The sequence below is a fragment of the Carcharhinus amblyrhynchos genome, chromosome 13 (assembly GCF_965287045.1).
Source record: "Carcharhinus amblyrhynchos chromosome 13, sCarAmb.v2.hapA, whole genome shotgun sequence".
In the NCBI taxonomy this organism is placed as follows: Eukaryota; Metazoa; Chordata; class Chondrichthyes; order Carcharhiniformes; family Carcharhinidae; genus Carcharhinus; species Carcharhinus amblyrhynchos.
In genome coordinates, this window is record NC_137336.1 from 48,779,201 (window position 1) to 48,851,289 (window position 72,089).

Consider the following 72,089-nt stretch of genomic DNA (forward strand, 5'->3'; position numbering starts at 1 on the left):
CCCATTTACTGTATATTTCCCATTTGTATTAGACCTTCCAAAATGCATTACCTCGCATTTGTCCGGATTAAACTCCATCTATCATCTCAAGCCTCCAACCGATCTGTATCCTGTTATATCCTCCGATGGTCCTCATCGCTATCTGGAATTCCACCAACCTTTGTGTCATCTGGAAACTTACTAGTCAAACTAGTTACATTTTCCTCCAAATCATTTATATATATATATTACAACAGCACTAACCCCTGACGAACGGCCTCCATTCAGAAGTGCACCCTTCCATTGCTATCCTCCGTCTTCTATGTCCGAGTCAGTTCTGTATCCACCTTGCCAGCTCACCTCTGATCACATGCAACTTCACCTTCTGTACCATGAGGGAACTTGTCAAAGGCCTTTCTGAAGTCCATGTAGACAACATCCACTGCCCTATCCTCATCAACCATCTTTGTCACTTCTTTGAAAAGCTCTATCAGGTTAATGAGATACAACCTCCCTTCACAAAAATAAATTGGGCATGGCTGTACAACAATATCTCTCATGTTCGCCAGTAAGTAGTTCACTCAACTTATGCCTGAAAGGCTGTTTGATCCCACAATCTACCCAATAGGAAAGCCTCTGACATCCACATGGCATGCCCTCATCAAATAAGTTGTGATGCATGATATGCCACAAGTGATTGGAAGCACTGTATACGCCAGTTTTTTCACACTGGGGCTTCCATTGTACTGACACCAGCAGCAATAAGGAATCCAGAATCACAGCTGTAATGCATTATGTTACAAAGTGTAGAGGGGGATTTGGCCAGATGTATCCTGTATATAACCATGTATTCCCAATGGAACAATTATAGCTATGAAGAGCGATAAAGCAAAATACCTGGTTAACTACTTATATTACATAACTGCAATGTGAAGCAGTCAAAAATTCCTCCTGCTGTGAATTCTGAAAGTTATATTGTGCCTATAAGAATCTTCATTCTTCAGAGTTGCTGTCACTAAACTCTGTGAGCTGCAGTTGTGATAAATTGATCAGATTTTGTGTGTCAGTAGTTAGTTGGCAATTTACCATTCCCATTTTTTTTCTCTATTTACTTTTCATGTGCACTTTCCCCAGAGCACCTCACCTTCCCCCACCACAGGCCAGTTTCCTACACTGAAAATGCAAATGTTTGTAAGACTATGTCATATAATAAGGGTTGGAAAATATAGATGCGCCTGGCTAATCTGTAGACCAGCAAACAATTCTTGGTCAGCATCTCTCTCTTGACAAGTATCTCCTGGGGCTAGAGTGAATAAATAGCTTTTATTTTGTAGAGGATGTTGTGTCAGAAACAGCTGCTATACCTGCTCAGTCTGTAGATAGGCAGCGCTCTCTACCTGTGGTTCTTTCCTTTCCTAGACTTTTCTCCATGGACCAAAAGTGCTGAACCAAGGCCAGTCCTTCAATTATTCCCTCTGAACAAGATTCCACCCTTCATGGTGAAGCACTTTTTATTTTCATTTATTGCATTTTCCATATTGATAATTTAAGGGAGCATTGTCCCCTGTAAGGACTGTGATTATTTTTCATATGATTCTTACCACAAGAATTTGCATGGGTGGGATTTTATGGCCCACTCTTCCCAAAATCAGAAAATCCCGCCTGAGGTCAATGGATCTTTGCATTGTCCGCAACCCCCTCCCTCCACCCCCACCTGCTACAATTTATGTGGCGGGCAGGATGGGAAAATTGCCTCCCCCCACCCTCCCGAGTATTTTCTTATACACGGTAGAATGAATAGTATTGTCAAGTGTCAGCCATTCAGTCTCAAACTTCCATTACATTCTTGAGGTTTCTTACAAAATTGGGATTTGCATTCAGCCAAAAAAAGATGCTTTGGTAAACAGTCTTTAAGATTTTTCTGTGTCAAATAGCTCCACCTTTGCAATTATCACCTACCTGAGATCCAGGTACTAGATAGACAAGACACTGAGCTCAATCTCAACCCCCAAAAACATCTGGGCTGGGCTCAGTCAAGATGTAAAAAATTAAGGGCGGAATCCCCTGGTCGTTCCAGCAGCTGGAATTGTGGCGGGAATGGGAACTTAATTTGACATGAGGCCAAAAATCTGTTGCCGACATTGGGATGAACTGCCAGAATTCAATTCCAGGGACTTTCCAGGTGGGTTAAAGGTGGCCAAGCTTCCCAACAAACAAAGTTGGGAAGTCCATTTGCAAGCATTTGCACTTCATGCATGTTACTTAAACAGCCACCTCAGCTGGATTAAGTTCTCAGTCATAGAGAATGATCAGTTTTACGACTGTATATATGTGGTGTGCATCTGGTGAGCTTCATTTTTATTCCATGACTTTGAGGTCAATAGGGGCTAAGTCAGCCTTCGTGGGGGCTGCATTTCAGATGTTAGTACTAAAAGCTGCTGAACATGGGAGGCAGGAGCAGTGAGGAAGTGTGGGAGACTGTCCTGGGAAGGAAGACAGACTTTGCAGGACATGTTTAGATAGTTGTCAGACTGTCCAGCAGGACTCACTCTGATCTCCACTGTTGAACTCAAAAGATATTACCCTCACACTCTTAAATCTGACCCCCAACCTTTGTCCAACCTGTCTTTGATTTAACAGGGCCAGAACAAAGCACAATCGACGCACTCCCAGCAGGTTGTTTGGATAGTGAGATATGTTAGTGAGGCTGACACTCTGCTTTGACCAACCTGGTTTTACAGAGCAGGGAAAACCAACAGCTGAAATGAGAAGGTGCTTTGGGGGAGAAGGCAAGCCCAAGTGCCACGCAATCAGCATCACTAACAGAAGAGTTTAAACGCTTCTCCTTGACATTCAATGGCACTACTATCACTACCAATCATTCACATTTGGGGTTCCCTTTTGCCAGAAAAGAATTGCTAGATTAGCCATATAAATGCCGTGAATACAAGAGCAGATCAGAGACTCAGGGCTGTATTTTACCACTTTGATGCAAAATGCTGGGCGGACTTGAAACTGAGAGTGTTTCAGATCCGACGTTTAGACCCATTTTCAGGCTCCTGCTTACGCACTCTGTTGGAAAAAATATCAGAAGTTCTGAATCACGCTGCTGAAGTCTGTAGGCGGGGCTTAACGTGCTCAAAACCCTGCAGCTCAAATCAATGCCTCCAACTACGCATGAAAAAAGATGATAGAATGCTGCCACATCCCTTCCCCAGGCCCCACAGACATTGTCCCAACCCCATAACGTTCTGACCACCTTATCTCCCCGCACCCTCCTCCACCCAGACTGAACATGGACCTCTCCCTCCTCCTCCCCCCAACCGATCTCAGGTAGGGTGGCAGAGGACCCTCTTTCACCCCCCCACCTGCTCCCCCCCCCGCCCCCCACAGATCTCAAGCAGAGAGCTGTCGGATGCTCGGTACTTACCTCCTCACTGATCCTCACTGATGGAATCAAACTTATATGGAGCGTGTCTGCTTCATGCCGATTCAGGATGGGTGAACACAGTGGTAAAGGGTGAAGTGCTGGTAAAGTTGGGCGTACAGTCCATTAAGTCAACTTAAATATGTGCAAATGCATTTAAATGGCCGTCATGCCCATTTCGGGTGTGGTCCCCATCACAGCCATTTTCGGTAAAGGAGGAGCCAGTGTGGAGGCGGGTGCGGATCGCACTCTTCGTTTCGCGCCCCACTTTACCAAGTTTCCACCCAAAAATGGGCACAACGCGATGGCAAAATCAGGCTCTCAGTGTTTGACGATGAGTGACTCATTTCCTGACTCCACAAAATTTGTCCACTAGCTCCAAGGTGCACAATTCAGGAAGGTGAATGAATATTCACTGTCCACTTGCCTAAATCAGTGCAGCTGCAACAACACTCAAAAAATTCAACACCATCCAGGACAAAGCAGTTTACTTCACAGATACACCGTCCACCATCCCTCCACCACTGCTGCACATGGTTTGCAGTGGTTCAAAAAGGCAACTTACCATCACCTTTAAAGACGATTAAGGGCAGACAACAAATGCCAGTGATGCCCCACCCCAGGACACTGTCCTCACATTCCTACTAGCAGCAGCAGTCTACTATTCTGCCACTGCAGCATCCTCAACTGGAAGCCAAACTTGTTGACCAGATTGAATTTGGGTGGAGAATTCGCAAAAACAACACACAACTCCAGAGTATGCGGAGAAACCCTAAGCTCCTGGGTCCTAATAGAAATTCCATTCATCTCTTGCAAATGTAACCCAACGCTGTGAAGATTCAGCCCATGCAATATATGTATAATTCTGCCAATCAAAAGTGGATTGAGATGGTGAGGGTTCAAGCCCTACCCCAGGACATAGAGGTACGATTTAAGCTGATATTCTAGAATAATATTAAATAGTTGTTGCTTTGCCAGAAGTACAATCCTTTGGATGATGCACTAACCTAAAATGCCATTTGTCTGTTCAAGTCCAAGTTAAATATCTCATGACATTTTTCGAAGTAAACAGGGAAACTCTCTCAATGAACACTATTAAAAAAGAGATTCATCATCAGAAAAGGGATTCATTCAATTCATTGCTGTTTGTGGGAGTTTGTTATGTACAAAATAGTTGACACATTTGCTTACGCAACAGCTACTTCAATATAATTTACTGTAATTGAAGCACTTCTGGTTCTTTTTGAGAGATGTGCTATCTGTTTCGGCATCCACTCATCTCAGAGATGATGGACGGTGCCTGACACAGATGAATAACGTTGGCCCGAAATCGATTGATGTTTCCTTTCTTCCTCCAGGCTCTCTTTTTCATCATCTGGTTATTTCTTTTGTCCTTTGCTTTCTGCACACTCTTCCTGACTGCTTGTTTCTGGCACCCCGGCCAGCATCAACTCAGATCTCTGTCAACTTGACACTTCCTGATGTTCTGATATCACATATGTGGGTGACCTATTGGTCTTGTGTCAATAACAAGGTCACCATAGAGCTAGCCAAGGTAGCCAATGGTGATTGATTCTGGAGGATTCATCACATGACTTTCTCTCAGACTTCAGTCAACTGTCAACCTACACACTCATCCTTGTGACACACTGCCTTCCTACAATTATTGGAAAACAGAAGGGCTTATTATCCAGTTGGATGACATTTGACTGTCAACAGCCTTTCCTCCCAATTTTCAACATATCTGGTAAGAAGAAATCTTCGAAGAAAATTACAAAAAAGGAATCTTTTTTACTATCCTTGTGTTATCTTTCTTCAAGACCGTACAGAGCTGTGTCCTGGAGATTGATCTTCAATTCCTGGAGACTCCAGGACAATCCTGGCTGGTTGATGACCCCACATAGAGCATGCCTTTAGGAATGCTGCAGTCATTCTTTAGGAACACGACTCAGCCATTGGAGTTGCAGATGACTCAAGAGAGCAAACATACTGGGGATCCCTGCCCGCTGGTGTATTTCCATATCTGGCACACTATCCTGGCAGGAGATGCCCAATATTAATCTTAGGCAGCGCAGATGGAAGCTCTTCAGCCGCTCTTCTTTGCCTGCATGTGTTGTCCATGTTTACTACTGTAAGGGAGTGTGTTGACAACACAAACCTGGTACACACAGAGTTTTGTATTTTTGGGAGAGCTCCTGCTCTGCCCAAGAACACAAGGAACTACAAAAGGTCATGAGTGTAGCCCAATCCATCACGCAAACCAGCCTCCCATCCATTGACTCTGTCTACACTCACTGCTGCCTTGGCAAAGCAGCCAGCATAATTAAGGACCCCACATACCCCTGACATTCTCTATTCCACCTTTATCTGTCAGAGAAAAGATACAAAAGTCTGAGATCATTTACCAACCAACTTGAGAACTCCTTCTTCCCTGCTGCCATCAGCCATTTGAATGGGCTTACCTTGCAGTTTCTCTACACCCTAGCTACGACTGCAACACTACATTTTGCACTCTCTCATTTTCTTCTCTATGAGCAGTATGCTTTGCATGTAAAGCGTGCAAGGAATAACTCTTTTCACTGTATGCTAATACGTGACAATAATAAATCAGATCAAATCAAAAATTCAAGGTGGTTCTCTGCAGTTCTTCTCACTTTCTCCCTTTTCAATGCTTTTCAGGGTAAGGCAAGATGATCACTGTTATTATGTGACCTGCACAAGAATTTCAAGTCATTTCCATACAGTGCAAGTGGTTATGCAAAGTTTCCTTACCTCCTGTAAAACTCAAAAGAGTCAAGTTGTTCACGCTTTACAGTTGCTAATCAGCAAGTATCTTTGTTTTGAAGGAAAAGCCATCAGGTCAATGAGTTTATCTTTTAGAACACTCAGCAAATTTTAAATGTCTATGTCTGAGGATGTCTCCTCTCTTTCTTTGGCCGAAGGGGTTCTAGCCTGAATCCACAAGGAGAAAGTCAAGTGACACTGAGGGTAGGATTTTCCTGTCCCACCCACCACGGGAATCACAGTGGGCAGGGGCGGACCACCTGTTGACCTCCAGCAGGAATTTCCGGCCTTGGAGCAAGCATGGTTGGAAAATCCACCCTCAGGGTCTATTTTGGAAACAGTTGTTAAACTCAGTCCAAATTCACAAAATGCAACCTTCAAAACCGTTTTTCCAAAAATGTGTAAACATAACTGTGCACCATGACAGGTCTTTGAACAGCTATTTAAAGTCTTTTTAAGTAAGGAAGTGTGTAGGGCAGGTAAGGCAAGTCTGTAAGAGGGCAGGATGGGTAAGGGGGATGGTGGGTGAGCTAAGTAGCTAAGAGGATGGACTGGCAGATGGTTTGGTGGCAGAGTGGCAGCTGAGTAGAGTGGTAGATAGATAGGTTGGCAGCTGGTGAGATGGTAGGGTGGCATGAGACAGGTGTGTGAGATTGTAGGGTGGTGGGTTAGTAGATTGATAAATTAATATGGTGGCATGTGTGTAGGGTGACTGATGGATAGGGTGGCAGTTGAATGAGGCTGGATAGATGGATTAGGTGGGGACAGATGGATCAGTGAGCAGATTTGTTGGATGGTGTCTGTTGGATCGAATGGGTCATCAGGTCTGGGGCTAGTCAGGATTGGTCAGGGAGAATCAACTTGGATTGGGGGATAATGAGGTCAGGTCAGGGGGAAATCAGAGAATTGGGATGGGGATTGGGCAGTGGGGCTAGTCAGGTCATTGAGAAGCTAATCATGTAGCGTAGGAGGAGGGAGTTGGGTTAGGAGATAATAATTTGGTGAATTCAAGTCAGGTTGCTAGGGACTGAGGGAAAATTGGGGTCAGGTCAGATCAGGGAGTCTTGGAGAACTGGAGGCAGTTGAGGCTCAGGGTCTAGTTATGGGGTTGAGTTGGTTGGCAGGTGGGGGAGTCAGGGGTGTTGGTGTGAGTGATTGGGGGATGAGTTCAGGAGTTAGACTGGAAATTTTCTGTCTAACATTTCCTGGGTAGCGATTCTGGTAAGTAAGTTGGAACAGTCTGAAGTCAGAATTGGTGATAACTTAGAGCGGTGACATTCTTGGAAAATCCCAAGAGAGCAGGGAAACTGTCCATCGGATGTTCAAACTTCATGAGCAATTCTCAAGGAGTCAGTGCTTTGGGACTTCGGAGGGGCCCAATAGAAAGCCTCCTATTGGTCTGGTCTCCAAACATCTAGAGACTGGAAGATTTGGGCCAATGTATCAATCATTGAGTCCACTTAGAAAACTGTAAGAAATGCACTTGCTGAAGGTCCAACAATTGAGTTTAAAGTATAATTATCTTCTGAGACCGAACAATAATAGTACTTTAAAATGGGTTGATTGGATACCATTTAGCAACAGGCTGCCAATTTTGGTTGACCAAAGTTATCTTTTTTCTTTAACTGCATATGTTTTTACTTATATGAAGCTGCACTATTTCGCAATTTAATAAAAACACATAGGCCAGATTCTTATGACCGTTCATGCCAGTGGGATTTTCTGCTCCTGCAGCAGTGAATGGAGATTTGACTGAGTGCCAAATTCTCCATCATCGATACAGCGGCAGGATGGCATGAACAGCTGGCAAGTTCACCCCCACAGGCCGGTATTTTATGATCTTGCTCGGACAAGACTCATAAAATCCCGCCCGAGGCCAATGGAGAATTCCGTTCTGCGAGGCGGTAAAATTCCAGCCACGATATCTTTTCATATGAGGACATTTACTTTCACTTTCCAGTGGCTCTATTGCGAATAAAATGGTTTGCAAATTCAAATTCAAATGCAGAAATCAGAATTAAATGGAACGTTTTGGCTTTATGTCTGGAACCCAATGTTCCAGACATCTGCAGTACTGGTGGCATTAGCTGGGAGTTAAGAACATTTGGTTCAAAAACAGCACCAGAAATCATGAGTCTAACTAGAGCATGATTAAACAACAGTACATGACATATTGCGGAAAATGTAACATCAAAATTAATACAGCATGAAGTCTCCCACCTGATGGTTTTGGGCTCATGAAGCTGGCACAACAATGCAGCAGGAAGAGAACACTGCACTGTCGGTGGTAACACTGTCGGTGGTCCTTCCTTCAAACAATATGTTAAATTTGCATTTTGTCTTCCTATCTTGGAGGATGATAAAAGACCGTATGACAGAAATAATGAGGAATTGTTGATAATGTCAGTATCCTGGCCAATATCATCCCAAGTAAACTAAACTCTCTCGGCTATTCGATTCCAGCAACATCTCAAAAGAAATAAGGTGTGCAGTGCCACACCATCTTCCATAGAATCATATAATCCCTACAGTGCAGAAGGAGGCCGTTCGACCCATCAAGTGCACGAACCATAATCCTACCCAGGTCCTGTTCCCAAAATCTCACATACTTACCCTGCTGATCCTCCTGACACTAGGATCAATTTAGCATGGCCAATCAACCTAACCCACATATCCTTGGACTTTCATGTTTGGGAATACATAGATTTTATTTTTCAAATACTCTCACTATAAAGATTCGCATTGGGATGGAATTCTTCCTGCCTCCAACCTTTCCAGAAAACCCAGTATTGCTTAAAAAAATTGACTTTCGATTCAACGAGGCTAATTTGTGTGATAATGATTTTCTTAAATTATTCACTAGATGTGTGTTTCATTGGCAAGCCAGCATCTTTTGCCCACCTCATTGCTCTCCAGAAGGTGGTGATGAACCACTTTCTTGAACCACTACCGTGTATTGTTGGTGGGCTGTTAGGTAGGAAGTTTCAGGATTTTGACCCCCATCAAAAGTGGAGGAATGGAGATGTGGGCAGAATTTTCCCAAGATTGCACAGAGTTTCACAGTCACCTTTTCTCACCTGAATTAGCAGCACCCTGTGTAATTTCAGAGGATCGCACAGCCAGCTGGAAGGACAGGGCCTAAACACACTGGGAATTGAAGATCAGAGTTTTAAAGGGATCTCAAAGTTAAATGTAAGCTCCCTCCCCACCCCCTTCGAAGGACATCAGGAGCCCTGCGACCTCCTCCGACCCACAAACCACTGGGGAACACCATTCCCCCACAATGCTAAGATTGGGGCAACCCCTCCATCCACCACAACACTAATATTGGGGCACCTCACTAATCCATGCAATCATCGGGGCACTCTTCCTCACAGGCATTGCCCCCTTCCCCCACATCAGGGGAACCCCCAAAGTGACTCCCCAAAGAGCATGTCCCATGGCAGGGGCAGTGCCAGGGCACTACCCAGCCATGCCTGCACTATCTGGGGGCTATATTTTACTGTGTGCTCCTGGCATGCTTATCATGACTGTTTTCCATTTTTGAAAAGTAGCAATGATTTATGCCAGCGTGACATCACACCGATGGGAGTAGATGTGAGGATAAGGCATCGGCAGATGTTAAATTTATTAACATATTTCCTTTCTGGGTGTGAGCCTGATTATATCATCAGTACAGGGAACATCTCAAACTGAGGTCTCAAACTTGAATGTTTGTGAGATTTAGCAACCATTCTGGGATTTGCACCCATTGTTAATGAGTCCACTAAATCAACACCCTGGTTTCAAGTTCAGATAGTGTCTGATTTGGAGTGGAACTCTCAGGTTCTGATTTTTTTCATCTGTCTACTGATCATGTTCTTCTTTGTAGCAGAGATCTTGGGTTTCAAAGGTGATGTAGAAGGAAGCTTAGTGAGCTGTAGTAGTGCATCCTTGTAGACACAGCACAGGAACAGGCCTGTTGGCCCTCCAAGCCTGGGCCGATCACGTTTACCTATCTAGACCAATCGCTTATATCCCTCTATTCCCTATTTGTTCATACGCCAATCAAGATGAGTCCTAAATGTGGCTAACGTATCTGTCTCAACCACCACACTTGGCAGTGTACTCCAGGTCCCCACCATTCTCTGTTAAAAAAGCTTCCCCTGCACATCTCCACTGCAACTTCCCCCCCTTATATTGAACTTGTGCCCCCTTGTAATTGTCGTTTCTGCCCTGGGGAAAAGCTTCCAATTGTGCACCTTATCTATACCTCTCATAATTTTATAAACTTCTATCAAGTTGCCCCTCAGCCTCTGTCTTTCCAGGGAGAACAATCGCAGTTTATTCAATCTCTCCTCTTAACTAACACCCTCTATGCCAAGCAACATCCAAGGAAACATTTTCTGCACTCTCGCCAAAGCCTCCATGTCCTTCTGGTGGTGCGGTGACCAGAACTGAACACAGTATTCCAAATGTGGCCTAACCAACGTTTATACAACTGTAACATAATTTGCCAACTTTTATACTCAATGCCCCACACCAATGGGAGTAGATGTGAGAATAAGGCATCGGCAGACATTACAATGTTAAGATGGGTGAGTATATATTAATCTATTAACATATTTCCTTTCTGGGTGTGAGCCTGGTTATATCATCAATACAGGGAACATCTCAAACTGAGGTCTCAAACTCAAATGTTTATGAGGTTTAGCAGCCATTCTGAGATTTGCACCCATCGTCAATGGGCCCACTAAATCAACGCCCTCGTTTCAAGTTCAGATAGTGTCTGATTTGGAGAGGAACTCTCAGGTTCTGATTTTTTCATTTGTCTACTGATCATGTTCTTCTTGGGAGCAGAGATCTTCGGTTTCAAAGGTGATGTAGAAGGATGCTTAGTGAGCTGTAGTAGTGCATCTTGTAGACACTGCTGCCACTGAGATTAATGTTTAGGGTAGTGAATGAGAGGCTAATCAAACAGGTTGTCTTGTCCTGAATGATGTTAAGGCTTTTGAGTGTTGCAGCATGCACCACGAAAGTACAGAGTATTTCATCACAGTCATGAGTTGTGCCTTGGAGTTGGTGAACAGGTTTGGGGGTGGGTAGGTGTCAAAAGAACAAAGAACAGTACAGCACAGGAACAGGCCCTTTGGCCCTCCAAGCCTGTGCCGGTCCAAGCCTGTGCCAATCAATAGTAGTTGGAGATATGTAATAAATACCAGTGATGCTCAAATACTGTAAATGAATACAAAAAGAAGCAAATGACAGGCTGACATCTGAAAAATTTCAGATTTCAATTCCGATAAAGGAGCATTTACACCAAAAATATCGATTTATATTTTCTCCTTACAGGTGCTATTTCCAGCAATTCATTTTTATTTCAGAGTTCAAACCTCTGTAGAATTCAAAGCAGGAGGCTAATCCTGCTTTTCTTCAGCTTTCTGAAAGTGCTTTTCAGTGAAGCCATTCCCCTGCCTTTTCCAAACATTTATGTAAATTCAAGCCAATTGGGCACACTGTATTAATTTCAATGTTGCCAGCTGAGTGCTAAAAGAGTACTCCTTATAAGCCTTTTAAAAAAAAAGATCTGATATTTAACATTAAACTTGTGGCAGTCAGCAATCCAAGATGGAATTGAATATCATAGTTCCCTGGTAAAAAGGAATATTCTAGCACACAACACTACAGTAGAAATCTGCAACATGTTCTAAACAATCAATTGTGAAGCACCCAAATACTACTGCCAAAATGCATTGAAGAGTGCCAAGAATAGACAAGACTTGAATTTGTGGACATTATTGCTCACCAACAATTGCATGGACACAGTGATTATCACAAAGCATCAATAAAGGGAGTACTGAAACTCAATGAAAATTTTTAGTGAAATAAAATGTGCATGAGAAAGTGTGTTATCAAAATCGACACTGGGGGACGTTTTGAGCCCACACGCTCCGTGAATGCCTGAATGGCAGCACATGCTCAGAATCCAGAGAATCAGAGAGCGCGATTCGTGCCGGCAAGTTCCTGAGTTCATGGGGGAGGGGGAGCCATTTCGCTGCATTGGTGGCTGGGGGTGGACTGAGCAGCAGTTGGAGATGTGTGATAAACGCCAGCGATGCTCACATACTGTAAATGAACACAAATAAAAACAAATGGCAGGCTGTGTGATGCTGGATGATGCTGGCTGTTGGAGTGGGGTGGTGGGTTGAAGGGGGAGGGGTCGGTCATGGCGGAGGTGGGTGCCAGATCATTCTGTAGTGGGGAGGGGAAGGGGGTCGGTGATTGGGGTGTGCAGAGAAGTGTCGACTTCAACCGGGGGTGGGGCTGGGGTCCCTGACCCCTCCGTGGTGGACTGGGAGGGGATGGAGTTTTACTCAGGTTCTGATTGGGGGATCCTTTATAGATGGTGCCCCCATCTCTGTGCAGCTGGATTTTACCAGCATGTTGAGGGTCGTGATGGTGACGTGAAATACACCCCCTTGATTTTTTTTATTGGCAATGTCGCAGAGATCTGGAGAGAAAACCGACTGGTTTCTCTGGAGAGAAACATGCTGGCTTTCTCGTCAGAAACAACACTGCCACTTTTTTTTGGGAAAATGCCACTCAGGATTTACAATCCTGTCAATCTCTGCTATTCAGTGACACATTTTCCAAAACCTGAGCAGTGAACATTCCAGCAAGAGAAAACGACTTACATCTTTGCTTGTATTTACACATGTTAATTCAGTGAGTGTCTTGTATTAAGCAAAGGAATTGATAGTTTACATGAATTAACTCAAGCATAAACTGAAAAATCAGCATGTAACTTAAAATAAATCCTGATTTGATATTTGTTTTGCTCTTCCCAGTACCCAGGGAAAGAAATTTAACCATTAGTTTAATTAATTGGCTCATAATCTCCTGAAAACTGTGCATGACAGACTGGAGTCCAGCATATCACCTCTGTGGAACATCTATGGATAAGTCAAATACAACTGTCAGTCTGACTGTCACTGACAGGATTGTACCTGACACACATTCTAAAATGAGCTACAATACTTCAAGCTTCAACAGTGCGCATAATTGGACCAAGAGTACACATTGTATGTTTTAAATGGGATTAGAAAGTTTCCTGAAGGCTGATGGTGAAGGAGTGTGTTTGGCCAGCCAACTGCTAGAATGCCGGATTCATCATAATGTTTGGACTAGTCAGTTCGAATGAAAACCAAGCACCCCAGTCTGCCAGTGAAGGATTCATTGTATTATTTACCAGTCAGTTGGCCTCGGGAGGGGTAGATTCTTGGGACCCTGTTTTCAAAGAGGGGGAGATGGACCTGCAACTGGCTGGATGGGGAGGAAGTGCTCCTTGTAATCCCACAAAAATGCAGGTTTATCTTTCAGCCAGGTTCTGTTAAGCATGCTGAATGGAGCATGTACAGTGTACGCTCAGGCCTGGTCAAAACAGTAGACTTACATCATAGGATTCTGGTTTCCACCTCATGGAAGCCTTACCTATATTGGGGTTGTGTGTGTGGGGGGGGTGTGGGCATGGGGGGAGAGGGTGGTCAAGAGGACCAATGAATCTTGTAGAGACATAGAATCATAGAGTTGTAGAGATACACAGCATGGAAACAGGTCCTTTGGCCCAACTCGTCCATGCTGACCAGGTTTCCTAAGCTGAACTAGTCCCATTTGCCTGTATTTGGTCCTTATTCCTCTAAACTTTTCCTATCCATGTACCCGTCCAAATATCTTTTAAATGTTGTAATTGTACCTTCCTCTACCGCCCCCTCACATTCCATAAATGCCCCATCCTGTGTGTGAAAAAGTTGTCTGTCGGGTCCCTTCTAAATCATTCCCTCTCACCTAAAACCTATGCCCTCTAGTTTTGGACTCCCCTACCCTAGGGAAAAGACCTGGGCTATTCACCTTATCTATACCCCTCATGACTTTATAAACTTCCATAAGGTCACCCTCATCCTCCTATGCTCCAGGGAAAAACGTTTCAGTCTATCCAGGCTCTCCTTATAATTCAAACTTTCCAGTCCCATAATGTAACAGCAACATAGAACCATAGAGCTAAAGAAACATTGCAGCACAGAAAAAGGCCATTCCAGCTATTGGCTGGAAACCTACCACTGCTCACCCCAGTGGGATTTTCCCATCCTGCCACAGGAAATGGAGATTTGGCTGGCTGCAAAATTCTCCAACCTCACTGCAGCAAGAGCGTGGATTGAATGGATGGTAAAATCACGCCTATTGTGTCTGCGCCTGCCATAAACTAAAAAGTTAAAAACTAGCTACCCATTCTAATCCCAAAATCCAGAAACCTGCCTTGCTGGTTATAGCATGTTTGGTGCAGATCCAGATACCTTTTAAATGAAAGGTATGATGGCATAGTAGCACCATGGTTAGCACTGCTGTTTCACAGCACCAGGGACCCAGGTTCAATTCCTGGTTTGGGCCACTGACTGTGTGGAGTTTGCATGTTCTCCTTGTGTCTGTGTGGGTTTCCTCCAGGTACTCCGGTTTCCTCCAGGTGCTCCAGTTTCCTCCCACATTCTGAAAGATGTGCTGGTTAGGTCCATTGACCAGAACAGGCGCCAGACTGTGGTGACTAGGGGAATTTCATAGTAACTTAATTGCTATGTTATTGTAAGCTGTACTTGTGACTAACAAATAAACTGTTCTTTATTTACTTATATAAATTGAGGGTTTCTTCCTCTACTGCCAAACCAGGCAGTGAATTCCAAACACCCACTACCCTTTGGCTAAAGAAATTTTTCCTCATGACCTCTTCTAATCCTTTTATTGATCACCTTATTCTGTGCCTCTTGGTAACTGATGTTTCCACTGGAGGAAACAGGGCATCCTTGTTTACTCTATTTAGGCCTCTCATAATTTTGTACACCCTGGTGCGGTCACCTCTCAGTCTCCTCACTTCGAAGATAAACAACCCCAGCTTATCATCACTTCTCATAACCAAAATTTCAAGCCCTGGCAACATTCTTGTAAATCCTCTCTACTTTCTCCAAAGTGACAATGTCCTTCCTGTAAACTGGCAACCAGAATTGTACACAGAACTCCAGCTGTGGCCTAGCCAGCATTTTATACAGTTCCATCATGTTTACTTGACCACCTTATACACCTGTCCTTTCATGCACTCTAAGGTCTCTCATTTTCTCGACTCCTCCCAATATTTTCCTTTATATTGATTAGATTTGATTTATTATTGTCACATGTATTAACATACAGTGAAAATAATGTTTCTTGTGTGCTAGACAGACAAAGCATACCGTTCATAGAGAAGGAAAGGAGAGAGTGCAGAATGTAGTGTTACAGTCATAACTAGGGTGTAGAGAAAGATCAACTTAATGCGAGGTAGGTCAATTCAAAAGTCTGATGACAGCAGGGAAGAAACTGTTCTTGAGTTGGTTGCTTGCTCTCCCATTTCTCTGGACTAAATTTCATCCGCCACACTTCTGCCCACTCAACCAAACCATTGATATCATTCCAGAGGCAGGGTGCTAGGTCAGTACCAATCACTTTCAAAATGCTACCATCCTGCTTCAAGCAGACAGAAGGGCTGAAAATTCAGCTCTTGGGCCTTCCTGAAGCTTCTAGCGTTTCACAGTGAAGCTCTCAGTAGCACATTCTGTTCTTATGTTGCTGTCTGCCTATGTTTTGCTCTAATTGTCACTGTGGGCAGATGATGTAAATTGTCAATGACAGTGGTTCCACATGAATCAGAAGGATGTGTACTTTTGCACCAGCATATAGTTGAGAAAGAAAAATAGCATTTAGAACAAAATTTTCCAAGCAAGTTTCAACAATATGGCCTTAGTCCACATGGTTTGAACTTCCACAAGGTTCCACGGGGCGGCATGGTGGTACAGTGGTTAGCACTGCTGCCTCACAGCGTCAGGGACCTGGGCTCAATCCCCGGTTTGGATGACACACTGTGTGGAAAATGCACGTTCTCCCCATGTCTGGGTTGGTTTCCTTCGGGTGCTCAGGTTTCCTCCCACAGTCTGAAGGATGTACTGGATAGGTGCATGAGCCATGCTAAGTTCTCCCTCAGTGTACCCGACCAGGTGTCAGAGTGTGGCGATTAGGGGATTTTCACAGTAGCTTCACTGCAGTGCTAATATAAGCGTATTTGTGACACTAATAAATAAATTTAAACTTATGCCCCAGCCTGAATTGTATCTTCATTTAGTTTCTCTCCTGTCTCCATCATGTCCTCTTCAAACTCTTCTTGTCCATGAGGCTTTTCCCCTGCACTCTTGACCTGCTGACCTCCAAACTACTGGCCCTCCAGAAACTTGACATCATCTAACATTCACACCAAATTCCATTTGTCCTTTACCCCTGTGCTCTGAGACCTACGCTGGCTCCCGATTAGGCAATGTCTCAATTTTATAGTTTTCATCCTTGTTTTTCAAATTCTTCCATCTCCTGACCCTCTCTATCTCTGTAATTGCCTTCAGCCCCAGAACCCTCCAGTTATTTGTGCGTTCGAATTGCTGCCCCTTGAGCAATACTAATTTTAATTGGCCCATCTATGGTTACTGCATCTTCTTTTGCTTATGCCCTAAGTTCTGGAATATCCTACCTATACCCCTCCACTTCTCAACCTTTGAGACACACCTTAGAGCATTCCTCTTTGACAAAGCATTTGGCTTTCTGACGTACTGGACAATAACTCCCACCCAGAAATGAAAAGTGATGTCCTGCTGTGATTACAAGAGTTGAAAGTGCATTTATTTGCTCTGGAAAATGTTGTTGAAAACTCTGCTGCTCATTCTGCAGAGCCGATAGTGAGAGAGACTCTGAAGGCTCCAGCACAGCGCATCGCTGGTGAACTAAGGGAGGCCATGCCCTCTTTTTTAATGCACTGGCTGCCATGAAGCAGGTAGGCTTGAAGAGCTCAGTGAAATTTATAGGCCAGGGAAAAGGTAAATGGATGGGATTTGGCTGGTAAGGAGGTTCAGGTCAGATCAGACATCAGGGTTGGTGAGCTGGGAATGTTGGATGTCAAGGGGAGCTCAGTTTGGGGTGGTGGTGGAGGAGGCCAGGTCAGCACTGGACTTAGACTGGATTGGGGCAGGAGTGTTCCATGGACTGAGGGTCAGATGGGGGGAACCCGTGAGAGGCATGTCAGAAGGGGGTAAAGGAATACTCTTGGGAGGGTGATTAGTCAGGGAGTTGGAGGGTCCAGACTGGGACTGTCCTATGTGGGGATTGGTCTGAGTGTTTAAAATATTATGCCAAAGAAATGGCTCTTCGCAGGTCAGCAGATTTAAGCATGTAGTTAGAATAGAGCAGGTAGTCAAAATTGGGTAGGTGGACAGAATTGGGCAGGTAGATAGAATTGGGCAGGTAGATAGAATTGGGCAGGTAGGTAGAATTGGGTAGGTAGGTAGAATTGGGTAGGTGGGCAGAATTGGGCAGGTAGATAGAATTGGGCAGGTAGGTAGAATTGGGTAGGTGGGCAGAATTGGGTAGGTGGGCAGAATTGGGTAGGTAGGCAAAATTGGGTAGGTGGGCAGAATTGGGTAATGGGCAGAATTGGGTAGGTGGGCAGAATTATGCTGAAGTTCCAAGTGATTTTATTTTTTCTAACTCGTTCAGGGTATCTATGAGTATAAAACAAATAGAAACATCCAGAGTTAGCAATTTGAATCACTTTGTCGGACAGTTCCCAGTACAGCGCAAATCTCAAGGAGAAGTTAGCCCTTCTGGACAATTGCTGTATAAACCCTTACCTGGGATCCTATGCTTTGGGGTAGCCCCAAATCTGATGGTGGGGGCCGGGGGTTGGGGGGGGGGGGAATAATTTCTTTTTATGGCTTAATGTCATACTTTCTTTTATAATACTCCTGTGAAGCACCTTGAGATAGTTTATTACATTAAAGATGCTATATAAATACAAGCAGTATTTGTTGAAGCGTTAATTGCTTGATAGAATAATTTAAACTACTTTCAATGAAGTACATCACTGCCCCCATTCTTATTTGGATGAGTTAGTAAATAAAAGTTTTCTTTTGAAGATGTTATACAGTAATCTTATGCCAAGGAAATGGCTCTTTGCAGGTAGGTAGAATTAAGCGTGTAGTTAGAATTGAGCAGGTAGTCAGAATTGGGTAGGTAGGCAGAATTGGGTAGTGGGCAGAATTGGGTAGTGGGCAGGATTGGGTAGGTAGGCAGAATTGGGTAGTGGGCAGAATTGGGTAGTGGGCAGAATTGGGTAGTGGGCAGGATTAGGTAGGTAGGCAGAATTGGGTAGTGGGCAGAATTGGGTGGGCAGACAGAATTGGTCAGATAGGCAGAATTGCGAAGCTGGACAGAACTGTGTAGGTAGGCAGAACTGGGTAGGTAGGCAGCATTGGGTAGATGGACAGAGTTGGGTAGGTGGACAGAATTGGGTAGATAAGCAGGTTTGGGTAGATAGGTTGAATTGGGTAGGTAGGCACAAGCGCCTATAATGTTGCACTCAGAATTTGTTGGGCCAAGAAGATTGGAAGGTTTTGCGGATGTGGAATTGATCAACATGGCACTTGTTATATTTAAATTTAATGTGGATAACTGTGAATTACTGCATGCCTACCCACTTTTCCATTTTTGAGTCCTATGTTTCTCTGTCAATTTTTGAAAGTAGCTGCAATACCTGTTAGTCCTTTAGGACAGTAAGAAGTCTCATAACACCAGGTTAAAGTCCAACAGGTTTATTTGGCACTTGCTTTTGGAGCCTCAGTCTCCTTCATCAGGTGAGTGAGGACTTGTGACTGGGGTAAGCACAGTAAGAAGTCTCACGGCACCAGGTTAAAGTGCTCACTCACAAGTCCTCACTCACCTGATGAAGGAGCCTGAGACTCTGAAAGCAAGTGCCAAATAAACCTGTTGGACTTTAACCTGGTGTTGTGAGACTGTGCTTACCCCAGTCCAACGCCGGCATCTCCACATCAGTCCTTTAGGTGGCATTGCAATACATATTTTAAATATTTAAGGTGTCACAATGCATGGGACATACTTGTAATTATTATAGAGCATATATCATCATAAAACCTCCCACAATCACATCTTCAGATTCTTGTAAATTAGTCATAATGTTTAATGTTTTCTAAAATTTTCTTTAGCTGCTTTTTTTTTGTTAATGACTGAAGCTTCTAAAATCCAAATAAAAGCTTTCTACAGAATCAGAAAAGTAATTATCATGCAATATAGGATTAAATTTATCCATTGAATGTTCGAATGGTAATTTCATTAAAGTGGATTAACATATCTAAATTATCATTTGGTAGTACAGAACTTGAATATTGCTGAAAGCGGACAGATGCTGTTGAAGCTTTTTGTCTTGCACTCATCAGGACAATTCACAAGAATAGCAAATGTAAAGGGAACAGCAATTTACACTAAATGAAAAGAGAGTGCTTATTGGTTAGCAAGTGTACTCTGATTGGTCGACATATTGCCATGGAGAGTGCACCAGTTAACTGATAACTAATTGTTAATTGGTAGGCTTTGTTTAAATTCAAACCAGGCAGTTTGACTCAGATTGGACAAGGCATTGCTTTGGAGAATGTACCAGACAATGGCTGTCACCTCTTTTGTTTAGTTGAAACAGGTGCAATGTGTACCTGTTTTTTATGTGATCAAAGAACAGACCCCTATGCATTAACATATATAGTTTCTAACATGTATAAGTGTGCAACACTGTGAGTTCTACTGATCATCTTAAATTGGTTGCGAGCATAATTCTAAGCACACTTGGATTGTTTAGCAAATATTGTCCAATTGTGGAATTACAGCTAATGTTGGACTTTGTGTTTGGACACATTGAGCAGGATTTTACGGCTTCACTCAAATGAGACCAGAAATTCCTGCCTGAGGTCAGCAGACATTTCCATTGTCCACCCTCCTTTGCTTCCATTCTGTGGTGGGTGGAGTGGTAGAATTCCGGCGATTGGCTCTAAATAACTAAACAAAATAGGTGACAGCCATTCTCTGATTTACTTCTCAGGGTAATGCCTTTGCCAATCAGAGTAATCTACCTGGTTTGAATTTACATAAAACTTGGCAGTTAACTGTCAATCATCAGTTAACTGGTGCATTCTCTATGGCAATCCCTATACCAATCAGAGTCCACCTGACAACCGATGAGCACTCTCTCCTCATGAAGTATAAATTGTTGCACTCTTTACATTTGACATTTGTAGGGCCGAAGAGCCTGTTTCCTGTGCTGTGCAGTTTTTTGTATTCTTATTAATTGTTCTGATGAATGCAAGACAAAAAGCTTTAACAATATGTCTTTTATCTGCAATGTCTAAGATGGTACATTCTCAAAATATAAAATCAGCTGTTTAAATATACAGCAAGAATAAATTAATTGTATAGAGGTTTTAACATTATTGAATGCAACTTGAAGTTAGGTAACTTTCTTTGTGGATTTAATCATCTCAATTTTAATTAAATTTGATAAGATGAACTCTCATATTTTCCATCATTGTCTTTTACAAATAACTTTTTATATTAGTTTACAATTCAAGTAGGCACAGTTAAGTACTCTTAATATATCTGGTGTGCAGGTGGTTTATCCCCAATGTATTTTAAAAGTTGCTGATGAGATCATCTGAATGCTAATGCATTTGAATAACATGTTTCTACTTTCCTGCATTCCCAAAATTTAACGGATGCATTAGTGATTTATTTTGAACTTTAATGTTCCAGCCTTTTCTAAAATAGACGTCAGAGCAATGTTATTTGAATGCTATTATCAGCAGCAAGCATAACCAGGCTTAAATATTTCGAAGCTGACCTAAAAGCTGGTTGTTAATTCAGCTCATGGCACTTTGTATAACTACTGTACCAACTTTAATATGGGCTGAAGCAATATAATATTTTGAATCATTGGGCAGTATTTTTCCATCCCACCCACTGTGGGAATTATTGCGGGCAGGGCAGGTAATTCAGTGGACCATTTAAAGTTCTGTTGACTTTGTGCAGGAATTTTTGGTCTTGAGGCATGCAGGGCCAGAAAATCCTGCTCATTTTGATCTTGCTTAACATCTCTGGAATACTTACAGCTACATGGGATCCAGCAGCTCATGAAAGTAATTTACTTTTGATACTCTACTTCAACTCCAGCTTTCTGCATTTTCGCATATCCTTCAATTCCCTTAGTATCCAAATATCTATCACCCTATCTTCAGTATACTCAAAAACAGAGCATATTTCTGGGGTAAAAAATTCCCAAGTTTCACAAGGAATTTCTTATCACTCTCAGTCCTAATCTGTCTCTATTCTGAGACTGTGGATTCTAGTCCTTGACTTCCCAGCCAGGGGAAACATCTTTCCAACTTAAAAGTTGTTAAGTCTCTCAATGAGACTTCCTCTCATTCTTCTTAAACGTTAGGAAATATGGATCAAGTCTGCTCAACCTCTCCTCTTTTGATCTAGTCTAGGGGACATTTGTTGCACTCCCTCGATGGCTAGTATATCCCTCCTTTGAACAGGACATAATTGTACATACATAGTCTTTGAAGTGTAGTCTCACCAAGACCGTGGATAGTTGCAATAAGGTACCTTTACTCACATGTTACAATCTCTTTGTTAAAAAAAAAGACCAACATGCATTCACTTTCCAAATTGCTTGCTTGTACCTGCATGTAAACTTTGTGAGTTGAGTACAATGCCTGCATTTCTCACTCTCTCCCTATTAAAATTATATTCTGCTTTTCTATTTTTTTCCTCCACCGAGGCAGAGAACTTCACACGTCAGTGCTCTTTAACATAAACACGGACAAATGTCTGGCAATGCGTTCGCCATTAAATCAATCTTGTAATTGTGATGACATTCACAGGCTGCTGAATCCTTGTTCTTTTGGCAGCATTCAGCCTATTTAGTTGAATTACTGCCTTGTGACTCAGCAAGAGCTATTTATTTTCCTATACCAACTGACTTATTTTTGTTGGACTTTTTGAACATTTGGTCCTCTATTTAACATCCATTGTTTCTATTGTGTCTGCTGTGTTAGCAGCACAAGAATGATTAATGGCTTCTTTTGGAAGGATAGAGATAGGACAAATGTGTTCAGTCATTAGATTAAGAGTGGGAATTGAAATTCCCACCCTAAGTCAATGGATGTTTGGCTGCTGCCCAAATTCTCCAGTTCCGCTGCTCGGATCCCTGCTGCGGGTGGGACTGGAGAATCCTGGCCTAAAAGTTTTGAATTACTCTTAATTTATGTTGTAATCTATTATCCTCAGTCAGGTTCTTGTTGTTCAATCACTCTACATTTCTCCACATAACCTCTACATTCTGAAACAGCTAGATGCAACTGGGTTGCCATAGTAATAAACTTTATTTCAAGATTTTTTTTAAAGCTCTTTCTTGTATGGATGAGTGAGCAGTTATATTCAATGTCAAGGTTAACAATTTGTTGTTCCTTGAAGGTAATTCAGATAGTCACAGTTGTCAAGGTAGGATTTGCTAATGAATCTATTTCCAGGCCCATAGAATCCCTACAGTGCAGAAAGAGACCATTCGGTTCATTGAGTCTGAACCAACCACAATCCCACCTGGGCCTAATCCCTGTAATTCCACTTATTTACCCTATTAGTCCTCCTGACACTAAGGGGCAATTTACTATAGCCAATCAACCAAACCGAACATCTTTGGACTGTGGGAGGAAAATGGAGCATCCAGAGGAAGCCCACTCAGACATGGGGAGAATGTGCAAACTCCACACAGAACAGTCACCCAGACTGAAATTGAATCCAGTCCCTGGCACTGTGAGGCAGCAGTGCTGATCACTGTACCACCAGGCCACCTGCTCTTCCAAACTAAACTGAATCCAGAATAAAGTCAGTTCCAGGTGGCACATGGTGAACAGCGCTACCTCACAGTGCCAGGGACCTGGGTTTGATTCTCGACTTGGGTCACTGTCTGTCTGAAGTCTGCACATTCTCCCCATGCCTGCGTAAGTTTCCTCTGGGTGCTCCAGTTTCCTCCCACAGTTTGAAAGATGTGCTAGTTAGGTCAGTTGGCCATGCAAAATTTTCCCTCAGTATAATCAAACTGGTGCCGGAGTGTGGCGGCTAGGGGATACTTCATTGTAGTGTTAATATAAGCTTACTTGTGACACAAATCAATAAACTTTAAATGTTCCATCTTATCCAGTTCTGCAAAAGATTCTTGGAAAGAAAAGAAACTGCATTCAAATTATACCTTCTAAGTCCTTTGAAATCCCAAAATGCTTTAAGGCCAATTAAGTTGTTGTTGATACCAAATGGCACTTTTATTTTTAATACTTCTGACATTCACACTGAGGAAGGGTGATCCCATTTCATCACCATTTCCAATTTTTAGGTGTTGTTAATTCTATTGGAATAAGACTTATAATAATGCATATATGGCAGATGAAGTCATGGCTTTAGCATCTAGTACCCACACTCTGGAACGTCCTCCCTTCTTTTAAGACAGTCCATAGAGCCCAGATCTTTGACCATCCTAATACCTGACATCTATTTTTATCACTAATTATGAATCTGCACAAACATGCTAAGGTAACAGCCAAGGTAAAGATTAGTTAAACCATCAAGGCCCTGCCTCATTCATGTTGCCTAGATATACACATTTAATCTTCATGTAAAACATCATTTAATAATACTTAAACATACATAGGCTGAAATTTACACACCTTGGCAATGGATGGAAGTCTGTGCCGGCCATCAGTGCATCGCCAATTCTTGCCCCCTACTTTGAAGATGTCAAATAATACATGTAAGAACCAAGTAACAATTGACCAACAGCTTCAGGAGATGATGGACATGTGCCCTATTGACTGATAAAGATGGGATATTTGGCCACAGAAGGGGCAGGCCGTAACCCAGAAGAAGGTCAAAGTTACTCATTTAAAGGGGCTCCTGGCACAGGACTGTGACAGCAGCACCAGCGAATATTGTCTGGGTACATCAGAACTTTGTGGTGGAGATTTTGAATTTATTTAAACAGTTGCAGTGGGCGAGTACTATTTTTATAACTTTTTTTATAGCTGGAAAGTACGCATGACCTTTGTCAGGGGAGAAGGAGTATTGTTTACATTAAAGGCGTTGTACAAATGCAAGTTGCTGTTCATACTAAGTTTGATGACAATAATGCAGCATTATTTTTTAAAAGTTTGCCCTCTTTTTGGAAGTTACATTTCCTGTGCTTAAAATATAGAATTATCCCTGAATTAGGGACAGTGTTAAGAATCATCTCAAGGCTTTAATTAAATTTCATAATTGACCACTGTAAGGTTCTTAAAGTGTGAATGAACATTTCAAATTGATACATGTACTACTTTTTGACTTTCTGATGGGAAGTTATATTACTCCTTTTAGCCTGATTGTTATCAGGAATCCCAACAAGGAAATGTGATTTCCATGAAATGGTTCCTCCATGATCAGGTTGCAACAGTCTTATGCCATTCAACTTAGAGGAGCAAATGCACTAGAGTGACATGGAAGGCATATCTAAGAATGGTAAACACAAAACACTATAAGGGCAACACTCAGCCTTGCTATTCAAAAATGGATGTAAGTTAACTTGACAAAGATGCAGAATAGTATAGAGGAACAGTCAAACTCATTGAAGTATCAACATCAACAAGTATCTCTGAAAGGTATGCACTTTACAGGTTCATCTTCTCTCAAATTGTTTTTCCGGTATGGCAGAGGAGCATCATGTTGAGAATAGCAACAAGATTTAGTATATGTGGTCGATTCCAGGATAATTTACCAACAATATTTGAATACATGATATTAGTGCTGAAAATATGTTGCAATATACACAATTGAATTCTAAGGGAGAGTCTTTCTGATGTCTAGTCCCCAAGAGCTAAAAAAGATGCAACAATATTTGATGAAAGCACTCATCTTTTCATAAAACTTCACCTGTAAAGAAAGAAATGTCAGTAAATATTAAGAATGCATTTTTAGGACAATGAAAGAAAATACTGGTAAATATTATGATTGGTTCAAGAAGGTGGTTCATCACCACCTTCTCAAGGGCAATTCACCTTAGGCAATGCAAGCTGATCTTGCCAGTGATGCCCACATCCCATAAAATAATTCTTAAAAGTCTGAGTTATGGATTCATGCTTTTGTTTATGTGTAACAGATGTAAAAGATATAGTCCAGCGCACCCTTCTCTCTCTAAATAATGAAAGCAATGAAAGCAGCTTTTGTTCATTGGGTGTTTAATACCCTGTCTCGAGATGAGTTTAGTGGCATTTAATCAAGTGGCAGGGTGATAGGTGAGCATGCCCATCTCCTTCTGATCTCTACTCCAATTAAGTTTGTGGAAGGCAGTGTACCGTCTGCCTTCCCGCCCCTCTGTTAATTGAGGCTCTTAAATGAGTAAGGGCTTCATCTCAACCCATGATGCCAAGCAAACAGTCAGCTCTCAGGGGTACCTCTCTCACTCAGTGTCTGATCAACTTCCCTTCCTAACAGTACTGTTGGTGTTCCTAAATAACACATGGGCTGCAGCAGATTAAGAAGCTAGCTCTCACCACCAAGGCACTTAGGGATGGGTAATAAATGCTGGCCTAGCCCACAATGCCCACATCCCATGAACACATTTTTAAAATGTGATCTGGCTACTAGTAGGGTGGGGCCCATTGTGAACCATGCCCCTGCTCTCTCCGCCCCTTCAACCATTCCCTAACCCACCCCCCTCCCCAATGATGCCCTACTGCCATCCATCATCCCTATCTGGGGTCCAGTGACAATGGTAGGCCTCAGATGGGTGCTGTTCTAGCAGAAACCACAGCCTCCTTAATGGCAAGCGTTTCACCTCTGGGGTCCTTAATCTTGGGGAAAGCTGTCTAGTTAAGTGCCTGACTGACACTTATGAGGTGTGCCTTTCATAAAAGAGCTGATGTAGGACTCTTACTGACTCTCCAGCTGGTGAGTGTGAACCCATTACCTCTATTAAACACTGCCTACCATCCTTTTCCCTGCTGCACAGTAATATTCATTTAAAATGACTTCTTACTTTTCTGATCATGATTCCTGTCCAATTCCAACATGCTATTTCTTTGACCACTTTTATTAAAACTGACAGGCGATTCCGAACATCTGTGGGGCTTTATTGTTACATAACTTAATCGTCGACCCCCAGTTCCCTGATTTTTCACATAAAGGGAAACTCACCATTCATTAGCAGTACGTCTCTTGTTAGTACAAACTGTTAGGGAGAAGTGTCATCTATTCCTTTGTTTCAGCAGACAAGTGACATTTTATACCCATAATATGTTTTTACCTCGAGGAACTGTTACTATTATTGAAGTGCAGTCAGTGTAAGGAGGACGTTTTTAAAATAGAAACTACTGCACGTTCATTCACGATGAAACTGGTGGCTTTACTAAGCCAAGACTAAATCACACCGAGTAGAAAAACTATGGATCAAATTTGCCTTTGGGCAGATTTTCATTGAGATTTATTTTTCCATAAATTTCTTATATGTGACATAAATATTACACAAACACACATGTGCACACCCACATGTATTCAGTGCAAGGGGAAGTTCATTGCAAGGGGAGAAAACACACATGAATGCTCAGTCTGGGTTTTAGGTACTCTTCTGTTCAACTTCAGTGAAGATTTGATTTCATTACATTATGACATAGTACACTGGGGTCACATCCTGCTTTAGCTCCAGGATACGACTTCAGCCAAGGCAGACCATGCAAACGGTGACAGAGAAATGAATATTACATAAAAGCTTTCTTCGCAAACCTCAAGACTTGGATATTTAACTCTTTTACCACAGGAAACTGTCACTTAAAATATAAATCATTCTTTTACATTTATTTAGATTGGTTATTTGGTTGTTTCTGTTACCAAAAGAGTCAAACGAAACAGACAATCTGAAAATTTTTGGAATAACTTATCCTCGAACGCTGAGATCTTCATTCTATACATACATCTAACCTGCCTAAGACTTCAAGAATATTACTTCAGCATATATGGGGCTGAAATTTGCTTACTTTGGCAGCAGATGGAAGACAATTTTGGAATCAATACTTTGTTGATTCACACCCCCCCAACTCTGCCTTTGAAAGACATCAAATAACATGTATAAGTCTAATTAATGGATGCCCAGTGAGGAGCTGGCCAACAGCTTTAGGGGATGATGGGCACATGTCCAATTGACAGGTTCAAGGGAACCTTTGCATGGGATTGTGGCAGCAACACCAGGAAACATTTAGCTTTCATTTTCTGAAAAAATGATAAATGGTGAGAAAACTGGAGCACCGATCTGTCTGGCACAGCTGAACTGCAATCATCCCACACTCTATCAATTTTAGGAGAGTGGTGAATTGTATGCGGTGTGTGTCTGTGGGGGGAGGGGGGGATGGTGGTGGTATGGTGGTGGAGGGGGTGATGGCATGGCCTAAATAAGCTGGCTGCAAAACAGTCGGGCACCATTTTGGAAGGGAGTCCCAATCTCACAATGCACTGGAAGATCCCTTCCTTCCCCTCATGGACATCAGGACACCCACTCCTTTCAACAGTGGCATGTTTCCCCATCCACTGCTGACATGGATCGCTGGCATCAGGTCATTGGGGTCACCAACTGAGTCCCTGTTCACAATCTCTGAATGCTCCCCTTCATGACTGCCAACATGTTCGTCTTTCAAGTTCCACCACTTCACGACCCCCAGTTCACGCTCCATTTCTGCAGAATACCCTCCCCCTCTGCGTGGACCTCCACATCATAGCCTTCCCTTTCATACCCTCCTCATCATTGAATCCTTCCCCACTGTCTGGGGCTCAGGCTCCATCCCGACTCAGGCCCCACTGCCTTGGCACTGCCGTGTGCCAGGTGGGCAGTGCTAGTGCAGCAATGGGCGCTGCCAAATGGGCACTACCCTGCCATGTTTCCATGGGGCTTCAATGGCCTCTGAGCCCCCAGCGTGGCCATCACGCCTGCTCGTTGCTGGTGAAGACCAGTAGTGATTCTTGTTGGTCTTACACCATGCCTGAAGGTCGTAAGTCTTGGGAGTTGGAGGAATCCGGCGTCAAACGGGCTATGCACACTTAAATGCTACTTCTGGCTGCAATAAATTTTGCCCCAGTAGAAAGAAACTGGGACAATTGCAAACCATTTGGCACCCAGTGTGAAGATGGTTTTTGCCAGGTTCAGCGAGGCCAGAAAATTGCCCTTGTTGTCTGGGCCCTTCAAAACTTTGTATGGGTGAGTAATTGTTTATAAATGTGTACAATAATTTTTATTATAGCTGGGAAGAATTCAAGACCTTTGTCAGGGAAGAGAAAGAATTGGACCCATAACCCTGAGGAATATCAAGTGGTTATGTTGATATTGCACATCAGATTATCAACAAGCTGTGTCTCCAGAAAGATGGCCCAAAGCATGATGCCAGCAGTACTAGGGTGTAAGCGATAGGCGGGAGGTCCTCATGCCCACTTACAGGGAGAGGAGGCTTCCAAACCTGACCAACTTAGCTTCAATGGAGGTCTCAGAGGAGGTCAGCACCTTGGGTTTAAAACAAAGAACAAAGAACAACACAGCACGGGAAACAGGCCCTTTGGCCCAACGAGCCTGCACCGCCATTTCAAACATTGTGAGTCCCCTCTCCACCCATGAGCCTTGTCTATGCTTCTGGCACTCCACATTGGAAACCAGATTGAGGGGAAACTAATTTAGGGACAATTTGTTACACCAATCAGCCTAAGAGCACATCTTTGGGGTGTGGGAGGAAACTGGAGCAGCCGGAGAGAACCCACGCAAGTACGGGGAGAATGCACAAACTCCCACAGACACTGGCCCAAATCCATGTATCTGCACAGCAAACAGTGATAGTGAGCTGTTGTGTTGCCCAGCACCTGGTCCAGTTTAAGCGTGCACTACTGATGTGAAGCACTAGGCTACTCTCGAAACATTCAAGAGCAGCCCTCGCACGACCCACCGCATGTATGCCCCTTGTTGGACAACAAGGTGGACTGAAGCACCTGTGGATTAAAAGAGAAAAACATCAATAACATGCACATCGTATGCAAACATTCAAGGGAATCCCCAAGTGAGGGGAAACAAGTGAGCCAGAAAATATGTTGGAAGGTCCATAGGTATCAATTGATTCCCAGGGACGTATAAATCCTATCCCCAAGAATCCTCTCCAACAACTTCCCTACCACTGATGTCAAACTCACCGGCCTATAATTACCAGGGTTATCCCTACTATCCTTTTTAAACAACGGTACCACGTTCGCTATCCTCCAGTCCTCTGAGACCTCACCTGTGTCCAAAGAAGAGACAAAGATTTGCGTCAGAGGCCCAGCAATTTCATCTCTCACCTCCCTAAGCAGCCTAGGATAAATGCCATCAGGCCCTGGAGATTTATCAGTTTTAATGCTGGATGTGTTCGAGAACAGCTTGGCTCAAGATATAACTAGCAGTGGAGCACAAGTCTTCAATATTATCAGGGCCCACAGCCTTTGCTGCTTCCTATATTCACTGAAAAATTTTAGAAGTAGACCTGAGACAAAACCAGTAAAGTAAAATATGAAAAAAGCATAAAATTAAATGCTATAGGAAACCTACTTCTGAAGATACAAATGACAGAAATGACGCAAATATTGAGCTCAACAAAATTGTCTTTATCCCAACAATGTTTTAAATAAGAGCTTAATGATTTCAGCATATTCCTGCTGTCAAAAATAAATGCCGACAGCTGATGCTTTACATTCATTTTAATATCATTTTACCTCCTTAATGAAGGTTTTGCGTAAAACACTCACAAGTAATCTGTGCTCAAAATAGGTACTTGGCAAAATAATTTCTACTGGGAATTATGACTAAGGTTCCCTGACTGAACTCATCTGATAGCCAATTGTGCAATGAGACCTTATATGAAACTTAAGTTCACAGACCCATATTAATGCTGTATGCAATAGATTAGTGAGAAGCAGCTTTGCATAGTTGCCAAATATCCGTTTTTTGCATTGAAATTCAGCTTTTCCATCTGCTGTTTGCACAGGCCCATTTGGGGAATGCTCTCATTAAATTCTGTTGTGCCCTCTTTAGCTGAAGTATCACAAAGGTGGCCTTCTGTGGTCTGCAGTGGTGAGTCTGTCACTATTTTTGAGCACTGTAAGAAATCTCATAACACCTGGTTAAAGTCCAACAGACTGAAGACAGATCCAAAGTATTTGTTCAGCTGGTCTGACTCAAGTATCACAAAGGTGAACAATTTGTCTCTGGCTGGACAATAGGATGAATTTATCCACTGCCAAATCAGCTATTTTCCTTAGATGGTGAAGCCAGAATGTAGTAGTCCATGAAGCTGAGAACCAGCATTTTTTAACCAACTAACTGCATCGTGTTCTGTACCAAGAAGACCACACATGATGCAGTAGTCAGCCACTGTAGTCAGAGATTATGACATTTTAAAGAATAGATTCACTGCTGGCCCTCAGGGGAAAGCTGGAAAAGTTCCTGAGGATGGAAAACATCTTCAATGACAACAAGGAGGTGATGACTGGCTGGTTGAGATTATTCATATGGGTCACTGTAGTCTCCTGTGGCATTTTTGGTTTCTTTTGCAAACTAGGAGATCTTTCATAGCATTTTTTTCTATATTAGTTTAAGGTTTCTGTCCCCACCATCCTCCACCTCTTTTTTTAACCTCTCCCAGGAAACTGAGTGGCTGGAAGGTAGTAGAAAGTGTATATTGGCTTCTTAAAATTATTTATTCTTTCATGAGATGCGGTCATCATTGGCAAAGCCAGTATTTGTTGTTTGTCCCTAATTTCCCTTCAACTGAATGGCTTGTCAGGCCATTTCAAAGGGCACTTAAGAATCAATCACATTGGTGTGGAACTGGAGTCACACACAGGCCAGACCAGGTAAGAACGGCAGATTTCCTTCCCGAAAGAGCATTCGTGAGTTAGTCGGAGTTTTACAATAATCAATGATAGTTTCGTGCTCACTATTACTAAGGCTCACTTTATGTTGCAGTATTATACATTGAATTTAAATGGAGAGGGACTGCAAAATGCTGTGGTGCAGGGTTAACTTTCTGTCCTGGTAGTTTCAGCACACAAATAGAGTAAGTAATTAAGAAGTCAAAAGTTGTCCTTCATTGCAAGAAAATGGAGTTTAAAAGTAGGGATCTTACTTGCTACAGTTGTCAAGGACATTGCTGAGACTACATCTATGGTAAAGTGTACATTTTTGGTCGCCATGCTTAAGGAGGGATATATTTAAATTGGAGGAAGTTCAGGGAAGCTTCATTAGGTTGATTTCTGGGGTGAAGGGATTATCCTATAAGGAAAGATTGAGCAGGATAGACTTATAACCATTAGACTTTAGGAGAATGGGAAGAGATACTTCTGAACTGTATAAAATTCTGAGGGGACTTGACAGGGTAGAGGTTCAAAGGATGTCTCCCCTTGTGGGGGTAGCTAGAACTAGGGGACAAAGGTTCAAAATAAGGAGTTTCCTAATTAGGACAGAGATGAGAAGGAATTTCTTCTCTCAGAGGGTCATTAGTCTCTGGGATTCAGTTCAATAGGGAGGCTGGTTTGAATATGGTTTGGACTGTGTTGAACAGTGTTTTGATTAACAAAGAAGTTAAAGGGTTATGGGAGATAGGCCAGAAAGTAGAGTTAAGGCCACATCAGATCAGCCAAGATCCTGTTGATTGGAGGACTAGGCTCGGGGGATTGAACAGCCTTCTCCTGCTTCTATTTTTAATGATCTTATGTTGGAATCATAGAATCCTGCAGTACAGAAGGAGGCCATTCAGCCCATTGAGTCTGCACCGACCACTATCCCATCCAGATCTATCCCCACAACCCCACGCATTTAACCTAGCTAGTCCCCTTGACACTAATGGGCAATTTATCATGGCCAATCCACCTAACCTGCACATCTTTGGATTGTGGGAGGAAACTGGAACACCCAGAGGACACGAGGAGAATTTGCACACTCCACACAGACAGTGACCCAAGCAAGGAATGGAACCTGAGTTCCAAGCACTGTGAGACAGCAGTGCTAACTAATCACTGTGCCAACATGCTGCCTCTTTTACATCTTATATCCTTAATTACAATTGTGGGTAGTCTGCTCCTGAGAATGAAAGACAATGGCTGCTAAGTCAATGAGCCAAAGTTCTCTCTTTGGACAGAGCACCCATGATTATACAAATTCAGTTTCTCCTGCACTCCTATTGCAACAATTTATTTTTGCAAGTTGTGCGTGAGGCAATTGGATTTCAGTTTTCACAGAGTAGCGGACCGAATTTTAAAATGTGCTTCCACAAAGCTAATAAAATCATTAAATCTAATGTCATTAAATGCATTTAATTTATTTAGTTGCCTTGGAGCTGTTATTTTGGATCTAAGCACTTATTCAGTGCTGTTATTCAGATGTCTGTTGATTTTTGGAGTTGTATCGGTTTCCTGTCAGCTTCTCTGGATATTGTTTATTAGCTTTTTATGACTTTGGTAATTCAATTCCCAAAAGAACAATAATATGTTATTGGGAGGAAAGAAAGAGCTTGCATTTATATAACACTTCTCATGACTTCAAAAAAGCACTTCACAGCCAGTGAAGTTGTGCTGAAGTAGCTATAGTTGCTAATACGAGGAAATGTTGCAGTGAATTAATCCACTGCTAGGTCCACCAGCAGTTATGAGATAAACAGCATTGATCAGTTTTCAGCAGTTGTAGTTGAGGGATTAAAAATTAGTCGGAGAAAAAATAAAAAGTATTTGCTGGGTTTCGAATCATTCAGCTGAGAGGGCCAATGGGACTTCAATTTACTGTCTCAGCTGAAAAATAGCAGTCTGAACTGAGCGGATTCTGTCAGGGCAGGTATGATGGCAGAGTGCAGGAAAACTGAGCAAGTGTACCCGCATCTGATTCCCAGCATCAGGAAAATTGACACTGATTTATGGGAGGCCCAAGATAGAACTCCCACCTGCTCGTGGTGGGCTGCAAATTAGACTCAATGAGCCAGTTAAATGGGGCGGCATGGTGGCACAGTGGTTAGGATTGCTGCCTCACATATCCAAGGACCCAGGTTCGATTCCACCCTTGAGTAACTGTCCGTGTGGAGTTTGCACATTCTCCCTGTATCTGCTGGGTTTCCTCTGGGTGCTCCGATTTCCTCCCACAGTCCAAAGATATGCAAATTGGGTGGATTAGCCATAGCCAATGTGTAGGGGAATAGGGGAGAGCTCCAGGGTAAGATACTAAGTCAGAGAGTCGGTGCAGAATCGATGGGCCAAATGGCCTCTTCTCCTCTGTGGGGATTCTATGAAAGACAACAATTAGTGATAGGTAAGTTCACTGAAGTTGCAATGGTTTTTCGATCCAAAAGAGTAAATGCTGGAAAATCTCAGCAGGTTTGTCAGCATCTGTAAGGAGAGAAAAGAGCCTATGTTTTGAGTCCAGATGACTTTTTGTCAAAGTCAGCTCTTTTCTTTCTTTACAGTTATTGCCAGACCTGCTGAGATTTTCCAACATTTTCTCTTTTGGTTTCAGAATCCAGCATCCACAGTAATTTGCTTTTATGCAATAATGTCTTGTGGCTCCCAGAGGCTACCCAGCAAACTTGTTGGGTCTGTCTGTGACCTCGTAGTGGGGGGGTCATTTGTTGATAGTCTTTCAAGTGCCAAATTGAGGGAGTCAGCATCAGGAAAGGTAGGGGTCGCTGAAAATCATTCGTTTCCTCTTGCGTCTAACCCTTCTGCCCACCCACACCCCACCATTGTGACCCCCTCCCCGCAACCCTGACCCTGCTGTCTCCAGGAATCCAATGGTGATCCTGAGTGAAGTATTACCTGGATGCAGTCAGTTTTGCCTCTGGCTCTGCTGGCATTGGAGAGCTGTCTGTCTCTGGTCAGCAGCTCTTAGGGGCAGAACGTCAACTTGACTGGGTCCTCGATAGCCTTGGAAGCCTGACACCGACACTAACCAACTAAGTGCTTGATTCCATTTAAATTGTGCTAGGTCATCCAGAGGGAAGCAGTGCAGGCTTCTCACAGGTTCAGCAACTGGGTGACGGAGACCTCCCTTGCAGGAACAAAAGCCTTCCCACTACCTTTGAAAAGTGTAATCCTCCCTCAGTGACACACAGAAAGAAAACCTTGATTATGTGCATAGTCTCTAGAGTGGGACTTAAATCAATAACCTTCTGATTACAAGACTGACATTTGGTAACAAGTGCTACCATTGAGCTTTGTTAAGGAAATGAGGATTTGTTGTTTCAGTAAAAAATCAAAGGAAACCTAAAATTAACTTTCCTCTATCGACGCCCTGTTGGTGCAGTGCACCTGAGACATTCTGTCCATCGATGAGATGAGAAATATTCTCATTCTGAGCCGTTTGCGAGGTAAGATGGGAGAGCAATCGCAAATCTCTTAGGACCATTGTGTGGGGAGTCTTCTGACTGATGCTGGACAACAATTAGAGGGCTAGGAGGCCTGAAAGTCATCCGTCTATAATAGAGGCAACTATGTTTGTTAGTCAAATCAATAGGGTTAAATGCTGGATGTCCCAGATTTATTAAGTGTTCAACAATTAAACATACATCAAGCAGCAGTCTGTGTGACAAAGCTTGCGCGTTTGTTCTGAGGACTCAAACACGTTACAAGCTCAGAATACATGCCAAGGACCTGAAACAAATTTCCAGTACTGTACCCATTCCAACAGACACTATTGATTTTCTTCACCTCCTCCGACATGACAATCCGTCTATCCCAATACAACTCCATATAAGATACTTGTCGACCTCCATCAGTAGCTTCAGTTTTAATTCAGCATTTTTCTTAGACCAGTATAAATCTTCTACTGTTATCTTATCAATAACTTCACTAATTGCTATTCACCAAGTGAACACCCAATTATAAATCTGAAGTAGCCCATATTTAAAGGTGGTGTATTTGCAGATCTTACCCTCCACACTAATCATTAATTAAGTGATAATGTATCACTGAAATATATGCATCAGTATGCAGTGGACTGTACTTTAATTAGGTTTGTTGGGTAGAATGTTTATGGCACAGGAAAAGGCCACATGATCCATTGCTGCCTGAAAAATGAGCCACCAAGCGTTACCCCATTCTTCTGCATTTGGTCCGGCTTCCTGGAGGTTATGGCACTTGAGGTGCATATCCAGGTCTACATTCCTGTCATAATTCAGCAGTTTAGTGGCCATTGCATCTAACTTTGATTTATACTTCCTTAGAAAAATGATAAAACTTACTTCTTAATGCTGCAATGTAAAGAAAAGTCAATAGCCACATATATTTAGCAGCCATCAGGCACTTTCTTTGACTGCTATGACTCAATGTGCAATGCCATGGCTTTCAGCTGGTTGTACATTGCCTCTGAGTCAGAAAGTGTGGATTCATAATCCCACTCCTGGGGCTGCAGTTTATGTACCCTGAGATTAGCAACCAGACCCCCCTCACCCTGCATTATGAGGGTGAGCTTAATGATGGATGGGAAGGTGGTGGGATGGGCATTTACCCTAGTTTACTGAAATCGGCAGCCCATCTGCCATATTTAAATGAATAATCAAGGGATAATTCGCCTACTTACCTAATCAGTTGACTCTGAAAATATGCTACCCACACCATAAAACATTTGGCACGGGCAGGCAAATTTTTCACCTATCATTTTCAAAGGGCGGGAAATGAAATTGACATAATTTGTAGTAAATGTTAGATAATTAGTAAGACTTCTTTCATATTGCTGGCTTTCACTTTTTTCCATTGCAACTTTCTTTTTTGGGTTTAACTTGGGCCCAAATCATGCGCACATGTCAATGCCTCAAAAGCATTATCCATGTAAAGACTATGCCATAAATTTTGTCCTAAAAATTTGGTCTCAATGATTTACATGAGTATATATGTAATTGTAAAGAAATAAAACTCTAATGGGAAATCAGTCATAATCAAGTCTAATGATTAACAGAAAGGGGAAATGGATCCTGTAGACTGCAGCTGGAGAGTTTAACTTTGAAGATTATAGATCCTATAGTGAAGAAAGAGGCCATTCAGCCCATCGAGTCTACACTCACCACAATCCCACCCAGGCCGTATCCCTATAACCCCATGTATTAACCCTGGCTAGTCATCCTGACACATAGGGGCAATTCAGCATGGCCAATCCACTAACCTGCACACCTTTGGACTGTAGGAGGAAACCGGAGTACCTGGAGGAAACCCATACAGACACGGGAGAACATGCAGACTCTGCACAGACAGTGATCCAAACCAGGAATTGAACACGGATCCCTGGCACTGTGAGGTAGCAGTGCTAACAATTGCGCCACCATGCCACCCAGACCAGATGACAAGTCCAAAATCAATTAAAATTTTCAACAGAAATGAAAAATAATTAGTGTCACAAAATCGCAAATGAGTCAAATAAATTCTTCACACAGTTAATACTGCAGGCAAATGATGGAACTAATCATTTTAGCTTCACAGTTAATGACCTGGGTAAGTTATTATATTATGAAGAAACTCAACATAAATGTGGAATGGTTTTATTGCACACTCTGTAGAGAAATCATAAATGTTTTAATAAATAACACATCCATTATATTATTCTGCATAATTCACAGACAAAAGCTGTCCTGTAAATAGCTGCAAGGAGTTGAAATCAAATGAGGCACACCCTGAAATTCTCCAGGAAATAAGGGGACTAGATAAAGCTCTAGTTAATAAGTAAGAAATTTCATTAATAATAGAGTTCCACTTGAGGGTCAGAAGGTAGTGAATCTTATTGCTATACCAGAAGTAGGAGACATGAAGTAAAAGAAATAAAGCAATTTATTGGCAATCAGTATTAGAAAAATGCATAAAGATATTTGAAAAGAATTAGACTGTGGAGCCCCTTGAGCGTATTCTCCAATTCAATGAAATCATGGTTAATCTGTGGCTTAATTCCATTTTGTTGCCTTGATCCTTAATAACCTTGGTTGGCAAAAGCCTATCTATCTAAGTTTATCATTCTTAATTTCTTTTTGTCAGCAGGAGTTCCAGACTTGTACCAATCTGTGTGTGAAAAGGTGTTTGCTAACTTCTTTCCTAATTGACTTGCCTGTATGATTTCTTAGATTTCCCTATAGGTGGAAAAAGCTGCTCTCTATCTATCCTTCTTAATTCCTTTCCAAATCCTAAAAAAAGAAGCTCAATCAAATCGCCCCTTAACCTTTTATGTTCCAGGGGATATATTCCATTTGGTGTGAACTCTCTTCATAATCTAACTATTGAAGCCCAGGTAACATTGTGGTGAATCTGAATTGCAATTCTTCCAAGATTAAGTGTTGGATTTTTGCTAATGGGGTGGGCAATCTCACTGGTCCTCCTCAGAAGGAAGTGCCCCAGTCAAACCCAATTTTCATTTAGGGGAGATGAGGGTGGGATAGATTTGGGCCCTGTGACCCCAGAAGCAGAACACAGGATTGGTTAGGTGCTCAGATCTGCTGGTTAAAAGGCCCACCTTGGTTCTCTGAGATTTTGCCCCAATTGTTCACTTGCATTTTACATCTTCTAGCCCTGACAGCCCATTAACCGCAACCCCCTTCCCCCCACCCACTCCTCAGCTGCAATGGCTCCTGCAGTCGACTAGTTGGTGTTTTCTTTTTCAGGTGGACTAAGTAGAATAAACAGATTCTGAGAGAGAGAAGGTATTTTGTTCCTTATTCATTCTGTGGTTACAACATTGAAGATTACCTTGATTATTCTCAGCAGAACAGTTGATTTTTCTGAATAAGCTTCCTCTTTAGCTCTTGATAGCAGAGAGAAAACTCCACTGATGACATCATAGAGTCATACAGCACAGAAGAGGCCCTTTGGCCCATTGAGTCTGCACTGACAAAACTACACAAATCTCACTTGGGACGCACTTGACCCAAAGCCTTGAATGTTATACCATTTCAAGTGTTCATTCACATGTTGTTTAAAAAGTTGTGAGGCTTCCTGCATCTACTACCCTCCCAGGCAGCGCATTCTAGACTTCCACCACTCTTAGGGTGAAAAAGCCTTCCTCAAATCCCCTCTTAATCTCCTGCTCCACACCCTAAAATTATGCCCCCTTGTTATTGACCCTTCAACTAAGGGTAATAGGTACCTCCTATCCATCCTGTCCATATATCTCACAATCTTATACATCCTAATCAGGTCCTTCTTCAGCTTTCTCTGCTTGAAAGAAAATAGCCCGAGCCTATCCAGCCTCTCTTCATAGCTCAAATGCTCCATCCCGAGCAACATCCTGGTGAATCTCCTCTGCACCCTCTCCAGTGCAGTGCAATCAGATCCTCCGAGTTCGTACTGGGCCTTCTGCACACATGGCTTTTGCAACTTGGCTTCATGACATCCAAAACAAAATGAATGCTATATAATTTTGATCGATCATTGTTCTAAAAGGCAAAGAAATTAATTATGTTGTGGTCCTTTCAAGTCCCTTCTTGTCTTTTGTTCCCTTAGAAGTAAAAAGTTTTTCACACTTTTTGAAAGGCTAAATGGATATACTTGGAGGAGACTTTGCATTTTAATGAACCTTTGTAACCACTCCGGATATGAGTCCAAAAAGGTGTGAATAAACACTGCACCATGTCCATGCTTCCATTTTGAAAAAAAAACTTTTAAACTTAATGGAAAGGTTTGTAAACAGAAATGTGCCCTTAAAACAGTTGTCCTTAAATCTGTAATCTCATAATTACACATCTGTGACACATTCAATGTTTTTACGTTTATCTACTAGTGTTGCATGTAGGCTTTCATTAACACTTCAATGAAGTTACTGTGAAAATATCCTAGTCCCCACACTCTGGTGCCTGTTCTGATACACTGAGGGAGAATTCAGCATGGCCAATGCAATGAACCAGCATGCCTTTTGGACTGTCTGAGGAAACCGGAGCACCCAGAGGAAACCCACGCAGACACTGAGCAAATGTGCAAACCCTTAGTCTGTGCCATCCAAAATTGGATGTGCTGGGGAATGGGGAAGGAAATCACAGAATATGCCCACCATTTTTAAATTGCTTTGAGGTCCAGATGACTCCTCAAAAATCCAGACCCAATTCATCATATTAAATACGTGGCTCCTAGAACTGGACACCATAGTCAAGATTTCATTTATCAAGGGCTTTGTATAGCTGTAGCAAAACTTCTGCCCCTTTATATTGTCACCTACAAGGCAGTAAAGGCTAATGTTACATTAACTGTTTCAATCAATTTTTGTATTTAACCAGTACCCTTTAGTGATCGCTGTATGTCAATCCCTGAATCTTTCTCGATCTCCGCTGCTCCTAGCTGTTTGTGATTTCAAAACATATTCCGATTGATCCTTTTTTTGGTCCATTAATCCACAACCTCCTAGTTACCTGAATTGAAACACATCTCCCACAATCTCACCATTGAGTAAATTTCACCATTTATTTAATCTATCAATGTAGCTCTATATTTTCATGCCCCTGTCCTCATTACTTACAATGCTGCCACCTATCAAGAAACTTTGATATATGGCACTCTGTTTTGTTGCCCATAAGTCATCAATAACTGTAGTGAATAGTTCATGCCCCTGTCAAGATGCTTGTGAAACATCATACATTACCTTCTTCCAATTAGAGTACATATCCATTATGCTTACCTTCTGTCTTCCAGCGAACTAAACAATCTGCTAACCGGGTCAATAATTTATCCTTAGTTTCAATGGCTTTAAACTTTAACTAACTGATATTTAGAATGTTCTGAAAGATCGGAGAAACTGCTTTTATGGACATCACCTTTCTGTTATTGGGTTATTTATTCAAAAACTTTACTTACTATTGTTAGATAATAACATCTAATTCCAAATCCATGTTTATTTTATTTTCTCCGGCTTGCTTTGTCCTTAATTTCAATTAATTCCTGATAACAAACATTAGATTGGCAAGTCTATGATATCCTGGTTTCCCTCTCTCTCTCACCTTTCCTGAATAGTGAAGATATAGGGTAGGGTTTTATGACCTCACTCAGGTGAGATTGGAAAATCCTGCTTGAAGCCAAGGGTGATTTCCATTCTGTGAGCTTCGCCTGGCCCGGAACTGGGGCGGGCAAGGCGGTAAAATTCCGGCCATAGTTGCAATTTTTGAATCTGTAGACACAATTCCTAAATTGAGAGCGCTAAAAAGGATTATGGTTAAAGAATCTGTAATTCCCTCAACTATTTCCTTTTTAAAAAACATGTGGTAGCTACCATGTCTTGGGATTTGCCAGTCCCTCTCCTCAATTTATTATTTGTTTCCCTGGATTAAGGATATTGGTTACTTCTTCCTCTATTGTGAAGACTCACACATAAAATAATTCAATGTGTGGGATTTTCACATCCTCACCCACCCCCTTCCTGCCAAGAGAATCGTAGCAGGTGGGGGGGCCAGATCATACAGAGGTCTGTTAACCTCAGGCGGAATTTTCCGGTTTTGGAGCGAGCAAGACTGCAAAATCTCACCCAATAAGTCTGCAATGTCCTTATTTCCATTTGCAACATACCCATATCATTTTAATGAGTTGACATTACCCTTGACTACCTTTTCATTTGATACCATTAGATATGTTAATCTTGATTCTCCTCAAAAATTGCTTTTCATATTGCCTTTTTGCATATCTTTTCATCTTCCTTTGCAATTATGCATATCTCTTTCCCCTGGATCTACACTATTATTTTTATATTGTCTTTCCTTCAGTTTTATGCTATTTCTCAACTTAATTGATAAGTAAGACTCTTGCCCTTAGGTTTTATAGAATGCTATTAATGCTCATCAAAAGAATAGATTCTGTCAAGAATGGTTAATGTGGATTTAGAAGCGAGAGATCAAGCCTCATGAATTTATTGAACTTCTTGAGATTGCAGCTAAGTTAGGGGAGGAGTGAAATCCGTTCAATGCAATTAATTGGACTTTTTGGAGCTAACATAATTCCTTTAAAGAAAATCAAGACTGGTGGAATTCCAGCAAATTAGCTAACTGAAAGCTGTCTTTGTATTTAAAAGTAGATAGTGTTCATGAAGGGAAAAGTCTCTGCCTGAGGCCAATGACTACTGAAGTTCTGAAATGATAAGCCTGGATTTCCTATTTACATTGTTTCAAAAAGACATGTGAAGTGGGCTTAAGGTATGAAATCTACTGATGACTAATTATACTGTGAGGTGTCAACAGAAAGTGAGATTGGGCTCTGGGAAATTGGAAGATGGACAAAGAAAAGGATGATCATCTCTTTTTTTACTCTACAGCTGGAATTTGTGATATGAAAGTCAATTAACCCTTTAATTCCCCATTCTCATGTTCCAGAAAGATTCATAGTTATTCTTATTGGTGACAGTGAATACACTTTTTTCATATTAGTGAGATTTGACTTATGCTAATGTTTGAACAATAATATTAATGTACTGCAATATTACCTGAGGAAAAGCACACTCTTCACATAATCACTCCTCAGGGTTGCACCAGCCAATGTAGCATGTACACAAGTGGCTCCTCCCTTGCCGCCACCATCCCTCTGAGGGATAGTTCTGAACTTCCTTTAGCTGGATACCTCTTTTCTCATACTGTCCTACCTCTCCCTTCAGGGGGTCCCTTCCTACACTTTCTTTTTGCAGCTACATCTATAGAGACCAAGCCAACTCAATCATCATCTAGCAGTTATTTGAATGGCTGATATAAAATATGTCATGTACCCTTTGTGCACCCAGGCCAGACCAGGCCAGGCCTGGCCCTCAAGCACTTGGATTTCTCACACTTTGATCAGCCCTTAAACATTATGTGAATAGTTTCTGGCCAAATAGTGGCCTTGGTGCCCAGTTATTTTGTCTTGCTCTAACTTTGAGTATCTCTGAAATGTTTCATCGCCTTGTTCCCACATAGCAAGCTGAATGTTTTCTCACTCTACATGACTTCTGTTGAAGTGTTTTGCCTTTAACTTCTAACCATTTGAATTTTACACCTTCTAAGCTGATAAAATGTTCAGCTAGTAAAGACCTGAATCTCAGTTTTTCATCTTCTCATTTTGTCACGTTCAATCATCCTTACCCAGAACTCAGCCACAACTATGTAACAGCATAATAAATAACTGTAAATCCAAGTCACTGCATTTATGTTACTGTTTATTAATTAGTAAGGCAACTCAACATTGGATTTCCCAGGATTTACGCACTTTTCTCCTGAAACAAGCCACTGTTGCTAGATAGGCACAAATATCTTTTACAAACAAGTGACCAGCTTTAGTGAGAGTGATATGGTATCTGTGAGGGATATCACAGTCAAGCCCAAATTTGTCCTCAGCTGATTTGCACGCATATATCCACTTCACTGCAACTGAGGGATAGTAATTAGGAGGCAAACACTGTTGATTTCTTCCAATGCAATGCAGAGACCATGGGGACATTTAAAGTCCCCTGAATACTAACTTCTCTGAGGTCTAACAACTCAGAATAGATTGGGGATTAAAATTTGCAGCTTCTTTACCTGCAGTGGCTCAACTAATCAGTTGAGATTAAACCCCATTGTGCTAAGCATTGTCATTAGTCTGAGCCAGACGTAACGTCCACTATTGTTGTGGCTGGCTGATCCAAACTACTTTCTGATAATACTTCTGCATGGATGTACTATAGCCTGTCAGCATGAGTGCCTCATCTGTAATGATTACAAGTATGACAGTGCTGCTGTGCAGTGCTTCAACTTTGCGATTGATTTGTTTGAAACCAATTATGAAATCGGTGAATGCATGTTTGCAAGTTATTTATATTTAATTTCCTCATGTCTTTCGGTGGCACAGTGGTTAGCACTGTTGCCTCACAACGCTAGGGACTCAAGTTTGACTACTAACTCGGGTAACTGTCTGTCCAAAGTCTGCACATTCTCCCTGTGTGGTTTTCCTCTGGGTGCTCCAGTTTTCTTCCGCAGTCTGAAAGATGAGCTGGTTAGGTGCATTGGCCATGCTAAATTCTTCCTCAGTGTGCCCGAACAGGTGCCGGAGTGTGGTGACTCAGAGATTTTCACAGTAACTTCATTGCAGTGTTAATATACGCCTACTTGAGACACTAATAACGAAACTTTAATACTTCCTTAGCAGACTTAAAGATTTGAGCTAAATATTTGGTAACAGCCACAAAAATATTCATGAGCATTCCATTTGTAGATGCTCTGGGTAGACTGGGTGCTATTGAGGATTTTGCTCTAAGGGATACAGGAGTTGTCACATGCTCCATGGCAGACTGCAATACAGGTGATCATTCAGACAGACTCTATAGGTTATGTATTTCTTCATATCAAAACATGGGCCCCTGTTTTTGGTGGGCTGAATCGCAGAGGGGGCAGGGAATCGAGCAGGAGACCCAAACAGCTTTTACGTTGGTGGGATATCACTGCTCGATTGTCCCAGACCCACTAATGATGTAACTTTCACATGCATATCAGACATTTACACTTGTTGCTCCCCCCCACATTTGACTGTTCATCCTTGGCAGTGTGCCCTCACACCGACCTCAACCATGATGGGTTCGCCCTGATGCACACCTGGCAAACAGAACCCTGCAAAAGTGCCCAGGTAAGTACAGTCCCCCAGGAGGGCAGGATCTGGTCACTGCCCTGACATAGCTAGCTGGCAGACCAAGGGTGCAGGCATTCCATGGGGGAAATGCCTGGATTTTTATGGTGTGTGTGTGTGGGGGGAGGCGTGGGGGGGGGGGGGGGTGGAATTCTGTGTCCGGGGGTTTCTGTATCGGAATGGGGGAAGGTTCTATTTCCAGGAGGGAGTGGGGCGGGGTGGGGGGGGGGGGCTGGTGGGGTTTGGGGGCAGGATTCTGTGTCAAGGTTCTTATATTCTAACTCTTTGCAATAAAGGCTAGCATACCATTTGCCATTCTAATTGCTTGCTATTACTGCATGTTGACTATGTGTCATGTACAAGGATCACAAGTCCCTTTAAATACCAACATATATTTACATACAGCCATCTTTTAACAAATCAACTTTGTCATTCTTCCATCCAAAGTGGATAATCCCACACATCCCACATTATTCTCCATCTGCCATCGTTTTGCATAATCTCTTAGATGGTTTATGACCCTTTGCATCCTTTCACAGCTGATATCTTACTTTCCCATCAAAACATGGATAGGCTACATTCAGTCCCTTCATCTAAATCATTGGTGTAGATACTAAATAGCTGGAGCTCAAATACAGAACTTGTGGCACTCCATTAGCTATAGTCTGCATCTGCAAAATAATATATTTATTCATATTTTCTGGCCCTGAATTTTGCCATGTCAATCCTTTCTCCCAAACCTGGCATTCCCCATCTTTGTGGGATTGGGATTTAGTGGGATTTTGGAATGCCTGGGGTGTGGAATCTGGAGTGCACAGATTAGAACAGGTAAAATGAGGTGTGATTTGTTTGCATAGTCAGGATCCCTCTTTGGAGAGAGAATTTAATCCTTTGGGTAGGGTCCTGGGCCACATCTGGAACAGGAAAGATACCATCTGCTTTTGTTATAAGTAGACATAATTATGCACATTTTATGCACAAACTCTCAGGAACTGTCAAGCTGTTAAAGAAGTGCCCAGCTGTCAAAACCTTTCCAGGAACTTTCATTGATATCAAAGCTGTCAAAAAGGTCCAGGAAGTGTCAAAGCAGCACAATAAGTTTCAAAGCTGTCAAGCAAGTGTCCAAGGATACTATGTGAGTTGGCATGGAATAGGGTAAGGGCAATGGGTGATGGGTGGGGGAATGAGTTGATATGAATTGGTAGAAAGTTGGAATGAGGACTTAAGCCAAAGGAGGCAGCTACTTCGGGGAAAATGTGTTGGTAAAAGTTGTCATGGATGTACACAGATGTGTGGAGAGGTAAGGAGAGACGAACTGTGAAGGCTAGAGAGATGGTTTTATTTAATTTTTATTTTTTATTTATCTAAACAGTGCTGGATCACATGGGTAGGCCTTGTACCAAACATGCTGCATTCAGCAGCCAGGACAGTCATTCCAACTCTATTGACTCTATTTTAAGCTTACATCCTCCACTGCTGACTGTTGAACCCAACACAGGGATAAACATCTGGCGTATGTTTTCAGTCTGTTAATCAATTCCAATCCATACTAACATTAGCCACCATCACCCCAATGAGCTTTAACATGGTCCCTTCCTCAGCTGCCTACCTTGCATTGTTTGCTTCTGGTTAGACATAACTGCAACTAAGACGTGACCTGTGTTGAATTTCCAGTAGCCACCTAGCCTTGGACAGCCAACATTACTTGTATTTTACTGTGACTCAAGCTGTACACTCTCCTTAATCTGGCTATTTAGATTCCCTGGTGTTTGGGTTATCTGAGGTGGTGTTTGACTGAGATAGTGTTTGTGATATGGGGTGTGAGCTTCCTTTACGTTCCTCCAGTCTATTTCTCCTTTGCTGAGAAAAAAAGAAGAAAGCAAAATGTCAAAATGCTCCCTGGAACAACATCCTCAGAGGACTACTCGCTTTGTATGATACTCTTCATGACATTAATCAGGTTGAATGCATGCTTCCATGATAGTCACTCAGTAGGACAGTTTCATGACAGGAATATTCTAATAGTATTAACCATAGGGATGACAGTGACCTCACTCTCTTGAACTCACTCTTCTCCCCAGTAAACTCAAGGTGATCTTTTCAAAAGGGGTCAAGGACTTAAATTTCTTAGGGCTACCATCTTATGCATCTGCTTCTACTGATTATATGCCATTTTGTCCTCCCAGCAGAACAATCATATTAAAGTATTGCAAGAATACAAAGCTGCATATTTTAAAGTGAAAACTATTGTTCCTGACAGGAGGGAGACAGGCAAACTGTATTTATTTCTTCTCACCAACTGTCTGTAAGCAGAAAATTGTTTGAATTATTTTCAAACAATGCTGTGGCATCTTTTTACACGTGCATACGCACACACACATGCGCAGTCCAGAGCGCAAGAAGTCCGAAGGTTGTGTCCTTTTCGGTGGAGTTCAGTCACCATGCGTTTCTACTTTGAGATTCCTTAAAATAAGTAATGTTGCATTGGGATGGGCTTCCTGACTTTTGACCACTTAGCCGGCATTGATCAGAACCCATAAAATCAAGTGGGCTTCATGGAGTTGAGAGATGGTAATCAGCTGCTTGTGGCATCCAGACTGTTGGCGGTCTGTCCACTTGATGTGAAAACAGCAGTCTGCCTGTGAAGCCAAGACTGTGATGTTAAAACTGCCCAAAGGCCAGAGTCTTTGATTATGTGATGTGGGCCATTAATGAGTTAATTGTAACTTAACAATCAGTTTCTCTGCTTCTGGCCAGAATTCCATTATTTCCCTTCAGAGAGAGACCAAAGGTGGGATTTTATGGCCTCGCATGAGTGAGACCAGAAAATCCCACCTGTGGACAATGGACATTTCCATTGTCCGCCCCTCATCAACTCTGATTCCATGGTGGATGGGGTGGTAGAATTCTGGCAAAAGTGTTTGTATATATTTGTTCTGATACAATGAGTTTTGACCTCTTTCTTTTGCGATCATTTAGGTTAAAAAACACTTCTTCCACATTTCTTGATTACTGGGGGTCCATACAATAAGGTGTGCAATTACACAGGCTGAGAGAGGAATCAGTTTTTTCTTGAAACTCTTATTGGTAGCTTCCAGAACAAAGGGCTAATCCTGTAGTCATGTGACTTGTAGCAGCTATCTTTTTGTTTCAGTAGAAAATTGCAAAAGAAAACAATTTTAGTTTTAGATTTCTTTTCATGTCATACTGACCTAAAACTCTCATGTGAATTGATCCATACCTTTTACTAATTGTATGCAATGGCTCAGTGTAACTCATCCATGCGGGGGTAAACCCAATTTGTTTTTTAAGTTAAAGTTTATATATTCATCACAAGTAAGGCTTACATTAACACTATAATGGAGTTACTGTGGAATTCCTCCAGTTGCCACACTTTGGTGCCTGTTCGAGTCAATGCACCTAACCAGCACATTTTTCAGACTATGGGAGAAAACTGGAGCACCCGGAGGACATGGGGAGAATGTGCAAACTCCACACAGACAACAACACAAGCTGGAAATTGAACCTGAGTCCCTGGCACTGCAAGGCAGCAATACTTCTACTGTGCCTCCATGCTGCCCACTTCAGAGCCCTGGTTCCCTCACAAAAGGATCCCCATCTTGCCTTAAATATTTCACTCTTTTCTCTTACCTCCTGAAGAAGATTTGTAGCAACTGAGCTTTACACTTGTGTTGTATTTGACTGCCAGCCTGCAAAGTATAGTGATGTGGATAACATTCTTCCCTACTTCATTGTAAAGTTTAAATGGATGTTTAGCATTATTAACAGGGGTGTTGGTTCTCATTACTGATCTTCATTGGATAACCTGCTGTATTGGGATTACTGCAGGAAACTACAGAGCATTTGCTGCACAGAACCAGGCAATATGGCCTGATAGATGTATGTTGCTGGTTCTGCTTCTCACAGGCCTCCTTCAACCATGCAAACTATATATCCTTCTATTCTTTTCCCCCTCATGTTTACCATATAAACTTTCCTTAAGATGCAGCAATTTCCTTACAGATGATTGCTTCTTAGACCAGCAAAATCATACTTTGTAATCCATTGAACCCTTTCAGTGCAGAAGGAGGCCTTTCAGTCCAACTGTACCGGATCTCCAAAAGATCATCTTCCTAGGCCCAAGGTCCCTCTCTCACCCTATCCCCATAACCCCATATATTTTACCATGGTTAATCCACCTAACCTACACATTTTGGTCACTAAGGAGCAATTTAGCATGGTTAATCCACCTAACCTGCACATTTTTGGGCTGCAGGAGGAAACCAGAATACCCCGAGGAAACACAGACACAAGGAGATCTTATAAACTCCACATAGTCACCCAAGGCCAGAATTGAATCATGTATTGGAAATAAATGTCACTAACTGGGCCAGCAGTTATATCCAATTGACAATTTCCTGTGAACTGAGTGTCTTGCTGGGACATTTCAGAGTCCATTTCAAGAGTTAACCAGATTATTGTGGACCTGAAGTCACATGTAAGCTAATGCATTTTTGCAACTATTACTTCCTGGTCACAATTAGACTTTTAATTCAAGATTTTTATTGAATTCAAAATTCTCCATCTGCTATGGTAAGATTCAAATCCAGGTTCCCCGAGAATTACTCTGGCTCTCTGGATTACTAGTCCTGTGACAATACCACTATGCCACCTTAGTAATTGTGTTACAGTAATGAGGTTTATGTGATAATATATTTCAGAACAATAGTTTTAAAGGTAGGGTGGTTTGATTATTGATGATAAAAGGAGGGATTAGATTATTTTATTGAGAAGAAGGTGAAAGGTATTCACACTTGAACGTTAACAAATTGCTGGGTTTGCAATGAGTAGACTGAGTCTCCCAGAGTCCAAGAAAGATTGTAGAGGAACCAGATTGTAAACAGTTGTACTATATGTGGTTTATTTACTTCTAAGATGAAAGGGAGTTGGGATCAATGATCATTAAGTAGAATTTTCACCTGGCTGCAAGGGGCAATGTGTTCCATGTTGTTATGGGGAAGAGGACAGAGGAAGCCATTCTTAAGATCAGGTTACCAGCTCCCTGAGAATTCAGTGAGTATCACAAAGACAGGAGGGGGTCTGTGTGGTCAGCAGTGAGAAAAAAGGCTCCTTGACATTACGAGCCATCACAACCAGATGCAGCAGGGAGATAGTCAGTAGCCAAGGAGATGCAGCGGCCACCTTCAATGTGTAGGAGATTTGTTCTGGTGTGACCAGCGGCAAGAAAAATCTTCAGAGTAGGTTTTCCTGTTGGCGGTTAAAAACCCTCCGAAAACTGAAGAAAGCTCCTGGAGACATTGGATCAAAATTATGTTCTTATGTTCTTATTATGTTAAAATTACTTTTCATCAAAATATGGGAGCCCATTAGAAGTGTGAAAGACTCTGGACTGTTTGTAATTAGGATTGTGATTCTGTGACAAGTATGATGAGGATAAATTATAAAAGTGGAATGCTTCTCTCTATAGCTTTAAGTTTATGTTGTCTAGGGAATGGAGTCAATGGGCAGGATTTTACGGCCTTGTTGACCCGAGATGGGAAAATCCCGCTCGAGGTCAATGGAGCTTCCCATTTTTCGCCCCTCACCTGTTCTGATTTCCATGGTAGGTGGAGCGGTAGAATTCCTGTGAATGTGTTTTTAGTCATTTATTTCAGTTCTATAGTATGAAATGTTGATGTGTCATTCTTGCAGCTATTAACTGAAAGTTTGAATCTATTTTTAAATGTTATTGGTCTTCGTGTTGATTATAATGCTTATAATTTAACCAAGATTTTGTTAATCTTTGATTATTGCATTGACATTAATTTATTGGTTCTTGAGGAAGTTAATATATTGTTTTGGCTTCAGTTAATGTTCAGGTACTGCATTCCATCCAAACCTCATCATAAAATGGAAATGTATGTGGTGGGTACAAGGATGGGTCATGTGACTGAAACCTGTCCTGGACACTGATACACCTCCAACATCGTGTTATTTGCAAATGGAAGAGCTGGAAATCAGTTAGGCCAGCAGTTAGCGTGTTGTACCTTCCCAGAGACAATTTGCTTGTCCTAATAGTTTTTGTATCAATTATATAAATGTCGCTTCTGGATTTCCCAATTGTTTCCACCTAATCACTTATCCTTCCCATAACATAGAGGCGTATTTGGGATTATTTTTTAATAGTATTAAGTTGGACCTCAGTACAAAAAACTGCCTTTTTCATAAACAAACTGGTGGTGCTCATTTCAAGCTTTCTCCAATGAAGTGTGAATGCTGATTAGCCATGGTGGTCTAGACTTAATAGTAGCCTTGGTGTGCTGAAGTTCTGATTTGGCAAAGAAGATTTCATTAAAAAGCTAGTTTATTCAAATCCACATTATGGGGGAAAGTTTCCTCTATGTGAAATAAAGTGATAAGATCATTTCTGAAACTTAGATACACCACTGGATCTTGGGTCTGGCTATATTTTATCCCTACACATTTTATCCCACACAAGCTTCCAGTACCTCAGATCCTTCAGTGCTCCATTGATGCGACCCAGGAAAGTGGTAGGATGTCTTTTGCACACACCCCGATCCCTTTCTATAAAGATTCTGGAAAGTATGGTACTATTGTCTTGGCAGCTATTGTGGGTTAGTCGATGATGTGGTAAAATAGCCTAGAGTGTCTGCCTTGACACTGGCTCCCACCATCTTCTTTTATCATTAGATATACACTGGTTGATGCCTGACATTAACTTGTGTGCATGGAATTTTGGCAGCAATTGGGGCTCAAAGCAACATTCATGGCAGGAGGGGAATCATAGTTGGGTCCAGACTCTGTAGTGTTTCCTCTGCAAAAAACAGCAAAGAAACTCTAGATCCCTGGCAGATTAGTTTAATTACTTGGATTTTGATTTTACACAGATTGCTTCTGACGCTTGTCTGTGTTAGTCATTGCCTGGAGTGACGGTGACCCATATGAGATTCGTCCTTTATCAAGTGAGGCCTCTGGGTATGTCAGTGTGAATGGAAAAATAATTAATGCAGTGCCGGATTTTTTTTAGATAGGAGGGCTAAGTCTGAGCCACCAGTTGTGTTTTCGTATTGCCCTTACCCAACTTACCCCCACTACTCCTGCCCTCAGAGAATGAATGGTACTCAGTGAGAGACTTTGGCTGTGCCACTCGCTAGATTCTGGATCAGTAGTGTTCTACTGACAAGCCTGCTTACTGTACCATGAAGGCCTTGTTTATGTGAACACTTCAGCCCTGGAGTGATATAATAGAATAATTTAGATAACTGGTATTAATTCTACTGTCATACTGCATTAAAGGATTTTAATTCTGCGCAAGTTCTCGTACATTTTGATAAAATAATTATTTATGTTGACCTACTGCCAACCTAGTTAGTAGGGCATTTTGGGTAAATGTTTCAGATAAATGTCAATCACTGCATTAAATCCAAGGCTTACATTTTTTTCAGTACTATAATCTATTATGTGCTTGTTTTATCTGAAATCTTAAATTTGTGATACTAACTAAAGCAGAATTGAAGTAATTAGCTTGATTCCCTCAAATTGTATCATGTAATTATACATTCCTTTGTGTGTTGTTAGGACTGAATTTTACAAGCCCCAAAATTCCCGGGTCGAGAGAGAACAGAAAAAATAATTCAACATTCCTGCGTGTTTGTCCTGGGTTTTTAACTCCCAGGAGGGGAGGGTTCTGGGAAAATCTTTTGCCCACTAATGGTATTTTAAAGGGTTGTTTTGAGAATGAGGTAACATGGCACCTTTAAAGGGGTGATCCTTTGAGGGACATATGGAGGGGCAGTGTGGGAAGCTAAGTCAATCTGGAACAAGGGAACATGCGTTATCAGGAATGGGGAGGAATCTCAGTTCGAGTCAGGGAGGAGAAAAGAGTAGACTTGTGTATTAGCTCTGTCAGACTCTTGTCTTGAACAATTATGATGTGGAGATGCTGGCGTTGGACTGGGGTGGGCGCAGTAAGAAGTCACACAACACCAGGTTAAAATCCAACAGGTTTATTTGGAATCACGAGCTTTCAGAGTGCTGTTCCTTCATCAGGTTAGTGGACTTGTTGGACTTTAACCTGGTGTTGTGAGCCTTCTTATTGAATGTATATTGTATTAATAATAAATTGTTCATATTGAAGCTGCAATGAGTCATCTTCACCTTTACTACAGAGAAGGCTCTTGAGATATTTTTGGAAATTTTCCAATGAAGACATTGAAAGGTCCTGAAGTAACTAAGGCCTGCTGATACTGACATGAGTTCTTCTGAGTCTTCCTCAAAAGGTCTAAACAAACATTGAATTACTTTATGCGGAGGCAAAATTCTTGCTTTTGGAGCTGAAGGCAGCAGACTTCTAATGGTTTTGCAGAGCCTGGCATGACCTTGAACCTATCAGTCATGGACTCCCCACTGTGCCCTTCAAGAGCATTTTGGGGCAATTATTCCTTCTGCGCCCTTCAACGGTATTTTAAAGGATTGTTTTGAGAGTGAGGTAACATGGCACCCTTTAAAGGGGTGATCCTTTGAGGGCTACGTGATTGGGCTGGACTGTATGGAGGGGCAGCGTGGGAAGCTGAGTCAATCTGGAACAAGGGAACACATGTAATCAGTCAGTTCACTTCAATCATTCAAATGACCCAATCCGCAATGTTTGAGGGAAATCTCCAGTTCAGGACTAGGTGAGAAGGGTGGGTAGTTCCTCTGCACTGCCAATGTGCTGGCAAGCTGGACCCTCAGGAATCTGGGAGGCATAAAAATTGAGCATTTTGACTTGATCTCAATCCACTGTAAATGATAACTTGTCCAGCACCTACCATCAGCTATAGTAAACATGGAAAATAGCCAAGAAATGGCTGTCATAATATTACAACAAATCAGCTTGCTTATAATCCTCATCGCAAACAAACCAACAAGAGCAAAAATAAAGTCTTAGTGCAGGAGCATAAACCAGCCTTGGAGTTCACATGCCCGGAAGTCACGTATAGCAGGTGCAGTAGATGAATTTATTTGGAGACCGACAGACAGATGAAGAAATTTCTGTGAGTACAAACGGTGCTCAGAAATGACTTTTGGGTAATTTGTTATTTTGGAAATGACAGGTGGAGCCCTGTGGCTAAGAACACAAGACAAGACATTTTTCTTTAGTCTCTATTTTTAATCAAAGCAAAACTGTTTGGACATCTTCCTGTTGCTCTACCTGCAACAATCAATGTTATACCAGTGCTGATACTATTACATTGAAAATAGCATCACATTTTGTCTTGTACCGCACAGGAATTTAAAGTGCTTACACTTCCCTTTTCCAATGAGGCCAGTGATCTCATCGTACAAAGTGACTTACATGACCCCTTTTGGATGACTTGCATTGTTTCCTGATGTTTCTATAACCAACATAAGGTAAATGTAGGGGAAGAAGCCCAGTAGTACTCCCCAGCTAGTTAGATCCTATTGTCCTAAAATTCTGGGGGCGATTTGCTTTAGTAGTGGAGCAGCCTGGTAGTCTCAAGCGAAGTTCGTTTCGGGAGCTCCCCATTGGGCATCACTCTATGAGTCTCCAGCACCATCAGCTCTGAGCCAGAAATTGGCAGGGTGCTACATAATTTATTCAAATTAGAACTGACATCTCATTAGCAGGCCTGGGACTGAAATCTCCGAGCCCCATAACCTCTTCCCACCCTCGCCAGGAGTTTTTCACTCCAGTGGGGTTTACAACACTCCCCACTTGCAGGGAGATGGTGGCCTGAATCCCTCTGAAGTGAAGTGAAGCCACAGAGGCCCCTCAGGAAGTTGGGCATATATAGGGGTGACTCCTGGGCATTGCCAGTCTGGCAGTACCAACCTGGCCCCCTGGAATTGCCCTAAGGGCCAAATGGCAATGCCCAGGGGCCATCTTGGCACTGTCCACCAGGCATGTGGTGGTGAGAAGGGAGCAGGGCCAGTGGGGGGGGGTGCAGGGTCTATTGGAGCACAGGGCCTCTGGGGGGATCGATAAGGGTGGGAAGTCCTGTTGCCATGCTGAAAGAGGGAGGTGATAGAAGGAGGGAGGCCAGCAATTGAGGCTGGCCTTCGGCATGGGGGAGTGGGTCCGGCTTGCTGTGGGGGGGGTGGGGGTGGTCAGGGCTGTGGGGGGGTGGGAGGGTGGGTCGGGACTGTGATGGGGATCTGCAGGGGCTGCAGGTGAGGGGGATGGAGATTGGCACTGCTGGAGGTGGTGGGTGGGAGGAGAGATCAAGGCAGATCAGGGTGGTGGAGGGAGGGGGAGGGGTCAGGGCTGACATCTTAAAGGGGCCAAGGTACACTTAGGGTAGATGATACACTCATGGCATTATCGCTTGACTACTAATCCAGAAACTTGTCTAGTGCTCTGGGGATCCCTGTTCGAATCCCGCCACAGCAGATGGGGCAATTTGAATTCAATATTAAGAAAATCTGGAATTAAAAATCTATTGATGACCATGAAAACTAAAGCTTTCCCAACAGGAAATATCAAATGAACAATAAGTAACACACTAATTCAACATATCTTTGGTATGCAGATTGAAAAGCAAAATGAAATGAATCAAAACTATTCATCAAGGGAAGCAATGGGGTTCACAAGATATTCTATAAGGTGGATAGCTTCTCCACTGTCAATCTTCTATTTCCATTTATGTCACAGGCAGTTGGAATGCCTATGTGCAATTCTTTGGCATTTGCTTTTGGTTGCACAGATCCTCCTCCAGCACTTGCTTTTAGGTGACAATTCCAAGACCAGCTGGTAAACAGGAGGTCCCAGGCTGAAGGTGACATATCAAAAGCTTCTTTAGCTCATTATTAACAGGTATATCTCAGTTTACTCATGCTTGATTGTATGCCTTGAGAATTATTTCTTCTCTTCAGAGAGGTGGAAATGTGTGAGGACAGGTAGCCAACTGTTGGTCTTTCAGTCAGTGCTCCTGTGGTGATTGTCAGTGGAGTTCAGTTGTGTGCTAGCAAAACATGTACATGGTCTCCCTATCCCTATCAGTGTACAACATTCAACTACTGATAAAACAAAAAAAACCCATCAGGATGGAATATCTTCATAAACTAGGTCCAGTTAACTTGTGGATTAAGTCAAATAAATCATGTAGAATCAATCATTATTGAGTCCCTACAATGTAGAAGGAAGGAATTTGGCCCTTTGAGTCTGCACTGACTATCTGATAGAGTATCCTACCCAGATCATCTCCCCAATCCTATCCCCGTAAACCCACACATTTACCATGGCCAATCCACTGAACACACACCTCAGCAGACTGTTGGAGGAAAGCAGAGGACCCAAAGGAAACCCAGACAGACACAGGGAGAACTCCACACAGTCACCCAAGACCAGAATTGAACCAGGTCCCTGGCGCTGTGAGGCAGCAGTGCTAACCACTGTGCCGAACTACGGGAACGTGTGTAACTTAGGAACAAAAACTAATCTTTGTTTTGGCTGCAGCTTTCATCAGATGTTAAGAGTTTGTGAGACGATGATCCAAAAGCATCCCAAGATAATTTAGGAATTCTGATGCATACTTACAGTATCACAAAAAAGTTTATTTATTAGTATCACAAGTAGGCTTACATTAACACTGCAACTAAATTACTGTGAAAATCCCCTACTTGCCACACTCCAGTGCCTGTTCGAGTGCACTGAGAGAGAATTTAGCATGGCCAACGCATTTAACTGGCTCATCTTTTGGACTGTGGGAAGAAACTGGAGCACCAGGAAGAAACCCACGCAGACACGGAGAGGAGGTGCAGACACCGCACGGACAGTGACCTAAGGTGGGAATCGGATTTAGGTCCTTGGCGCTGTGAGGCAGCAGTGCTAACCACTGTGCCATTGTGTGGTTGATTTTTTACATGGCCTTTATTCAAACAAAAATGGAGATGAGAATTTTCTGAGGATTGAGCCAACCTGCCACAGTTTATAATTGTCCTGGAATATTTTCAAGTCTTCTGCAAGGTGTGTTTCTCTTAGGTAAAAGTTCTCACTTGCATGGCTGCACAAGGTCATCTGAATACCCAGATTTCTGCAACTGGACCATATTAATAATTGAGAAGCTCAAGAGTGAGTCGATCAGTCTGTGTGAATTGATTCATTGGCCAAGATCTATATTTTATTTCTTCAACAGTGAAAAATAATGGATTGTAAAATATATTAAACGTGGATCCATATTATTCAGGGTACAATGTTAATTGTATAAATATTGTACTTGGTTGTAGCTTTCCTCACTTGTGTGCTGTAAATATGTATTGGCTTTGAACATGTCTGATAATTAAATGATCGCCTAACTGAGGAAATAGCACTGGACCTTTGCAGCAGTCAACTATATGGTACAGCTCCAGGCTCTCAACCTGTAACTAAACCTTCTGAGCTTGCATCAAGGTTTTACGTAAATTCAATCGGACAGACCTCCACTTTCAAGATCGGATTTCGATCGCCTACCACCACCCCTGTGCCCCCAATACCCTGCCCTAGAGCAAAACAGAAATTAATTGCTTGCCGTTAGCGATATTCCCAGGATTTGTGATTAAAATGTAAATCTTTCATAATTCTTCAAAACATGCATATTCCAGAGTAGAATAGTTTTTTTTCATAATTATAACTAGCAAAGCTAGTTTGATTTGCTGCATGAGAGACCTGGCTGCTAACAAAATCTCATTCTCAGGGATTAAGCACTTCAAAGTCACATGTCCGTGTAAGTGGCTCATTAATTACTCTGAGAAATAAATGTTCCTCCTCTTTCTTTTATTTGTGGAGCAATATCAGACCCGAGTAACTTGGTCAGAAGAAATTAGCCTTGATCTTGGTTTCAGAAAAAAATTTTTGATATAAAAGAAGCAGCAGAGGACAAGTGTTACTCTTGCCAAATGAATTAAACTTGGACTGGAAACGACTGAATGAAATTATTGGAGTTTAAGAAGACGTAGGGACAGGCTTGTTAACTATATGTTCTGCTGTATGAGAGATTCAATGTTGATTTGATTTGATTTATTATTGTCACATGTATTAGTATATAGTGAAAAGTATTGTTTCTTGCGCGCTATAAAGAAGATCATACCATTCATAGGGAAGGAAAGAAGAGAGTGCAGAATGTAGTGTTACTGTTATAGCCAAGGAGTAAAGGAAGATTAACTTTTGTAAAGTAGGTACCTTCAAAACTCTGATGGCAGCAGGGAAGAAACTATTCTTGTGTCCGTTGGTACGTGACCTGAGTTTTGTATCTTTTTCCCAATGGAAGAAGGTGGAAGACAGAATGCCCGGGTGCATGGGGTCCTTAATTATGCTGGCTGCTTTGCCAAGGCAGTGTGAAGTGTAGACAGATTTCCAGGCACCTGGCAGACTGCGGATGTAAGAGCTATGACAATGCTCAAGGAACCATGTAAAAACATGTAGGATGTACTTTTGATGGTTACACACTAAATGCATGTTGATGGAATGGAAGCCCTTTTTGTTGATGAACAGCAAGGTCTGCTGCCGGGGACCCAGAGAGCCTCATGAGTACAGTCTATTGCTCTGTGCATGGTTGTGAATCTTGGAAAGACCTAAAGGCAAAGAGATTGAGTGCTGCTGTCACCTCAAGGGTCAGTGGCAGTGGGAAACCTCCAAACACTGATGGTGTCAGATTTTCTCGGAGCATGTGACATATATGGTGGACTAGATCTCTGGAGAATTGCAGCCTTCCCCTGCTCTGACTCTCACTCGTTCGCAGAAAGGAGACTGGTGGACAATAGACCCTTGCTGATTTGAACCATTCCCGTTGTTTAGGCCTCTGCTCCTCAGCCTCTTGACCCCCTGGCTATGTCTCCCAGGCAGGTCTGCTGGAGCTGTGTGCACTGACATTTTCCCTTCTCCACCTGCTGCATCGAATGAGGATTCACAGAAAACCTCTCTGGATCACTGGATCAATTCTCACTTTTGCTTCCTCTCTGAGTAGAGATATTGAAGATCAGAATGTTTAAAGTGTTCTGAAAAGAAAAATGTGAGCAAGAGACTTATTGCATAGATTGGACAACCAAGCTGTGGCAACCCAGATTACATTGTTCCCCGTGGTGCCTTATTCCTGTGACTCTAACACACACATAGAGGTGAGCAGCATTCCATTCCACGGATGTGACATCTGGAGTATTATAGAGGTGAAAACATGAGAAATTGATTATTAAACCAATGTAGCTGTGAACTCCACTCATTAACTTGGCACAGCCATGAACTTTTGGTTTCTCAAGGTGAATGATGGAATCCGCTTGGTCACTGATGAATGGCCTTAATCGTTAGCCCATGATTCCCCTTCACTGATGGGATAGCTGGGTTGATGCCCCCTTCACTGTAACCTTCACTGTACAAGGCTGCATTTCTATTTTCCACTATGTAGCTTTTCCAAATTTGACAGGAAGTTATTGAGCTGTGCCTGTCCCTATCAATGTGTGAAATGGGAAATCTAGCTTGCTCTTGCTTCCTAGGCAACAGACACTGAGTCTTGTGTATCTGACTTGGACCTTGTCCATTATAGCAGCACAAACTATTGAGTATGTATCCTGAGAATGATCCCCAGAGGCAAGCTTAGTGGTCCTCCCACATATCATCATACCCCTCCCAGACAAAACCGATCTTACTTTTGATTTTGGAAGACTCCATTTTAACTGAATGTCAAGATGGTGGTGCTGCTGCACCTTTATTACAGGGCAGCATTCAACTTTCCCTCTTTCACTTTCTGCGTAGCTCTGATTTATCAGGAGCTTCATGATGTGCAGGTGGAGATGCTGCCTGTTATTTTGCTGCCTCTCCCCACCCTGTTGTTGTGGTGGTGGACATTGACATCCCCCCCCACCAAGCCCATGAGAACCTGTGAGGTTCTCATGCTTCATATGGCTTGTACCCACATCCCCTGGAAGATATGCGCACCTCCACTTGCACCCCGTAATGAGAGTTTCACATAAGCCCCCATCCCCATATTTTGCGTTCCTATCTAAAGGCTGCAGATGCTCCTGTGACTATCACCATTACCTGAGCCAAGTGCCGAACCCACCACACTCTGGGACATTGATGGAAAGGGTGGCCCTGCACATTAAGCTGTGCATTTCCTGTGGAGCACACAGCCCTTGCAGCTGGGGAACACCATCCTTCCAATGATTGCCCCTGCTGCATGGCCATTGTTCTTCCACACTAACTCCTTTCTCTGATTTCAGACTAAAGTTCACAAAACCTTTGGATTGCCTGTCATCTATAACTCATTTCCGTTTTGCAGCAGGAATGCCTTCACTCTCTCAGCCTGCCTACCAGCCAGCCCCAAACTTAAATGGGAGTCTTGACCTAGGTCCCATTCAAAAAAGAGGACTATAGACAACAGTGAACTTCACAAAGCATTGCAGGCCTGACTTGTTTCGCAAACCATCACTAATGTGCCACACTAGCAAGCACCCAATCTGTAATCTGCAGACTGGAACATCCACATTGAATGGGTGTAAATTGAGAGAGGTGGATACTCAGCAAGACCTTAATGTCCTAGTGCATCAGTCACTCTAAGTAAGTGCTCAGGTACAGCAGGCAATAAAGAAGGCAAATGGTGTGTTGGCCTTCATAGCGAGAGGATTTGAGTGTAGGAATAGGGATGTTTTGCTGCAATTGCATAGGGCATTGGTGATGCCACACCTCACCAATAGAATATTATGTGGAGTTTTGTGTTCTTCTCTGAGGAAATATGTCCTTGCTGTAGAGGTAGTACAGCAAAGATTTAGAAAGTTCCTGGGATGACAGGTCTGTTATATGAGGAGAGATTAAGTTCATTAGGATTATATTCACTGGAGTTCAGAGGAGTGAGAGACGAACTCATAGAAACTTATAAAATTCTAACAGGTTTAGACAAGGTAGATTTAGAAAGAATGTTCCCAATGGTGGGGGAGTCCAGAACTAGGGGGTCATAGTTTGAGGATAAGGGGTAATCCTTTTAGAACTGAGGTGAGGAGAAATTTCTTCACCCTGAGAGTGGTAAATGTGTGGAATTCACTGCCACACAGAGTAGTTGAGACCAAAACGTCTGATTTTAAGAAGAAATTAGATATAGATCTTGGGGTTAAAGGGATCAAGGGAAATGGATGAAAGGGAGGATCAGGATGTTGAATTTGATGATCAGCCATGATCAAAATGAATGACGAAAGAGGCTCGAAGGCCCGAATGGCCTACTCCTCCTTCTAGTTTCTATGTTTCCCCTTCCTGTAATGTGCTATCCTTTAGATTCCCTTGTTTGTTTTTGTTTTACATTGTCTTGTCAGGCTCCAGCCTCCCTTTCCTCAGAATTCCCTGAGTCTTCTATTATATGTTCTCTTCATCTATCTCCTTATTCTTCAACCTTGCCCTGCCCCTACTCTTTGCACAGCCTTCCTTCCACATTATTCCCACTATTTTCATTAGGCCCCACCTTCCACTTCACCCCCAGTCAAACTCCAGACTTTTGTTGCGGTGGCTGCATGAGTTCTGCAGCATATTGCTGTCCAGATAGAAACTGGTGTGTGGCACCAGGGGGGAGGAGAGTCCTGTACCCCTAAATGTAGGTGCAGTACTGACCCGACTCGGTGACACAGGTGGATTCATGGGTCCAGCAGCACGGGACTGCCCATGAAAGTCAGCTTGATGTGGAGATGGTAGGCAGGAATCGGTCTGTCCAGGTTGAGTGGTGAACAGCAGCACAACAGAAGGGTTTTGTTGCATTCACCTCAACGTTTCTAGTGAATTGAGGATTGAGTTTGCACACCACCCTTTATCAATTGGGTTTCAAATCAACAAAATGTGAGAAGCAAGATTGAAAGGCCTGACGGGATGCTGGTGAACACAGTAAGAAGTCTCACAACACCAGGTTAAAGTCCAACCAATTTATTTGATAGTAAACTCACAAGCTTTCAGGGTTTGCCCCTTCGTCAGGTCCTTGGTTGGACTTTAACCTGGTGCTGTGAGACTTCTTACTGTGTTTACCCCAGTCCAATGCCGGCATCTCCACATCCGGGGTGCTGGTGGGCAAGTGTTCTAATGAACATTCATGGGATGTAAATAAATGCAAATGACATTCATGCCACCAGCCAGTGGGGAGACAGACGCACCATTAACCCGCAATGGGGAGAATTGCAATGAGATTTTACACCCGGCTGTTTCCTGCTTTTTTAGCTCCCACTAAATTCTCCGCGCTTATCTGCCTCCAAACCACCCAAAGACAGGATGGGAGAATTCTGATCTAGACATCTTACTGGTTCTCTATATGGGACATACTGGGTTGGTAAGCATGAAAGGGGCATGGAGGTGGCATAGAGGGGTATGGAAGGGGTATCGGAAGTGAATGGGTTGAAGGACACGAAGGCCTAACAGCTTTTAAAAGAGCTGGGACAAAGTTCATGCAAGCTTTCTAAACAGCCTGCCTTGACACTCGCCTACCCCTGTGGCTATGTCTGATTTGCTTCCAGAGTCAGCAGGAAATTTCCTGCCTTGAGCTACCTACCATGGCAGTGAAAATCCACCCCTGCAGAGGGAGCCTGTGGGAACTGTTAGATAACAAATCTCTATCAATGATTTCATAAGAAATGAAACATGACAGCAGCTTGATGAATTTTGCTCAGTTATTGTTACTTGGGGTTTTATCCATTACGGTAAATGAGACAACTGTGTGAATGGGCATAGAGTGGCCCTAGCAATGTACTGTATACTGACGCACATAATATATACATATATATTGGTATTAAAAGGATTGGGGCAGCATGAATAGGAAGTTGGCTAAAGGACAAAGGTATGACCAGAAGAAAGGTGCAAGAACTTCCCCCTTTTTCCCACTCCTTGATTCATTGAAATCTGAAAGAGTGAATGTGCCAATTCAGTGAATGTGCTTAACTGTTTGTGTGCTGATTACAAGAAATCTGTCAGAGTGTTTTTCTTGGTCAAGATTTTACAGCCTCTTTCATGGGGCGGGTTAGGCTGATTGGCCATGCTAAATTTTCCCTTCGTGTCCCAGGACGTGTAGGTCAGAGGGATTAGCAGGGTAAATGTGCAGGGTAGGGCCTGGGGTGGGATTGTTGTTGGTACAGACTTGATGGGCTGAATGGCCTCCTTCTGCGCTGTAGGGTTTCTATGGTTCTATGATTCTAGCCCCGTTGAATTAAATGGCAATTTAAATGATCGATTATCTGCTCGACTCACATCAGTGCCGAAAACCTCTGTCCTCTTCCGCAATTGGGATTCTCCAGTGCCACTAAAAGTGAATGGAGTTTTGGCTGGAATGCGAAATTCTACATGCCCTTAAGCAGCAGGGTGGGCAACAGCTGGGAGCAGGTGAGTCACACTGTGGTGGAGCCCCTAAAACTCTGGCACTTCAGTCTAAACAAGTAAGGGGTTAGATTTTATTTTGTGAAAAAGCCCGCCCAGGTAAACATACTAAAATAATAAATAAGATAAACACACGCCAAAACTGTAATCCTTGAGAGAGAGAGAGAGAGATGAACAACCTTTTTTTTATTAAACGGGAGCTGTCCATTCCTGCCTTCTTGCCCAGGTCAACCATATTAATGCACGGGTATTGTATTAGATCAATTGGCTTGTTAAGCTACTTGATTTACTTACATGGAGCAAGCAGATGGTCTACCAATCTTGGTGCATGACCACCTACCATATAATGGAGGTGATCTTGGGGACTGGGTGGTTGGTGGGCTGGGCCGGCAAGGACATGTAAAATCCAGCCCATTCTCTTGGTTTCAGCAGTTGGCTTTATTTAGCAATCTCCTGGGGCAGGATTCTCCAAACTCATCTATGCCTGCCCCTGCTGCAAGTGGGGCTGGAGAATTTGGCGTCCCAGCCAAAGTTTCACTCACTTTCGGCAGCACCAGCATGCTCCTGACATGAAAGAGGAGAGTAGTTTTCAGCACAGATATGAGCCCAGCAGATAATAGATTTAAAACTGAGACAAGGAGAAACTATTACTATTATTCTACATTTGCAGAGGGTGGTGAATTTGTGGAACTTGCTGCCCCATAGAGCGGTGGAGTCTGATTCATTAACTGGTTTAAATAAGGAGATAGGTACATTTCTGATTTTAAAAATAGATATGGGGAACAGGTGGGAGGTGGATTTGAGATCAGGAAGAAAGAATCCATGATCTGATTGAATGAATGGGTGGACCTGAAGGGCTGACTTACCTACTCCTGCTCCTAATTCTTTCTTTGCTCTGAAGTTGACATTTAACATTTGACATCAATGCCAGGAAACAGAGAATAGCAGTGAGTGATTTTGATTTAAAGACAGAAAAGATGTAAACTTGTGACCCTCAGCAATCAATATTGGAACTGTTCTGAGATGTAACTCATATATACGTCATATGAAATCTAATGTGTAGCTGTCAAGCACAGTTGAATATTTCAATACGAATGTGATTTCAAATCCCACTGGGGCAGTTTGAGCATTTCAATCCAATTAAAATAAACAAGTCTGGGATAGAAGCTGGTACTGTCATCAGTAACGTAACCATTAAGTTGTTATAGATTGTCATGAAAACCCAACGGATTTGTCAATGTTCTTTACAAAAGCAAGTCTGCTGTCTGTACCGGAACTGACTGACATGTGGAACGGGATTTTACGGCCTTGCTCAGGCGAGGGCAGAAATTTCCACCCGAGGTCAATGGAGACTTCCACTGTCAGACCCTCACCTCTCCCGAGGTGGTAGAATTCCGGTCTAGACTTCAGTCCAGCATCTATGTGGGGCAGGATTTTCCATACCCTCTGTGGTGTTTTTCATGGCGGAAGATAGTACGCTGCTTGCCTGTGGCGGGATCTTATGGTCCCACCATTGTCAGCAGGGATTCCTTTTGAACACATCCCTTGTTGCCAGGAAACCCACAGCAGGGGTGCGCCATCAGCAGGATTGTAAGCTCCTGCCGGCTTAAACACCAGAAACATTTTGGCAGTGGTTGACTCTTAAGTGTCCTCTTAAGCAACCTCATAAACTACTTACTTACATGAACCTTCTCAGAATAAAGGTCCACCACTGTTACCATCTCAAGTTTGGGATCGGAAATAAATGTTGGCTTTGGCAGTGAAGTCCACATGCCAAGAACTAATTTAAAAGTTGTTCCTTTTGGCAGGAGGAATAACAAAATGAAAATAAACTATTTTTAAAAGCAGTAGAGTAGCAGAAAGGGTTAAGGGTTCAGTTACACAAATCTTTCAATGAGGAACATTGCTCAAACTTTATAAATATTTGATCAGATTCCAAAGCATAACAGTGAACTGTTTAGATTGCAGTTAAAATATTGTGAGCAACTTTTGGAAAATCGTCAAGGTCGTTGAAGAGCTGCAGAAGAGATGAATTAATATTCCACTGGGAATGAGAGGTTACTGGTTGTTTAACTTGGAGTGAGCCCAGGGTTTGAACCTCCTTCACACCACTTTGGCTTGTCGGTTATATTACAACTGAAAATCTCTGCTGCTCTTCCAATAGCACTGTAGGATCCCTTATGTCCTCCAGAGCAGCAGCGAGGGTTCTGCATCTAATAGCTTCTCTCATACAGAGTGGCACAGCAGCAAAAATAATGAATCAGATATCCATGAATTGTGTATCAAGTGTAACTGCAGATTTCCTCTAAGGATAGTGTTCAATTATGTACTGCAGAGTCTGATTAGGAGCTCTGCAGCCAAAGTAAGGAGAACAAACAGTAGCTGGATGCCTCAGAAACATTCTTTCTCTGCTTCAGGAAGGCAATTATTTTAGTCTCTCTCCAAATGGATGGAATTTTACTTGTTGACAATACCTCGGGGAAGCAGGACGTGGCCAACCCCTTCTTCAGCTTGGGTTCCACGACTTTTAAGAACTTCCATGTAAATACTGGCTAAATCAGCATCTTTGGTGGTTGGCAGGGTTGCATTTAATTCATCCAAGGTGAATTTATCAGACATGGTTGCTGATCCTGGTGCAACAATCATGTTTGTTGCAGCCTTTAATGTTTATATGAAGTGGAATGCAATGAGATCCATTTTGATGGTTGGTGTGTGTTCTTCAATAGGGTTTGCCTGCCAAGTTAATCCCGGTGGACATGCTAGTTAATAAAATATATTTTGCTTATAGACTATAGATGCTGATCAGTACCGAAGTTAGTGCACTGATGAGTAGGTAACACCCTGGTGGCCTGATACCCAGAAGTTGGATGGATCTGGGTTCATGCTTTCTTGCTGGTATGAGTGAAGTTAGCTTTTGCCACATTACTTATCCAAGTCACGGTGGCACAGTGATTAGCACTGTTGCTTCACAATGCCGGGGACCTGGATAAAATTCCTGGCTTGGGTCACTGTCTGTGTGGCGTTTGCACATTCTCCCCTTGTCTGCGTGGGTTTCCTCCGCGTGCTCCAGTTTCCTCCCACAGTCTGAAAGATATGTTGGTTTGGTTCATTGACCCAAACAGGTGGTGACTAGGAGAATTTCACAGTAACTTCATTGCAGTGTTAATGTAAGCCTTACTTGTGACGAATAAATAAACTTTACAAATGAAGTTTCATGCCTTACCAAGTTCAAAGTATTCTGGAAGCAGTGATTGGATTCTTGAAATACTCCTTATTGAGAGCATTGCTTTTTTCCTTCAGACATAATATACTTGTTGCTTAAGACGCTTCATCCAAAAGATAGCATCCCCAGAAGTGTAGGACTCCCTCAAAACTGCGTTGAACCTTCAGCCTAGATTATGTGCTTAAATCTCTGGAATGGGGAGATTAGCTGACTCTGGTGAGAATGCAATCACTAACCCAAGATTGAATCAAGTTCAGGGTGGCATTTTTTGGACTGCTCCATCTGGCTCCAAAAGGAAGAAGTATTAGTCAGTCCACATCCACACTTTGACCATTGCTAATTAGTGCACAAACCTTGGTACTAATCAGCACATGTAGTCCCATAAGCAGAAAATCTTTTGCTATCTGGCATGTTCCCCAGGATTAATGGTTTAATTGATTTGCAACATTTAGCCATTATGCAGTAATGCCAAGGCTTAATAAATCAAAAGGATCTTCACTGCTTTAATGTGCAAATAACATATGGCCATGATCTCTGTATTATGCAAGTCAATGTCCACTCTTCCAACCATAATTATCATGCAGACGTCCTGTGCATAACCAATGTTAAACACTTGTTCCATGCGAAGGAAGGCTTTACAACTGAGTGATGAGAATATTGGTATGCACCTTCTGTTCAGCTCGTACAGCAGATCGCATTTGCAATACAATTCCTGCCTGGACCAGAGCGCTGATCTGCATGATGAAGCAGGATATCAAATGCCTGAGTACCTTCAGAAATGTTCAAGAGGGTAACTGAAGCTAAAGGCTCTTTGTAGTGCATATCGGGAGACAACAAAAATGAGATGGTCATGTGGCAATGGGGTGCCCTGATCTGCTGAAACAAATAAGAACTCCTGCAAGCCTTCTGTCGTGGTACTCTACAACACAGCTCTTACTGTGTAGAAACCAATCCTCTCACCTTCCTGCACTTCGTCACTGAATGCTACCACAGCTACAGTGCATGTATTCATGTCAAATGCATATTTACTCAGTCTCACTTAGTCAGACCAAGACAGTACGCCCCAGTTTCTGACAAATGGTGGACATGAAACCTTGAGTTGAGATATTTTTCTTGTCGCCATATAATGAATGATGCATGGGAGCAAACATTTTCAGTGTTCAATGATCCCTTTTACAATTCTGTTGATTGCTTTGAAATATCCTTGCATTTAACAACCTGCTAATATGCTTCAATTATGCATCTATCCATTTACTGCATAAATTGATTGCATTTTTCTTTTATAAAAAGAGAAAGCATCAAATAATTCTTTGTACTGAGCCAAGAGAATAAGCAGTGAAATGCAGGACATGCATGAAGCTGAGAGAAAAAACGTAAATGGCAATTGTTACAATCCTCATATAGACCGATAACTTTAAAAAACAAAATTCAAACTTCCAGTTGATAGCTGAAAGGATGGACATGATAAGATTTCACATTTACTGCAACAGAAAGACTAAACATACTTTTGATTAAATAATATTGAGGCAGGCATCTTATACTTTAACCCACAAAAATAATATTCCTCTTTATCTTTTAGCACAACTAATAATGCAATTCACAGACATACTTTACACCATCCTTTGAGTAGGCATGCAATTCTCCTGGAACCAGTCTAGGTGCTTCTAAGAGTGTTTACTTCTGTTCTTTTCCTTTCTCAGGCTGGGATCATTTAGTCTCGGAGCTATCTTTCACAATGAGGTTTTTCCCTGAAAATTATTATTCTAGAATAAGCTATAGAACTTGTTCCTCATTAATTTAATCTTTTCATTCTGAGTGTGATCTCCCACCTGCAAGGTGAACCACAAAGTCCTGCTGGATATAGCTGCTCTACCTCTCAATAATTTAAGAAGATTAATCATGTTTGTGAATTATCAGGGATATTTCTCAAAGCCCATCTCAATGGCAGTGAGTCATATGGGCCTATGTATCCAGGCAGAAATGCTGAATAGTAATTAACACCAGCTCTCTTATTTTGGAATAAGTGGACAGTTAAAAGTACAAATCATGATAATCTGACATTCTTAACCATCTCCTTCTGACATTCAATGGTGTTATCATCATTGATTCCCCCACGGTCAATATTCTTGGGCTGACTATTGACCAGAAACTCAACTAGACTCACCACATGAATGCAATGGCTACAAGAGCAGGTCAGAGGCTAGGAAGTGATGAGTAACTCATCTCCTGGCTCCCCAAAGTCTGTCCACCATCTACAAGGCATAAGCCAGGAGTGTGATGGAATACTCCCCACTTGACTGGATGGGTGCAACTCCAACAACACTCAAGAACATCAACACTATCCAGGTCAAAGCAGCCTGCTTGGTTGGGACCACATTCACAAACATCCACTCCCTCCACCACTGACATTCAGGAGCACAGTGTGTACTATCTGCAAGATGCACTGCAGGAATTCACCAAAGTTCCTTAGACAACACCTTCCAAACCCATGATCACTTCCAACTAGAAGGACAATACATATGGGAACATCCACAACCTGTAAGTTCCCTTCCAAACCACTCAGCATCCTGACTTGGAAATATATCACCGTTCCTTCACAGTCTTTGGGTCAAAATCCTGGAATTCCCTCCCTAAAAGCATTGTGGGTCAACCCACATCACGCGGACTGCAGTGTTTCAAGAAGGCAGCTCACCACCACTTTTCAAGAGAAACTAGGGATGGGCAATTAATGTCGGCCAGCCAGCAATGCTCATGTCCACAAATGAATTAAAAAAAAATTCTGAGGCTTTGAATGCTCACAATCTGCTCACTGTTAGCACACAGACTGCTACAATTACCTCCAAGTGTAAATATCCTGTACCTTCTTCCCAGTAAAACAATGGGCCCCTCCGCTTAATCCCGAGCAGACTTGCTGGCAGATTTCAGTATAGATCATATGATTCCCTTCGTTTCTCACAAATTAAAGATGCAGTCTCAAAATCATGACAGCCTTATAAACAATATAATTGGAGCGCTCAGGGCCAGTTGAATGTTGGACAGAGCCATGTGGACCATGGAGACAGCTCCAAACTTGTACCTTTTACTGGATATTTGTAAATAATGGTAAAAGACTTGTATTTAACTACCAGGTAACTACAAAGACTTCTTCAGACCTACTGAACTATAACCAACAAACTAGTACAAGCTTGAGCAGATTGAATGCAACTTTTTGATTGATTGGGTGTGGGTGGCAAAGTATTGGACTTGGGGCTGCAAGGGGCTGTGTGGAGATAAGGTATTCTAGAGCACAAGGCTTTGTTATTTATTCTGTTAGCTTAGGCTGGTTGCTTCTAAAGTCTCAGTGCAATTGTGTGTATTTTTTAACATACGACTAGTGGTACAGGAGTTGGGAGTTGTAGATTTTGGATCAAAACATTGTACTTCAAATAGGTAGACTGGATTTTGATGTGGAACCATGATCGGTTGTTCATGAGGGCTGGCAGGATGCACTGAGCTGTGAGTGATTGTGGGGTAAGGGAGTGGCAGGGCTGAGTGAAGCTATTAAATAAATTAGAAGATATAATGGGTTGGTTTCTGTTTTTCTTCTCTAATGTGTTCTGTGTGTTTACTTTCAGCCATGTTGAGGGATCAAGAACTTTTACAACAGTTTATCTCAGTGTTGTTTCTCTGTGGAACACAACTGAGTGGAACATTTCAATAGAATGTAATTGAAAAGGAAATTGAAGAATGGTTTTCCAGACTACATTTCAGTGTGTTATGATAATAGAAAATGATCCCAGAAGCAAAAACATTTAAACAGATGAGGAAAAAGAAAATTGGTACTGAGCAGTAACTCTCAGATTACACACTTGAGCACAAAAAAAATCCTTAATACAAAAATACTGCTAAAGTCAACATTGCATTTCTGATACTTTCCAAAAGGCATTGCTGGCTGATTTTAAAATTAATTTATATTTTCTGTTGGAAAGGAAGGCATGGTGGCACAATGGTTAGCACTGTTGCCTCACATACCAGGGACCTGGTTTCGATTCCCAGCCTGTGTCACTGTTTGTGTGGAGTTTGCACATTCTCCCTGTGTTTGCATGGGTTTCCTCCAGGTGCTCCAGTTTCCTGCCACAGCCCAAAGATGTGCGGGTTAGGTGGATTGGCTAAATTTCCGCTTAGCGTCAGGGGGACGAGGTAGGGTAAATGCATGGTGTTGTGGGGATAGGGCCCGGGTGGGATTGTGATGCAGACTAGATGGGCCGAATGGCCTCCTGCACTGTGGGATTCTATGATTCTAAGACTGCAAACAGGTCAGTAGAATAAAAACGAGAAGAAATCTGATCATACATCGTTTAATACAATGATAGTGCATGTGATGGCTATAGATTTATGCAAAGCCCAAAATAAATTCAGAGAAAAATAAACTTCAATATTTCATATCTTAAAGTAATGTAATAAATTTAGGAAAACTGACATTAATATGTCAACAGATGAATACAATTAAACTGCTTTGGGTTAGAATTGCATTGCAGATCAATATCTGGAATAATGACTGATTATAAGGGTAGTAAAAAGTCTGACAACACCAGGTTTTAGTCCAACCTATTTATTTGATAATATACTCGCAAGCTTGCGAGTATATTATCAAATAAATAGGTTGGACTAAAACCTGGTGTTGTCAGACTTTTTACTGTGTTTACGCCAGTCCAACGCCGGCATACCCACATCATGATTATAAGGGACCAGGATATGTGCCAATATAAGGAATTTCATTGAATAAATGGCTATTTTGTTACACATTATACTTTATAATGCCTCTGTTCTGCCAAATTGGAACTATTCACAAAGTAATGCAGATAGGTAAGAGATAAATGGAGCACAAGCCAATTGTTCCCTCGGGATTGTGACTGGATAAGTTCAAACTCAGTAGGAGCTTGCTATGCGAGAAGCTAAAGAAGGAAACAGTCCATTATGAAGAACAATGATGTTGCAGGGAGTCAGAAAGAAAAGAAATAACATTGGACGTGCCATAGAAAGGACTTTCTTAACAAAGTCACCAACATGGTGGGCAATAACAAATGGCACAGCATGTGTAATTCTGAAAGTTTATTGAAGCTGCAGATTCTTGTTATGACAACAGATAAAGTTCAGACTTGTCCACCCAAACACCATAATCTATCGATGCTTTTCCATATGTATTTACAGCCCAGAAACTAAGCCAGGTTTTCATTGTTTTTAATAAGGTTCTGGATCTTTGGGTGGATAAAGTGATTGATGGTACTGGTCATTGTGTGTGTGTGTGAGCATCATTTGAGTGAGTTTCATCAGACTTTCTCTGTGCTGGTGGCAGAGGTTGGTGCCCACGGTCTTGAAGGAGGAAAATAAATGCATGAATATGAGCAGCTACTTGAGGAAAATGGACAGAATAAATAAATAGATAAAGACAAAGTTAACAAGGGTGAAAGAAGAAATGTCATAGATCAGCAAAGGTCAGATTTGGGCTCTGTGCATTCATCATTAAGCTTCCAAACATATCAGCAAGCGCCAAGCAAATATACCCGATCATATAGATAACTACCTTCACAGGCTTCAGATCAGACAAGTGTACAAGCACAATAGGGATGCATCACCAGTAATAAAGAAAATCATAGAGCAGTTATAGATACTGGATGGAATTTTACTGTCCTGCCCGTCCTGGGAATTGCAGTGGGTGGGACACAGATCGTGCAAAGGTCCATTGACCTCAGGTTGGATTTTCCTGACTTGGGGCACACACGGCTGGAAAATCCCACCCAAAGAGTGATAGGAGGTAGGTTCAAGACTTAGATGAGGAGAAACTACTTCTCTCAGAGGCTGTGAATCTTACTGCCCTAGAGGGCAGTGGAGGCAGAATCAATCAACAGATTCAAGAAAGAAATAGATATATTTCTGATAAAAAAGTGGGATAAAGGGCTATGGGGAGCAGGCAGGAAATTGGAATTGAGACCTTCATGTGGACTCCATAAAAAACTTCAGAGTTTCTAACCTGAACCACAACATAATATCCATCTTATCCTCCACCTGTTCTTGTTCTTTTCCGACTATCTAATCAAATATCCTTTCTGATGATTGAACTTCACTCATTGATTTCTCTTCCTGTCTTAACCCGTGATTTTATGACCTTGTTACTAAACAATCAGGGAAATTCCCAGGATATGCATCCTTCAACAACTCAGTTGTTCGGCTCTCCACTGGCTTTTCAACCACAGTAGGCATCACTCTCTCCTTTGATCCAGCTATATCGTTCCCCAAGATAAATTGTATCCCTGGACAAGATAATTTCTCTACTATTCCCACTACTATTTCATTACTCTTCACTGGACTCTCCACCTTCACCTTATATAATGGAACAGTACTCCTCTCACACTGAATTCCACATATTACCACCTTTTCTGGCAATACTCCTCCCAAACTGCATGACTCCTCATCCTCTAACAGAAATCTTTGTTTCTTCATTGGCCACTGGCAAGGTACCAGAGGATTTGAGGGAAAATTCAACAGTCTCTTCCTCCTAATCGTCAACATTACTGTCCAGCTCATCTGTGTCCATGCCTCCTCTCCTCAGATGTTGGGGTTTCTGCTCTGCATATATCTGAGTGGCCTTCTCACAATATTTATGGAATTCTTCCATTTTCTTGTGTTGCTTACCTACCAATGTTGTCTCGTTATTTAAGAAGGGCAGCAAGGGTAACCCAGATAAGTATAGGCCAGTGAACTTGACGTCAGTAATAGTGAAACTGTTGGAGAAG